At 55.3% G+C, this 68,736-nt stretch overlaps 3 protein-coding genes across 4 annotated transcripts; all 3 read left to right on the forward strand.

The window, feature by feature from the left end:
• The first annotated feature begins 12,486 nt into the window (after positions 1 to 12,486).
• Positions 12,487 to 19,331, forward strand: DUSP2 (dual specificity phosphatase 2). 2 transcript variants are annotated; one of them, XM_065927454.1, is made up of 5 exons: positions 12,487 to 13,873; positions 13,988 to 14,109; positions 14,843 to 15,062; positions 15,187 to 15,386; positions 19,184 to 19,331. In XM_065927454.1, exons 1-5 carry the CDS (start codon positions 13,486 to 13,488, stop codon positions 19,208 to 19,210), a joined length of 957 nt encoding a protein of 318 aa, XP_065783526.1. In that variant the 5' UTR covers positions 12,487 to 13,485; the 3' UTR covers positions 19,211 to 19,331. The 2 variants fall into 2 exon arrangements, with proteins under 2 accessions (XP_065783526.1, XP_065783527.1); XM_065927455.1 differs by lacking the exon at positions 19,184 to 19,331 and having other exon boundaries at positions 15,187 to 16,036.
• Positions 19,332 to 20,576: 1,245 nt separating this feature from the next.
• ASTL (astacin like metalloendopeptidase) lies at positions 20,577 to 34,052 on the forward strand. The gene is made up of 9 exons (XM_065928873.1): positions 20,577 to 20,622; positions 21,591 to 21,716; positions 23,741 to 23,802; positions 25,156 to 25,246; positions 25,797 to 25,914; positions 26,658 to 26,839; positions 29,511 to 29,592; positions 29,677 to 29,831; positions 33,775 to 34,052. Exons 1-9 carry the CDS (start codon positions 20,577 to 20,579, stop codon positions 34,050 to 34,052), a joined length of 1,140 nt encoding a protein of 379 aa, XP_065784945.1.
• Positions 34,053 to 42,476: 8,424 nt separating this feature from the next.
• Positions 42,477 to 46,127, forward strand: ADRA2B (adrenoceptor alpha 2B). The gene has a single exon (XM_065929810.1). It carries the CDS (start codon positions 42,923 to 42,925, stop codon positions 44,264 to 44,266), a length of 1,344 nt encoding a protein of 447 aa, XP_065785882.1. The 5' UTR covers positions 42,477 to 42,922; the 3' UTR covers positions 44,267 to 46,127.
• The last annotated feature ends 22,609 nt before the right edge of the window (positions 46,128 to 68,736 follow it).

A 68,736-nucleotide genomic window follows, 5' to 3' on the forward strand; every position in this document is an offset into this window, starting at 1 on the left:
ACCCCTCCTCCCTGACCCTGGTCGCATGCCCGGCAGGGGCAGAGCGAGCAGGCGGGCGGCAGCAGTTGAGTGCGTGGAGACTCCCCTGGGCGGCACCTGGGGGCTCCATGGAGCTTGGTGCTCCCGACGGGGAGTCAGCGCTCCGCTAGGGCTCCCGGGGAGGCTTCCTGGAGGCAGAGGTGAGGTGGGCTCCTCTCTGAGCCAAGGTGGAAGGGGCTCCCCTGGAAGAGGGAATCTGGCCCCCTATTTGTAACCACACGTAAGGGGAGTAACTGCTGACTTCAACCAAGATCAGAAGCCAGGGGCCATGGAGGCAGACAGCCCAGCAGGCCTGCCACGCATCCCCGGGGAGCCTCTCCTGCAGGTGGTGTGTGGGGGTGTCTGGGCCCAGACACACCTTGGCTGTTGGACAGGTGGGACCAGTGCAGAGAGCATAGGGACCTCATGGGGAAAAAAAGGGCTGTCTTTCCAGCTCGACCTTGAGCAGGCTAGGGAAAATCTCTGAGCTTCAGTTTTTTTATCTGCAAAACAGGAAGAATGAGTAATTCCTATCTCTTAAAGTGATGTAAAACCTATGAAGATGTGACGGGATATATCTAGCCCACGGGAGGTCCCAAAAAGTGTGAGTTTGGAAATTCTGCCAAGTGTTTTTTCATTTGCTTTTTGTTTTGGCTGTACCGTGTAGCATGCGGGATCTTAGTTCCCCGACCAGGAATCTAACCCAGGCTTACTGCTGTGGAAGCGCAAATCCTAACACAGGGAATTTTCCACCAAGTGGTTCTTGCTTTCAGCCAGAATGAGGCAACACCTACATGCCTGGGGCTGCTGAAGCAGAGCCAAGGAAGCCCTTAGGGTCTCAAGTGGGGCCACAGGAGGAAGGCCCTGGCCTTATCTAGCGCTGCTCAAGCTTCCAGGACCTGGGGAGTGTGGGACAGCTTCTGGGTGGTTCCCGACTAGGCCCATTGGCAACGTGGCCGTTCTGGTCTGGAGTCTGAGGCCTGGGCAGAGGTGCCCGATGAGTGAAGAAGGTGCTGTGTGTGTTCAGTCGCTCAGTCGTGTCCTACTCTTTGCGACCCCCTGGCCTGTAGCCCTCCAGGCTCCTCTGTCCATGGGATTTCCCAGGCAAGAATCCTGGAGTGGGTTGCCATGCCCTCTCCTCCAGGGGATCTTCCCAACCCAGGGATGGAGCCTGGTCTCCTGTGTCTCGTGGCGTCGCCTCTGCCCTGCTGCGGTTCCCCCCACGGGGCCCAGGCAAAGGCAGCACACCCTCCCCGCCCTCCCGAGTCCCCAGGGCCCCTCCCTTGCCCTCAGCAACCAGAGCAGCCGTGATGAGGCTGCAGCTCCCTGGGACCCTGGCCTAATGACTGTTGTCTTTGGAGCTGCACCCTGGGACCCGCGGCCTTGTCCTGGCCTCCTGCCTGCCTTCCCCACTGCTGGGGACCTTGTAGCTTCAGCCAGCCAGCCCTGCGTGTGCCTGGCCCTTGTCTGCTCGGGGAGACTGGGCCAGGGTCGCTGCTGCCGCCACCTGGCCCAGCCTCCAGGGGCCTTTCCTGTCTCAGACTAAACTGGCATCACTGATTCAACGGACATGAGTTTGAGCAAACTCCGGGAGATAGTGAAGGACAGAGAAGCCTGACACGCTGCAGTCCATGGGTTCGCAAAGAGTCGGACATGGCTGAGTGGCTGAACAACAACAAAACTGGAGGCCTGCCCCTGTCCCTGGGGAAACTGAGGCCAACACTTCTCGCCCTGGCCTGGCTGTGTGTGAGTCAGGCTGGCAACAGCTACAATCCAGAAAGGAGCAGGGGCAGCAGGGAGAACCACTCCTGGTTGGGATGCTCGAGAAGGGCCTGCTGAGGATGTGGCCTGGCCCTTGGGACAGTCCTGGCCCAGCCGCCCTCTCCCTGGAGTAGGGGTTCCTAACTTGGGGCAGTGGGTGGGCTCCAAGGGATTGGTTGGTAGGAATGACGGCAGAGCCCAGCTCCCAGCGAAGCGTCCCGGGGGCACCTCGCGCAGTGCCTGACAGGCAGGAGGGCCCTTACCTCCGTATTTGCAAAATCATCATGTTGGGCCATCTTGTTTAACCTCAGAGTGTGTGTGCGTACTCAGTTGCTCGGTCATGTCTGACTCTTGGCCACCCCATGGGTTGTAGCCTGCCAGGCTCCTCTGTCCACGGAATTTTTCAGGTAAGAATGGGTTGCCATTTCCTACTCCTGGGGATCTTCCTAACCCAGGGCTCCAGCCTGTGTCTCCTGCATTGGCAGGTGGGTTCTTCACCACTGAGCCACCTGGGAGGCCCAAACTCAAGGTGCTGCTGCTGCTGCTGCTAAGTCGCTTCAGTCATGTCTGACTATGTGCGACCCCATAGACGGCAGCCCACCAGGCTCCGCCGTCCCTGGGATTCTCCAGGCAAGAACACTGGGGTGGGTTGCCATTTCCTTCTCCAAACCTCAAGGTGACCTCCCTCTAAAGAGCAGCACTGATGATGGGGGCCACCTTGCACCTCATATGCGTGTGTGTGGCACATGTTCACGTACGTGTGACATGTGCGCACGTATGTGTGGCACGTGTGCATGCATGCATGTGGCATGTGTGTATGTGGCATGTGTGCATTTATGTGTGACATGTGTATGCATGTGGCGTGTGTGCATGCATGTGTGACATGTGTGCATACATGTGTAGCATGTGTGTGGCATGTGTGTGTATGTGTGATATGTGTGTGGCATGTGTGCATGCATGTGTGGCATGTGTGTATGTATTCGTGGCATGTGTGTGTATGTATGATGTGTATGTGTGTGGCATGTGTGTATGTATGTGGCATGTGTGTATGTGTGACGTGTGTATATATGTGGCGTGTGTGTATGTATGTATGTGGTGCGTGTGTGTGTGTGTATGTGTGGCCCCAGAGGGCAGAGGTCACACCCTGAGGAATGGCTCCTCTCCAACACCTCACCAGTTGGACAGCCAACATTTTTCTGTGGCAGCGCAGACGGTGGGGTGGCAGTGCTGGGAGAGGACTGTCAGATCTGAGCTGCCCCAGTGAGAACTGACCCTGAGGACTTGTGTCCAGACTGGACAGCATTCCGTGTTATACAGAGTGGGGTGCTGGTTGTGCAGAGGTGAGGCTGGGGGTGCAGTCAGGTGAGACAGTGCAGGGGGCCCTGGAGCCAGGGCAGGGCTGCAGGTCTGTGGACTGGCCCCAGGGGCCACTGGAGTGGGGTGGCTCATGGAGGGTTTTCTGGGGGCTGTCCTGGGGCTGGGGAGGCCACATCCCCAGGGCATGTGTACGTGTCCATGGTGATGGGCAGGGGCTTGGCCCTGAACATGTGTGATGGTGTGTGACACCATGTGTGTGAGGACAGGGTGTGAGTGTGTGTCTGTGTGCATGGGTGTGCACCTGTGGATGTCCAGGGCCACTCTCTGAGTCTCAATGGCTTCAGCTTTTTCAGGAGCTGTCATCTTCAAGGGCAGCATAATCTTATCATGGATCTTAAACCTCCCTATCCCATCCCAGTCCTTCCTCTCTGGCCTCCATCTCCAGCCATCTGTGCTGCTCCAACCCCAGCCTCCACCCTAGGCTACTCCCCGGCCCCAGTTCATGTCCGGCTGGGGTGCTGCGGGCAGCTTCGCTCCTATCTCTAGCTCTCAGAATGTCCCTCTTTCAGTTGTCACGCCAAGTCCTGGGGTGGACGGGGACAGGGGGCGTGCACACAGCAGCCGGCCTCCCTTGCTGGCTCCTGAGTCCCATCTGAGGAGCAGGTGTCCAGGCAGGGTGGGGCCAGGAAGAAGGGACAGAAAGCTTCGGCCTCCTCCTCATTCTCTCAGTCAGCCGTCACCTCCTACTCAGCCTGAACCTGAGAAGCCTCCTCCTCTGCTGGGTGCACAGTTCCTGTCCACTCTCCCCACACCTGACCCTGCATCCCGCCTCCACTTTCCCTGCCACCCTGGGTCCAGGGTCCAATCCCCGTCCCCTGACCTCCCTGTAGCTACAAGTCATTCTCCACCCACAGCTGGAGGCACTTTGTTCTGGTGCCGATCAGATGGGTTAGTCCCCTTAATCAAGACCCTCCAAGAATTCTAACTGTCCTTTTAATCGAATCAGACCCACACAGGCTGAGACCCAAAGGGCTGCTGGACTCTGTCTTTCCTGCCTTCTGCCCACCACCAGGGAAAGTATGAAAGTGTTGGTCATTCAGTCATGTCCGACTCTTTGCAACCCCATGGTCTGTAGACCACCAGGCTCCTCTTTCCATGGGATTTCCCAGGCAAGAATACTAGAGTGGGTTGCCATTTCCTTCTCCAGGGAATCTTCCCAGAGATTAAACTCAGGTCTCCCTCATTGTAGGCAGATTCTCCCCCACCAAGGAAGACCCGCCACTTTTTTCTTTTTCTTTAACTTTGCATCAATATGAGATGATGGATAGTACCAACCTTATTGTGGTCATCATTTCATGATATACGTTAAGTCAAGTCATAATGCTATACATCGAAAACAACAGCAACTCTGGAGGCTCCTGGCTTGTTCCACCCTAGGGCCCTGTCCCTTCCCTCTCTCCCTACTCCCATTCGCTGACTTGGACTGATCTTCCTTGACTCCTGCCCTGGCTAGCCCCTTCTCATCCCTGAAGTTAGAGCTGCAAGGCCACTCTTCCCAGAGGCCTGCCCAGCTCTATCGTTTTCCCCTCTGGGGTGTCATCCATAGCGCCTACCCTTGTATGACATCATCTCATTTTTTTTCTTCCAGTTTTACAATGACATGCAGCACTGTATCCATTTACCGTATACAGCATCATGATTTAACTTATGTTCTTCATGAAATGATGATCACAACAAATTCAGTGACCATCCATCATCTCATATAGATACAAAATTAAAGAAATAGAAAAAAAAATTTTTTCTTTGTGATAAGAACTTGGGATTTACTCTCTTAACAACTTTTCACATATAACATGCAGCAGTGTTAATTATATTTATCACGCTGGACCTTATAACCTTAGTACTTATTTATCTGTCTTATAACTGCAAGTTTGTACTTAAAAAAAAAATTTTTTTTTAAAGTCACACAGCATGTGGGATCTCAGTTCCCTACCAGGAATCGAACCATGCCCCCTGCAGTGGAAGCACAGAGTTTTAACCACTGGACCACCAGGGAAGTCCCAAGAAGTTTATACTTTTTGACTGCCTTCATTCAGTCCCCGTCCAACTCCCCACTTTTGGTTAACCCCAAATCTGCTGTTTTCTGTGAGTTTGTTTATGTGTTTGTTTTGGAAATATAATTGACCTACAACACTGTGTTGGTTCCTGTTACACAACATAGTGCTTCCCTATTTCTAGGCGTTTCAAATCTGGTTACACTGTATCACCCGACAAAGATATTACATAAATATTGACCATGTTCCCCACACTGCACATTTCACCCCATGACTCATTTATTTTGCAACTGAAAATCTGTGCCTCTTCATCTCCCTCACCTGTATCTCTCGTACCCATCCCCATCCCTGTTATCTCATTGTAAAATTACTCATTCGGGTTTTGTTTCCCCGCTGGAGGTTCGGCCCTATGAGGGCAGGAGACCCGTCCTGTTTGTGGTCTGGCCCCAGCATCCAGAACACAGCCTGCCTCTCGCCCCCAGTGAGCGTTTGGATGCTAGCACCTGAGGGAAGCTGTGGGGCCTGTGGTGAGCCCAGGCTCTCCCAGGGCAGAGCTCACTCTTTTTTTTCTAAGTGAAGAATGTTTTACTTATTTATTTTTTATTGAAGTTTAGCTGATTTTTTTTTTTGGCTGTGCTTTTTGGTATGTGGAATCTTAGTTCCCCAACCAGGGATCGAACCCGCGCCCCTACAGTGGAAGTGTGGAGTCTTAGCCACTGGCCCCCCAGGGAAATCGCGGAAGGAGAATGTGGTTTTAATGACTGCTATGCTGCAAAGTGACCCAGTCATACATGTGTATGTACGCTCCTGTTTATGTGCCTTCCCAGTGTGGTCTGTCACAGGTGTTGAATCTAGCCCTGCGCTATACACCAGGACCGCGCTGTTCATCCATCCTGTATACCAGGATGCATCTGCTAGTCCCAGCTCCCAAGGCAGTCCTCTCTCAACCCCACTTCCTTCTCACAGGACAGGCTCACCCTTGAACCCAGGACATCTAGCTCCCCTCACAGGTTACAGGGGTCCCCCACCCCCACCCTGGCATGTTTACATCTAGACCATCCTCTGCTCTGGGGACCTCAGGTCATCTCTTCTGCCCTGGAGCAGGGCAAGGGGGCGGGTGAGGGTTGCATCAGGGCTCCATGCTGACGCTGACCTTTGTCCAATGATGAGGGCTTTCACCTTCCTCTGCAGTCAGCTTCCTGTTTGAGGGCTGGCGGGGGGTCACAGGGACAAGTCACCGCATCTATGGAGATGCATCATGGGGCTCCCAGTGTGAGCTGTGCTCCGTGCTTCCCCGGCCTGTGCATCATGCATCCCCAAGGAGCCGAGCTGAGGAGACAGCACCCATGGTCCTAAAAATAGCCAGGTCTCGCCAGAGGGCACAGAGATAGGAGGACTTTGGGTGAGGGTGGGAGGTGGATGGGAAGAGTCTGGGCAGGTTGGGGAGGACATGGAACCCAGAGGAAGGAGGGACACATAACTGCGAGTTCAGACCCTGGCGCCGCCATCTACTGACTGTGACAGTCTGGGTCAGTCAGTTAAGCCTCTGCCTGCCTTGGTGTCCCCATTTGTTTTGGGGGTATCAGTCATTCCCATCCCTTGGGGTATTTGCAGTTTAAATGCAATAACTCGTCAAGGTCTTAGCATAAGGCCAGGTACAGGGCAAGCGCTGATCAGAGTTAGCGGTGTGGTTGTCATGATACAGGGAGATGAGAAGGGCAGGAGGTGTGCCCTGCTGGGAGGATGGAGGCAGACACAGGCGGATGGGAAGCAGGGGGCAGACAACAGAGCCTGGAGGCAGCGCAGTCTAGTGGCTGAAGCCCAGGTTCCTATCCCAGTGCTCCTGTGGACAGTTTGTGTGGCCAAGGTTCAAGCCACATAACCCCTTTGGGCCTCAGTTTTCCTGTCTGCAAAGTGAGGGAAATGATGCTGCACCCAAGCCCTAAGCTTGAAGAGTGGAAGGGTTAGTGGCTCAGTTGTGTCTGACTCTTTGAGATCCCATGGACTGTAGCCTACCAGGCTGCTCTGTCCATGGAATTCTCCAGGCAAGAAGACCTGAGTGGATTACCATTTCCTTCTTCAGGGGATCTTCCTGAGCCACGGATCGAAACTGGGTCTCCCTCGTGGCAGGCAGATTTGTTACCATCTGCGTCACCAGGGAAGCACAAGCTTGAAGCACTGGTGCAGTAATGCCTGGCAGATGCCTAGCACGGTGCTAGGCGTCACTACTGTTCACAGTGTGTACAGAGAGCTTAAGTCGCTTGCTCGAGGCCACGCGGCAAGCAAGCAGCCCAGCTGTGCTTGAGCCAAGGCGAGGTGGCATCAGAAGCCCCGGGCTCCCGTTCCTGGTACTGCTGGTCTTCAAGGGAGAGGTCCAGCCTGGTGTTCGACGGTGCTCGAGGTGTCAGGGGAAAGGAAAAAGGAGTAGTCTCTGGATCCTTTGCCACCCCTCAGCCCGCACCCACCCCTGGCTTCGGGGGAGCCCCGGAGTTCTCTTGTCGCAGACCCTGTGACCGCAGTATGGTCACATTTCTGAGAATTCCTCACCACTTGCCCGAGAGTTACTACTAGTGACAGAGCTCTTCCTTAGCAACCTCCCTTCCCCTCCTTGGCGACCTGGGCCCAAGCCAAGGGCATCTCTGGCCGATAGGTGGAAACAGGACCCATTTAATCACTGGTGGCCATGGGCTGAGGGGCAAGGGTGTGTTGGGAGTGGGTGAGTGCCAGGGGAAGAGACAGGGGAGGACAGTCTCCTCTGACTCCAAGCCCAGTCACATTCCGGGGTGCAGCTAAACCCAGGTCCCCTTGATGAACATGCCCAAGGAGCAAGAAGGGACCCCAAGCGGCGGGGCCAGCTCTGATCTGGGCAATGGTTTTGGCTTTTCCAGATTCTCTTCTTTAAGGCCGTGGCCACCTCTTCCCTTCGTGCCTCAGGCTCCTCTCTGGGTGGGAGACCCTGGCAGCGGGGAGAAGCAGCCCTCACAGAAGTGCACCAAGCCTGAGCTGGAAGCGGCCACACAGATGCTTTCCTTGGCAAAGACTCTGGCATCTTTTCCCTGCATCACACTTTCTAACATCCTTGGGTACCACCTGTGTGCTTCCCAGGTGGTGATAGTGGTAAAGAAGCTGCCTGCCAATGCGGGAGACATAAGAGATGCAGTTTTGATCCCTGGATCAGGACGATCCTGGGAGAAGGGCATGGCAACCCACTCTAGTATCCTTGCCTTGAGATTTCTATGGACAGAGGAGCCTGGTGGGCTACAGTTCATGGGGTCAAAAATGAGTTGGGCACAACTGAAGCAACCTAGCACGCATGGGTACCATTTGTACCATTCAACTCAGTTTTTACAAACCTAAAATTTATTTTTAAAGGAAACCATATCATTACTCTATCATCATTATTCATGGTGTATAACCCTGAATACAATGTAGTCACAAAAATTAATGTTATTCAGACAATGAGGTCAGCTCCCTGAGGGCAGTGGTTTGTGATTTATTGCTATATCCCCAGCACCCAAAACAGTACCTGACACATAACAGGTACACAACATATATTTTCTGTGTGAGGAACTGGTAAATGAATAAATCTGGAAGAGAATGCGTGACCTGGATGTGGATGCTTAGAGAAGGTCCAGAGGCTTTGTTAAAATGAGGAAAAGCAAATATTTGAGAGGCATGAAAGTCACACCAGCCCCAAATGGCAACTTTCTTCTTTTCTAAAAAATTTTATTTTATTGAAGTATAGTGGCTTCCCAGGTGACTCAGTGGTAAAGAATCCACTTGCTAATGCAGGAGACTCAGGTTTAATCCCTGGGTCGGGAAGATCCCCTGGAATAGGAAATGGCAACCCATTCCAGTACTCTTGCCTGGAGAATCCCATGGACAGAGGAGCCTGGTGGACTACAGTCCTTGGGGTCGCAAAGAGTCGGACACGATTGAATAGACTTAGCACTTAGCACGGGTCTTAGTTTCGGCATGCAGGCTCTTTGGGAGGCGTGTGGAACCTAGTTCCCTGACCAGGGATTGAACATGGGTCCCCTGCACTGGGAGTGCAGCATCTTATCCACTGGACCAGCAGGGAAGTCCCTCCATTACATATAGTTATATATTACGCATAGTTATTACATATATATGACATATATAATATATATATTATATAATATAAATATATATATTACATATAGTTCCTTGTGCTGTACAGTTGATGCTTTCAAACTGTGGTGCTGGAGAAGACTCAAGAGTTCCTGGGCTGCAAGGCGATCCAACCAGTCCATCCTAAAGGAGATCAGTCCTGAATATTCATCGGAAGGATTGATGCTGAAGCTGAAACTCCAGTACTTTGACCACCTGATGTGAAAAACTGACCCATTGGAAAAGACCCTGATGCTGGGAAAGATTGAAGGCGGGAGGAGAAGGGAAGACAGAGGATGAGATGGTTGGATGGCATCACCAACTTGATGGACATGAGTTTGAGCAAGCTCCAGGAGTTGGTGATGGACAGGGAGGCCTGGCGTGCTGCAGTCCATGGGGTCGCAAAGAGTCGGACACGACTGAGAGACTGAACTGACTGACTCTGCTGTACATAGGACCTTGTGGTTTATCTATCCTATATATACCAGTTTGCATCTGCTAACCCCAAACTCCCAATCCATCCTTCCTCCTTCCCCCTCCCCCTTGGCAACCACAAGCCTGTTCTCTAGGAGACTTTCTTCTTGATACATCCATAGCATCCAGTGACAGGACGCAGGCATGGGGACAGACGCCAGCCCCCTCCGCCACCTGCGGGCCACTTCTGAGCCTGCCTTGCTGAGGGCTGGCTGCCCACGGGGATCTTTTCCTCACTGGCCCCTCCCTGCCCTCCTCACTGCGCCAGGCAGGGCCATCTTTGCAGAGCGTGGAGCCCCTGTCTTCGCCTGGCAGGAGCCTGTGGGGGCGGCCCCCACGCTGCTCAGGCAGGGGCCTGGCCCCGGAAGCCTGACGTCACCGTGACTCACAGGCTCGCTCTGGCGTGCTGGGGGTGGTTGTCACTTGCCACTCTCACCTTCATACCTGCCCTGGCCTAAGGGCTGCAGTCACACCATTCATTTCTTCCTCTCTCCCAGGGGCATCCACTGGGGCTGTGGGTTTGGAAGGAGAAGGAAAACAATACACCACGAGACGCAACAACACGATGCAATCGCAGGGCTTCGTGCGCCCGTGGAAGGGAAACCTCTCTGCATAGGAGGGGTGGGGGCGGCGGGAGCTAGGTCGATGTGCTGGCCTGGGCAGGGGAAGACGGGAACTCCGAAGGCAGGAGGCTAGTGACACATAAAGAGCCGGCAAAACAGATGGTTACAAACAAGAATGACACAGGATCATCACTTGTTCCAGTTGGGGATTTTAATCAAAGAAAAGCTGAGTTCCAAACCTCCTTGATAGTGTCTGCTCTGTAACAGACAGGCCAGGAAAACAAAGCCCCCCAAAACCTCTGAGTATGGCACCCACCGTACCCCCCATCCTGGCTCCTGCTGTCCCCTTACCACCTAGTGGAGAGGGCCGGGGCCTTCCCTCCAGGACCTGTAGTCTGCGGGGGGCCAGTGTGACCGAGACCCCCCTTCACACTGTCCTCCACCCACGCGTCCAGAGCCCCGCCTCCTCTCTGCCAGGCACGGTGGTCCTTGAGGGGGTGGCAGATGGGGGAGAGCCATCCCGGGGCCATGACTCACCCAGGGTGGGGGGATCTTTAGTCAGAGCAGAAGTGGGGGTGGGACGTGGGTTCCATCCTCTTGCCAATCTCTGCTCACCCTGAACTCGGGCTGCCACCCCCTATGGGGGTGGGGGTTTCCCTAGTTTGGGAATAGAATAAAGGGGCCAAGGCGAGCCCTTCCTTCATGGCTAAGTCAGGCCTACTTGAATCTGTGTTCCAGAGCTGAAAAGGGGACAGTCCCAAAGACAGAGGCATGGAGGGGGGGGACATGCATGTAGTCACCTCAGGCAGAAGTCACTGGTTCTGACCAGGGGGCTGGGCAGGGCCCCGCAAAACGTCACCAACAGGCTCCCACTCCCGAGCCCACGTGGGGCCTCCTGGCATGGCTCACGCCCTTCACCCCAGGAAGGGAGGATGCTCAGCCCGGCACAGGAGTCCTGGAGCCCCTATGTGGCTGGGCTGAATTTCACTTCTGAACCAGAACCCCAGCTGGCCAGTCCTGTCTGCTTCTTCCCCTGGAGCTGGAAGTCTGTGGCTCCCAGCAGAGCAGGTGACGCCAGCCCACGGGTCAGCAAGATGGGACCTGACTATCCTATGTGCTCTGTAATTTGCCCCCGGAGTCAGCCATTAAGTCATTCACCGGGCTGATGCCAAGGATAAGCGCCCATATCAGCTGCTGGGATCTGTGGCCCAGACTCCTTGGCTCTGTTGTGGGTTTTGCCACCTCAGCCTCCGAACTGGCCTGGGAGGGAGGGATGGAGCACTGAGGGTGTCCGGGCTTCGGACCAGTGTAGGTGAGCAGTTGGTCTATTATAAGCTCCCATCTTACAGGTGGGAACACTGAGGCCTGAGAAGGTGACCTGCCCCAGGAATCTTTGGAGTCCTTGAGGCTCCTCTCCCCTGCATCCCCCTGCCTCGCAGCACACAAGCTACCAGTTCTGTCTCCAGCATCGCAGAACAGATGTGATGAACGCACAGACACATCATCACGTCACTGGGAAGAGTTCAGAGTTAACCAGCCAAGTGGAGGGCTTGGGGGGCCACAACGGGGCCTGGCGGTAGTTCTCCGAGACAGTTTAGACCTAGGGGTCTCCAGCAGGACTGGAAGGCTCTTACAAAGGGCATAGAGTGGTGACACAGGCCCTGAGTGGGAGCCTGGTGAGTGGGTTCTGAAATCCCATGCAGCTGGGGTGGGGGTGGGGGCAGCACCCACTCCAGGGCACTGTCCCCACACACTTGGATGTCTCTGCTTCTGTGGAGTTCAGCTGCCAACACTGCTGGCCCTAGTCCAGGGGCCCAGACCCCCACGCACACCTGGGGCTCACCACATCCGCCCGAGGGCTGGCAGATGAGGTGGGGGTGGGCAGGATGTGGACTAAGGGCTCCCCAGTCTTACTGCTCCTGGCCCTGCTCAAGTCCAGTGCAGGGGCCCTGCTGCCCAGGGGACTCTGCTGCCCGCCTCTGGAGGGCTCTGAGGGGGAGCAATGGGGTGGGGGAGGCAGATTCAGGTAGCTCTTCTCCCTCTTCCCCTTGGAGAGGCTCCTGAAATTCCCACAAGGCCCAGGGACAGTCCAGCCGCGTCAGCTGAGTTCCCCTTCAGGGCCCGCCTGCGACTTGGGGAAGTGCTTCACCCTGGGCCCTGGGGTTTCCCTGAGTTCCATGGGAGAAAGCCTCACTCCACTAATAACGGGAAGGTCATCACAGGTCCCCTGCCCGCCCCATGCCACAGCCCAGGGGTCCTCCTCAGGCCAGTGCTCTGGGTCTTGGGCTCAGGGGACCATCTTCCGGCCGCACTTGGCCTCTGAGCAGCAGCAGTGCTGGTCTCAGCCATGAAACGGGTGGTGTGGGGGTGGGGGTATAAAGCTCCTCCTGCCCAGGGTCTCTATGAAGAAGAGAAGAGGTACAACAAAGCATGGGTCCCCAGCCACCAATGTGGACATCATCCTCGGTAACAGCGTGCTTAATGGCTCAGCAATGTCTGACTCTTGGTGACCCCATGGATTGTAGCCAGCTCCTCTGTCCATACCGTTTTCCAGGCAAGAATACTAGGTTGGGTTGCCATTTCCTTCTCCAGGGCATCTTCCCGACCCAGGGACTGAACCTGTGTCTCTTGTGTCTCCTGCATTGCACCTGGCTTCTGTACCCGCTGAGCCATCACAGAAGTCAATTTTTGTAGTGATAGATTCCTAGGAGTGGGGAGACTCTGGGAAGGAAAGGGAACAGGGAAATGGGAGAGGAAGCCTGATAAGGGGCATCAAGGCCCTGAGTGAGGTCCAGGGTGGGAGCGCTCAGAAAAAGCCCTGGGGCGGCAAGGTGGGAGGGCGATATTTGGGCAAACACCTTCCCTGCAGAGCCGTCCCCGGCTTCCTCTACCAGCGCATCCCTCCCTCGAGCCGGCCCCAGTCCCGGGCCCGCCCCGCCTGCGCACCGCGTGAGACCGCGGGGGCGGCACCGGCGCCTTCCTGCTTTGCCCTTGTTTGGCGACCCGGGAGGCCGGCCCACGGCTACTTAAACACGGGCGCTGGAGAGGGTGCCAGAACAGACGGCTGGGGCTGTGCGGCCGCCGCGAGAGCCTGGGGAGCGCGCAGGGAGAGGGGAAGGAGAGGAAGAGGAGCGGGAAGAGGGGGAAGGAGGCTTCCAGGGGCCAACATGGGGCTGGAGGCGGCGCGAGAGCTGGACTGCGCGGCGCTGGGCGCGCTGCTGCGGGAGCCTCGGGAGGCTGAGCGCACGCTGGTGCTCGACTGCCGCCCCTTCCTGGCCTTCTGCCGCCGCCACGTGCGCGCCGCGCGCCCTGTCCCCTGGAACGCGCTGCTGCGCCGCCGCGCGCGGGGCCCGCCCGCCGCCGCCCTCGCCTGCCTGCTGCCTGACCGCGCGCTGCGGGCGCGCCTGGCCCGCGGGGAGCTGGCGCGGGCCGTGGTGCTGGACGAGGGCAGCGCCTCGGTGGCTGACCTCCCGCCCGACGGCCCGGCCCACGCGCTGCTCGCCGCACTCCTGCACGAGACCCGCGCGGGACCCACCGCCGTGTGCTTCCTGCCAGGTGAGCGCCGGCCGGCCGGCCCGCGTCCCCAGCTCGCGTCCCCTGCCCGCGGACGTCCGGTGTCCGACCCCAGGCGGGCCTTCCCGGCTAACCGTGTCTTGGTCCTCTCTGCAGGAGGCTTCGATCGCTTTCAAGCCTGCTGCCCCGATCTGTGCTCTGAGTCCCCGGTCCCCGCGATGACGCCTGACAACAACGACAACAACCGCTCCGACTCCAGGGCTCCCTCTTACGACCAGGTGAGTTAAGGGCTCCTTGCCAGTGTCCCGCCTGCCAGTTGTGGGCGCAGGAGTGTGCCCGTGACCACAGTCACCTGTGTGTGTGTTTTTGGCCGCAGATGTCCACGTCCACAGCCCCGTAGGGGGTGTGTGTGTATATGTGTGTGTGTGTGTGTGTGTGTGTGTATGCCTGTGTCTTTGGCCGCAGATGCCCACGTCCGCAGCCCCGTGGGGTGTGTGTGCATGTATGTGTGTGTATATCTTTGGCCGCAGACGCCAGTGTGCGCAGCCCCGTGGGGTGGGTGTATGTGTGTGTGTGTTTGTGTGTGTGTGTCTTTGGCCTCAGATGCCCACATCCACAGCCCCGTGGGGTGTGTGTGTGTGTGTATGTGTGTGTGTCTTTGGCCGCAGACGCCCACGTCCGCAGCCCCGTGGGGTGAGTGTGTGTCTCGGCCCTTAGTGGTGCTGACCTTTGGTGTGCCTGGGCGGGGGTTGCTGGTGTGCGCCACTATGAGCCTGTGTTTGTCCTGTGAGCAGCGTAGTTAGGGGGGTTTGGGGGGAAAGAGTGTATCTGTGGGTGTGTATCCCTGTGTGTCCTCCCCCGTGTTCCGAATCTGATCCCTGACCAGCGAGCGACTCCTAGCTAAGAGCTCCTCAGGCCCAGGCCAGTCGGCCCTGCCTCTGTCCCCCTGGAAGGCTTGAAGCCCCGTGGGCCAGGGCAGAGACCTCACCACTGTCCCTCTTTCCTGTACAGGGCGGCCCCGTGGAGATCTTGCCCTACCTCTACCTGGGCAGCTGCAGCCACTCGTCAGACCTGCAGGGGCTGCGGGCTTGCGGCATCACCGCCGTGCTCAACGTCTCGGCCAGCTGCCCCAACCACTTTGAGGGCCTTCTGCGCTACAAGAGCATCCCTGTGGAGGACAATCAGATGGTGGAGATCAGTGCCTGGTTCCCGGAGGCCATTGGCTTCATTGGTAAGGGGTGGGCCACAGGGTGGGGCCTGTCGGGATTCCAGGGGAGGAGGCAGGGCGCCTGTCTCGTCTCTGCACACCTTCCCGTCATCTGACCTCGCTTCCCCCCTCCCCATCGCCCTTGCAGACTCAGTGAAGAACAGTGGGGGCCGCGTGCTGGTGCACTGCCAGGCGGGCATCTCGCGCTCCGCCACCATCTGCCTGGCATACCTGATACAGAGTCGCCGCGTGCGGCTGGATGAGGCCTTTGACTTTGTGAAGCAACGCCGGGGAGTCATATCCCCCAACTTCAGTTTCATGGGGCAGCTGCTGCAGTTCGAGACTCAGGTGCTCTGTCACTGAGGCTGGGCCCCACTGTGCTGACCCACCAGGGTGGGGGCTCACAAAGCTCTGATTCCTGGAGACAGCTGGGGCCCCAGGTCCCCACGGCCCCTCCCACCTCAGGGACAGTGGTTCCTCTGGGGTTTGAGAAGCCTCCAAGGGGGGCACTGGAAACGCGGGGCTGCTGGACTTTCTCACCTGGTGCTCTTCTGCTGCGATTTGAGGGCCAGCCCTCATCCTCATCCCGGAAGGAGGTTGGGGGGCGTGCCTGCTTCCCTCCTCCCCTGCCCTCTGGCAGAAACTAACTGGACTCTACACCCTCGACTCCCACTGGTCCCACCGCCCCGTTGGAGCTCTTGGCAGCCTGAGGGCTTTAAGGAACAAGCTGTGACACCCGGAGCCCCTTCTAGGGGGTGGTCCACCCCGGGGCCTGGAGCCTGAACCCTGTGCCGCGGCTCCGGGAAGTGACGCCGATGCTGGGGCTGAACTTCTTGCTTGCGTGTGTGCGCAGGAGCGTTTCACGCCTGTGTTGGCGCTGGAAAGTTATTTGTGTTCAACTGACATTTAACACTCCCTCCTCCACTTCCTCCCAGCCCTGTGGGCAGCGGGGAGGGTGGGGGGTTTGGAAACTTAGCACTTTATATTTATACGGAACATTGAGGATGTGTCAATAAAATATTGTTTTGTTTAAGAAACAAGCGTCTGGTCTCAGGTCAACGCCTGGGGAAGTGCTCAAAGCTGTTTATTAGTCAGACCTCACCTTCCGTTGTGTGGCTGAGGCTGGGAAATGAAAGGAGGAAGGTGCAGCGGTGACCTCACCTCCCAGCCTGGTCCTCCCCCGGTTGGTGCTCTTTTCCAGGCAGAGCCAAAAGCGGGGATTTCTGGGAGGCTGGCTCCAGCCTTATTCCAGTTATCAGCGTTAATCTTGGGAGAAGACTGTGTCCTATTGAGAGCTGGACCCAGCTCTGCCCTAGTCAGACCCCACTTCCTTTGTGAAGTGTGTGTGTGTATGTGTGTGTCTTCCTATGGGCATGGCTGTCTATTGGTGACCTGCACACCTACCGGCGTGTGTCTGTGTGTGCCTGTCGTGGGGTACCCCTGGGCTGTGTATAGCATGTGCCTGTACTGGGGCAATGCTGCCCTCACCTCTTTCTTTTTTTTAGTTCATCAAATTGCATACTTCCAAAAATTATAAATTTATTTGTGCTGGGTCCCAGCTGTGGCACTCGGGACCGTGGATCCTCACTGCAGTATGTGGGATCCCCAGCTGTGGCGTGCGTGTGTGCGTGCGTGGTAAGTCACTTCAGTTGTGTCTGACCCCATGGACTGTAGCCCACCAGGCTCCTCTGTCCATGGGATTCCTCAGGCAAGAATACTGGCGTGGGTTGCCGTTTCCTCTTCCAGGGGATCTTCCTGACCCAGGGATGGAACCCATGTCTCTTGCCTCTCCTGCACTGGGAGGTGGCCCCTTTTACTGCTCGTGCCACCTGGGGAACCCCGGTTGTGACATGTGAGATCTTTAGTTGTAACATGTGAACCCACAGTTGTGGCATGATGGAACCCGGGCCCCCTGCACTGGGATCGCGGAGTCTTAGCCTTGGGCCACCAGGGAAGTCCCTCAGCTCTTGTTCTGCATCCCTGGGCTGGGTCCCCCGGCCTCAGAATGCCTGTAGCGACCAGGACTTGTTCCTGTCCCCGGAAAGCATGTGGCCTGCTGTCTGGGGGAGAGGGCAGGTGGCCCGGGGTGGGCTTCGCTGCTCTTTGCACCGGCCAACTAGCCTGTCTTCACTGAGCATGAGTTATGTGCCCAGAGTGGACGGCGTATCTGGGGAGACGTGAGCCTGGGCCCAGCCAGCAGCAGCGGGTGCTGGAAAGGGGGTGCTGTGGTTTTCCAGAGAGCAGGGGTACTGGGGCCCTGGGGACAGCGCAGTGAGCAGCGGTCCTGCATCAGCCTCCACGCCAATCCTTCTGGGCCTGAGTGTCATCTGGCTAGCTCTGTTTTGTCCTTCCAACTCAGCACAGGGTCACCTCTGCAGCACGCTGGGTCCTCCTCCGGGCGTCCTGACTGTCCGGCAGGATACACCTGAGGAGTGCAGTGTGGTCTGACAGTTAGGGGCCCGATTGGGCTTACCTCTCTGTAGTTTAGTTTCCTGGTCTGTAAAATGGGGTTTTGTCATTGGCCCCCACCGAATAGCGTGGCGCTGAGAATTAGTGAGTCAATTCAAGTAAAGGCTTAGCTCAGCACCTGCACACAGTAGGTGCGCAGGAAATGTTAGCTTCTAAAGACCCGAGAAGGAAGGTGTTCAGGTGTGTAGCTGTGCACCTCAGCCAGCCTGGCTGAGGGCAGGGCCTGTGGCCTGCTCAGCCCTGTGCTCAGACCCAATGAACACTGCCCCACCCGCCGTGCCCCCTACCCCCCTCCCCGGGCACTGTGCCCTCTGCTCTAGGGGTGGGGGAGGTGCTCCCCAGTGAGGACTCAGCAGAGCTAGGGGTTGTTCTCAGGGATTTTGCAGGCCCCGAGTGGGTCGTTTGGGTCTGTCTACACAACCCGCATACCCAGCTCGGGGTGGATGGGGGGGCATAATGGGGCCCTGAGTCATCTGGGCCTTCCCACACGCAGCAGGACAGGGGGCTGAGGCCCCTGCTTACCCTGCCGCCACCCAGCTCCATCCCACCCTCTCTCCACCTCACCCCGCACCCCCCTCCACCCTCCCCTCCCTGTTCTTAAGTCTGCCTTTCAAGCAAACTGCATTTCTTTCCCTTCTTTTCTTTTTTTTGAAGGGACTTTGCAGATAAGGATCTTTTAAAAAATATTTATTGTTCTTGGCTGTGCTGAGTCTTCGTCGCTGTGCAGGCTTTTCTTCAGCTGCAGCCAGCGGGGGCTACTCCCCAGTGGCGGTGTGCAGGCTTCTCAGAGCGGTGGCTTCTCTTGCTGAGGAGTACAGGCTCCAGGGTGAGCGGGCCTCAGGAGCTGCGGCACGCGGTCGTGGCTCCCGGGCTCTCGAGCGCAGGTTTAGTTGCTCAGCAGCAAGTGGGATCTTCCCGGACCAGGGATCCAACCCATGTCTCCTGCATTGGCAGGCGAATTCTTTACCACTGGGCCATCGGAGAAGCCTGTCCCTTCTTTTCTCCCTCCCTTCCTTCCTTTAATTTGTGAAAAAATTTCAATTGTGGTAAAAATATGCAACAAAATGTACCATCTTTACTATTTTTAAGTGTGCACTTTGTGTTAAGAGTGTTCATTCACATTATTATCAAACAGATCTCCAGAACTTTTTCGTCTTGCAAAACTGAAACGCTGTACCCATTAAACGATTCCCATTCCCTGCTCCTTCAGCTCCTGGCGACCACCGTCTTACCATCTGCCTCTGAGTCTGACTCCTCCAGAAACACCCTATACGAGGGACACACGTTTGTCCTGTTGAGATTGTCTTATTTCACTTAGCGCAATGCCCTCAAGGCAAGCTGCATTTTCTTAAACTACGAATCTGTTTCTCTTATGGTTATGGTTATTTTACCGAGCACGCATCCGAAGCGGTCAGCTCCATCCCTACACTGTTAACCAGGGACAGAGGAGCCTGGTGGGCTGCAGTCCACAGGGTCACACGGAGTCAGACATGACTGAAGCGACGTACCATGGAAGTGCAATGTGAACACCCTGCCCGGGCAGTTGGGGCACCTGTCTTCATCATGTTCTCCCCATGATTGCTTGTTAAAGAGCTTTTTGGTGTGGACCATTTTTAAAGCCTTTACTGCATTTGTTACACTACTGCTTCTGTTTTTCATTTTATTTTTTTGGACAGGAGGCATGTGAGATCGTAGTTCCTTGACCAGGGCTTGAACCCATAACCTCTGCATTGGAAGACGAAGTCTTAACCACTGGACTGCCACAGAAGTCCCTCTGCCCGTAATTCTGACTGCCACCTTTTGAGAAGCGCTGGATTCCAGGCAGGGCAGGATGCCGAGCCACCTTGGCTCTGTCAGTTCCGTTTACTGGGCGTTGGTGGGGGGGATGTCCCCAAACCCTTCACCTCCAGGATTTAAATCCAGGTCATCCCTTGGTGAGCAAGCTCTGAGGATGGGCCTTCTGAGAGGCCAGGAGGGAAGGGGCTTTAGTTCTTGAACCCCTGAAAATGGGAATAAACTCTGATTTTGCAAGGCTATTGTGAAGGTGACAGAGGCAGCATCCTTGCAAGGGCCTAGCTTTCCAGAAGTTCCACTTTTCCACAAATTAGGCTACTCTGGGGTGCTGTTGACCCCAGTGTTCAGTTTATGAGTTTTATTTCTCCCTGGTTTTGTGATTGTTTACTATTCTTCACGTCTATGGGATCTCCCAGGCGAGAATACTGGAGAGGGTTGCTGTTTCCTTCTGCAGGGGATCTTTCCAACTCAGGGATCAAACCTGGGTCTCTTGAATTGGCAGGCGGATTCTTTACAGTCTGAGCCACCAGAGAAGCCCGTATACCATAATAAAAGCTTATGAAAACATTGTGATTTTTCCTCCTTCCACAGTCAGACTGGGGGTGCCTCAGGATCTCAGGTAGTGCTCCCCATGCCTGAGCACAGGGCAGGGGCAGGAAAGGGGTCTCCTGAGATTGGAGGGTGAAGCTCCACCCTGTGCTGGCTGCCCCTCACCTTTCTGCAATGCTTCTCTGCCCCCTGGTGGTGGGAGGGAACCTGAGAGGAGGTACACCCCCAGTGGGACAACTGCAGCGGTGCCTGTGCTCGGCTTCTTCCAGTGGTCCCCAACCTTTCTGGCATCAGAGACCCGTTTCGTGGAAGACAACTTTCCTGTGGATGGGGGGTGGGGGAGCAGTTTCGGGATGATTCAAACACGTTATATTTCTTGTGCACTTTATTTATATTATTACCTCATCAGCTCCTCCTCAGATCATCAGACATCAGAGCCCAGAGGCTGGGAACCCCTGCTAGCCCATGTGGCCAGGCCAGGGTCCAGAAGGCTCGGGCCTGGCCTGGGAGGGGGAGTACAAGTAGGATAGGACAGGGCCACAGCTGGGAGCTGTTGGCGGGGCTCCAGGTGGAACTGGCTGGGGAGGGCCTGCAGGTGGGGGCTGGCGAAGATGCTATTTAAGGAAGGCGGTGGTCCTAAGTCTGCGATTAGGCTGCTTCATCTCCCAGGAACCGGTGCCTTTGCTAGCTGAGGGGCCACGGGGCCCCGCTGCAGGCAGCATGAGTATGGAAGGTCTCTGGCCATGGGTCCTGATTCTGGTCTGTCTGCCTGGTAAGTGGGTTGCCTCACTCTCCTACCCCGTTCACTTTGGCTCCAGCCTGTGGAGCCTGTGTGGGGAGTGGCCAGAGGGCGTAGCTGCAGCTTGCAGGGATGTAAGTTGACCAGCATGGCTCAGAGAATGAGCTTCCAGGGATGCTCCTAGAAGTCAGCTCCCAGGGAACCCAGGGGGACCTCCCGAGGATGCTGGGGGGCAGAGGGCCACGTGGCAGGAGACAGCAGGAGTGACACCTCCAGGCATTCATGCTCTGCACTCCGTGCCAGGCTTGCCCAGCCCATTTCCAGAGGCCTGGGCTGAGGAGGGGGCTGGGGGCAGGGTCTGAAGCTAACACACCCTGTGTCCTCAGTGTTGAAGCCTGAGTCTCCCCCAGCTCCCTCCTGTTCCCTCCCTCATGCCTGCCCAGACACTGGGAGCCCAGGACTGCCTTTTGAAGCCCGGTCTTTGTCCTCCTACTGGGTTGCCATTTTCTTCTCCAGGGGATCTTCTTGGCCCAGGGATGGAGCTCAAGTCTCTCCCATTGCAGGCCGATTCTTTACCGTCTGGGCTTCTCTAGTGGCTCAGGCAGTAAAGAATCTGCCCACAATGTGGGAGACCCAGGTTTGATCCCTGGGCCAGGAAGATCCTTTGGAGAAGGGAATGGCAACCCACTCCAGTATTCTTGCCTGGAGAATCCCATGGACAGAGGAGCCTGGCAGGCTACATACAGTCCATGGGGTCACAAAGAGTCGGACACGCCTGAGCATCTAACACTTGTTCCCCTAAGGAAGCTCCTTCCGCAAGGTTGTCCAGGCCTCAGGGCCAGGTGGGGCTGACAGGGGAGGCCAGGTGGGCTCCCAGGACTCCTCCTGGAGGCCTGCCTTTATGAAGGGCCTGGGTCCTGAGGTCTGACACCCCGCTCCCCTCACCCCATGTCCTGTTATCCTACATAACCATTGTGCATATGTACCTGTGTCTGGCCCAGGCCTCATCCTAGGAGCACCCTCAGCCTCTCACTGCACTGGAGTCTGTGGGACCAGATTCTCAGAAGACCTCACCCCTGAGGAGAGCCAGACATCCTGGGACAAGGACATCCCTGCAATAAACCAAGGTGAGGACACTGTGTCTTCTCGTGGGGTGAGGAGTATGAAGTTGTCCATGTAGCCTATGAAAACCATGCTGAACACTCAGACAAGCAGAAAAAGCTACAAGGAGATGTGCCAGCTTGCTAAGTGGGTCGTGGTGGGCAGTAGTTCATGGGTAACTTCTTAAGTCTATTTTTCTGTGTCCTCTCTACTGGGATGTTACTTTTATGAGAAGGGGGAAAAGTAGAGGTTTTAAAATATGATGAGCCCCTTCCCTGGTGGCTCAGATGGTGAAGAATCTGCCTGCTATGCAGGAGACCCTGGTTCGATCCCTGGGTCAGGAAGATCCCCTGGAGAAGGGCAACCTACTCTAGTATTCTTGCCTGAATACAGAAGAGCCAGCCCACGGAGTTGCAGAGTCAGGTGCGACTGAGCAATTGACTACACACACACTTGACTTTTATCAGGCCAAGTCTGGTGTGAGTGGAATTACTCACAGCTGTTAGGAAAGGTGCCTTCCACCTGGTGTGGGGTGACCTGCAGGTGTGAGATGCCGTGGGTCTCAGGAAGGGTGAGCCTCAGGCCTCCCTGCCTGGGGATTTCCAGTGAAGAATGAGAACACAGAAAAGCCGGGGCAAAGCCCACAGAAATAAAGACGGGGATTTCAGAGCATGGCAGGAGGGGGCCGGCGGGAGAACCTGTCCTGGGAGATGTGAGCCTGCTGGATGTGGCTCGCCTGCCTCCTGCTCTGTGAGAAGCTGGAGCAGGGTGGCTCACTGCCTTTGGGTCACTAATTGGAGCTGGCCAACTCCAGATCAGCCTGAGGCTGCGCTGGCACTGTTTCTCAGCAGCTGTGGAGGACACGCTACTGGTGGCCCGACGACTCCTCCTGAGCCTAGCCTAGTGACAGTCGGGAGGCCCTTTGCCGGGAGGCACACTCCCTCCCCAGCTGCTGGGGATGCTGCTGCTGCCCAGGGATGGCGGGGAAAGTGCTTCCTCCTTTGCCTGGGGTGGCCCTCCTACAGGCCTGTGTCTGGCCCCCTGCCTCAAGGCGGGATAAGTCTTAGGGTCCGAAGCTCTTGTGAGGTCAGCCTGGGGCTGCCTTCCTGCTGAACTCAGTCCTCCTCCAGCCATCAGTCACCTGCAGATGGCTCCCTGGCTCAGCCTCTGCTTCTAGGGAGCCCAGCTTCTGGGGTGCACAGGAGTGTGAGCAAACCCAGGGAGACAGTGAAGGACAAGGAAACCTGGCGTGCTGCAGTCCGTGGGGTTGCACAGTCGGCCATGACTGAGTGACCAAAACAACCTAAACTTTAGGATGCCAGGCACTCTTCTAAGACTCCTGTTGGGGCTGGTGTCCTAGAAGGGAGGCTCTGCAGGAGAGGGGCTGCCCCCTGTGCCGGAAGGGGGTGGTGGGATGGGAGGGCGCAGCCGTAGCCCCCCTCCCCTGATGGCAAGGGGCTGGAGTTTCTGTGACTTGCCACCGTGAGGGTCCGGAGTGCCACATGGATGGGTCGGGGCTGAGTGGAGCAGGAGGGCCAGGGTGTGTGTGGAAGCGTGGCTTGGGCTGGAGCGGAGGGTGGAGATGGCTGGAAGAAACGGCAACTTCCTGGGAGCAAAGGGTGTCTGATGCAGGAGGCAGGAGCTGGGACAGGGTTTTGTGTTTTTTTTTTTCTCTTGGCTGTGCTGCATGGCATTCAGGGTCTTAGTTCCCTAACCAGGGATTGAACCTGTGTCCCCTGATGTGGAGGTGTGGAGTCCAACCACTAAACCGCCAGAGAATTCCCTGGGACTGGATACTGTGCGTGTGTGGGTCCCAGGAGGAACGTACTGTCTGAGCAGGGAAGGGTGTGATCAGGCTGAGAAGTGCTGCACGTGCTTGTAGATGGGGACTCAGAGGGGCTGTGTGACTTTCCTGGGGTCACATAGCCTCAGTGCCCAGGGGAGGGTGGGCCCTGGAGTTGCTTGGCTGGAGGTCTCTGCTGGGCATGTCCTAGAGTCTGTAGTGGGGGTGGGGGCATAGACCCACACACATGTGTCCCTTCCTTCTCAGGGCTGATTCCAGAGGAGTCCCCAGAGAGCAGCTTCCTCCTGGAGGGGGACATCCTCCGGCCGGTGAGTGTGAGCGCGCATACACACACACACACACACACACACACACACACAGGTGTAAAGTAACCTCACGGGCAGTGTCAGAGACCTGTGAGCCCATCCTTGGCATCATGGGGGTGTGACTTGTGAGCCATCTGTCTTTGCTACTCATAGCTCTTCTTGCCAAAGTCAGCGCGAATGTTGTTAGGAATAAGCCAGCCTGGCGGAGGGTGTGACATCTGGAATGGTGGCAGCAGTCAGTCTGGGAGGGCTTCCTGCAGGAGGGGTTTTGGAACATCAAGCCCCAGCTTGCTACCCTGCCCCGGGGAGGTCCTCAGGGAGCACTGGGACGAAGGAAGAGACGAGCACAGTTGACAGAGTGGCTGGTAGGGATGTGGGGAGGTGTCTGTGGTGAACATCGGGGGCGGCAGTGATGGTCTGAGGAAGACAGAATGAGGAGTAACACACACCATCCTGCCTAGGGATGAGGGGCGGGGTCAGGAAGGGGGAAGGCTGGATGGGAATCAGGTCCTTCTTTTAGGAGGCTGGGGACGGCAGCAGCCTCTTGAAAAGGACAGTGACCTGGCGAGAGCAAGACCATGGTGCTGGTCCGAGGCTGTCCACTGATGGCTCAGCTTGAGCTGGGCGGAGGAGCCCAGGCCAGGGCAGGGCCCCTGTTCTCAGTTACCTAGTGAATGCACAGGGTGAAAGCAGGATCCAGCCTCTGCAGGAAATATTTTGTCTGGGTTTCTCTTTTTTAAAAAATTAATTTATTTTTAAATGAAACAAAGATGAATATTTTTAATGATAAAAGGTACAATTCACAAAAAAGATAGACATCATAAACCATTGGATACCTTAACAAACAAAGAAACAAAGATACATAAAGCAAAAATCAGAAGAAATATGAGGGAAAAGGAAAAATCTATGATCATAGTGAGATATATTAACATTTCTGAGAATACTTTATCAAGTGTAGAAAAAATTAGGATCTTGAATTATATCATTAATAATTTAAATAGAATACATTTATATTCAATTTTATTAATCATATCCTACCCAAGTTATTTAAAATTTAGTATCCCATATGCTATTGTTAGATGTCCACAGGACATCTAGAAAAGCCGGCAAAAAGATAAACGTGACTGAATCTCATGGGTTTCTCCCCCTGACAGAGTAAGCGGCAACTTCTTTCTCTAGAACGAAGGGTTGTGCTGTGCATCACGCAGCTGGCCACTGGCCCCCCCGTTTCTGTCCGCTCTCTGATGAGCAGCCACCCTCACTGCACACATCTTGAGGGCTCCTAGGGTCTGAGCGGTGGCAGCCTCAGGGCGGGAAGCTTGGCCGGCCGCTCTCTGAGCTGCCCTCTCTCCTCAGAGTCCCTTCCGGCTGTTCTCGGCGGCCAGCAGCAAGTGGCCCAAGAACGGCGGAGTCGTGGAGGTCCCCTTCCTGCTCTCCGGCAAGTACGGTGAGTCGGCCCAGGCCCCCAGCCGTGGGCCCTCCTCCCTATGCAGCCCGGCTCCTCTTCGTTCTGTTTTTTTTTTAATGACACAAAGCAGACTTTATTTTTCATTTTTATTGACTTGTATTGGCTGTGCTGGGTCTTCACTGCTGCACGGTCTTTTCTCTGACTGAAGTGAGCAGGGGCTCCTCTTTAGCTGGGTGCGCAGGCTTCTCATTGCGGGGCTTCTCCTGTTGCAGAGCACGGGCTCTAGAGCGGGCCGGCTCCAGCAGCTGCAACTTGTGGGCTCTAGACCCCAGGCTCACTAGCTGTGGCTCATGGGCTTTGTTGCTCTGCGGCATGTGGGATCCTTCCAGAACAGGGATCGAACCATGTCTCCTGCATTAGCAGGCGGATTCTTTACCATTGGGCCACCAGGGAAGCCCCACGCTGACATTTCTTGACATTCCACATTGGAGAATGATCTAAAGCTCAGTCCCTTCCCCGAGTGCAGACGTCTGGGGAGAGCAGTGGGCGGGGCCTGGCTGGGGCATTAGCTGGCATGTCTCCTCCCCAGATAAGCCTAGCCGCCAAGTCATTCTGGAGGCATTCGCTGAGTTTGAACGCTCCACATGCATCAGGTTTGTTGCCTACAATGGCCAGAGGGACTTCATTTCCATCATTCCCATGTCTGGGTAAGTGCTTCTTGGTGTGTGTGCAAGGTGAGAGCCTCAGCTGTCTTGAGTTCAGCCTGAAATGAACAAAACTGTTGTCTGAAACCTGTGTCTGGGCCTGTCTTCCTGGGTCTAGAGTCCCACTGCCCATCTCAGTAGTCTGCTCAGCATGAGCTAGACCTGCAAATACTCAGAGCAAATACTCAGGAGAGGTGGGCAAGGAGGTGTTCAGTCCTCCTTTAAAGAGCCTTCCACTCCATCTCCCGGGAGACTATGTGACCTGGGGAGTGAGTGCAGGTGTCATGGGGCAGACCTGGCCTTGGGTCCAGGTTCCATGGTGCAGGAGCCAGGTGACACTGACAAGTCCCTCAACTTCTGAGCCCCTTCTGTCTTCTCTCTGAAATGCGGGTGATGGTAATACTGCTTTCTTAGCTTGCTAGGGCCCTAAGAGAATGTGCATGAGAGCTTTGACTCGGGGCTCCCCGTGTGGAGACATTCACGTAATCGGCTGCTTCCGTCATCCATGTTAACATCAGTCCTCACCAACTCCTTACAGTGCAGTCTGGAAACAGGGTTCCAGCACACCCTGTTCACAGAGGGCCAGGCAGTGGGGGGCCTTGGGAACAGCAAGCTCGGGGCTACAGCCCAGGACCGGGACTCGCTCCGGGTGCTCCCTTATTCCAGGTCTTGGGAGGAGTGGCGAGGGGCCTGGGTTTGCTGATTCTCCTGGCCGGTGACCACCCAGTGCTTTCGTGGCCCTGCAGGTGCTTCTCGAGCATTGGCCGCAGTGGAGGGATGCAGGTGGTGTCCCTAGGACCCAGCTGTCTCCAGAGGGGCCCGGGCATCGTCCTGCATGAACTCATGCACGTGCTGGGCTTCTGGCATGAGCACTCGCGGGCCGACCGGGACCGCTACATCCGTGTGAACTGGAACGAGATCCTCCCAGGTAAGCCAGGTCATGCATGGTGGGGGAGGTGGAGGAGAGGCAGTCCCGCCAGAGGAAGGCGGCAGGCATGGCCTGCGCCCAAGGAATTTGCCTGGCCACTTGGGAAAGATTGTCCATCTTCCCCACTACCTGCCTGTCTCCCATGGGGAAGGTGGGATTCCTGCTTTCCTCCAAGACATGGAGAATAACCCAGATGCTGCTGCTCTGGGCCCCGAGGCTTCAGTGCCACCCACAGTTACCCTGAACTAGGGCATCAACCCTCTCTCGTCTCTCTTCACTGATACTGGCAGTTACCTAAGGATGGAGTTGATGGTCTTATGACTCTTGCTCACTTATACTCAACCAGCAGCCCTGCATGCCTTAGACACTGCTCTTGAGGCTCAGGGCAGGGGCTGTGCTCCAGTTGAGGAGCTGAGCCAAGACAGATATCTTAGAGGTAGTTGGCTGTGTGTGCATGCCAAGTGCCCGATGCAGGAGGTGGAGGGCAGCCCTGTATAGGCTGTGAGATGGATGCTGACGGGCCTCTGGGATAAAGTACAGGGAGCCCAGGTCCTGAAAAGTGGCAGTGGGAAAGCTGAGGCTGGTCTGGGGAGCGGGTCACTGCACTGGATGCCAGGGAGCTGCAGCTGTGTGCTGGGCGTGGTGCCAAGGATCTGACTCCAGCCACGGTGAGGCCCTGTCCTTTGGCAGAGGGGGATAGCCTGATATAGGAGGTGAGAGGAGTCACGACAATTGATTCATGAGGGAGGAGAGCAGAGGAGGTGAGTGATTTGGGTTTGGGGGTATGGAAGCAAATGAAAGCTTGAAAGGCTTCCTGTAAGAGGAGGGCTTCTGGTATGAGTGCCTTTGCTGCTGCTGTGAGGTTTTATAGTTAGGGGAGGAGGCCCAAGACCGCAGCCATCATACATGGATGCCCCCCATGCCAACAGTGGGATGGGAAAATGGGCAGCGCCTCTTAGTGGGATGGGGGATAGAGATTGAGATCAGAGACTAGTCTAGAAGTGGGGAGGCCATAGTGACATCATGCTATAAAAATAGACTACAATCCTTTCAGTGCTTATGGAGGGACTTCCCAGGAGGTCCAGTGGTTAGGATTTCATGCTTGCATTCTAGGGAGCATGTCGTTGCACAGTGAAAACAAAAAAAAAGCTCAAGTGCCCATGGAATCGTTGTAAAGGCTTATGAGAGCCACAAAACCTTCAAATTTGAAAGAGTAGAGTTAATACAAACATTTTGATCATGATGTAAAAAGTAGAAGCTAGTAACAAATCAAAGTGAAAAATGTTATCCAGTTGAAAATTAAAATTTATACAACAACAAACCTTTTTTTAAGCTATGGAGTTAAAGAAATTGTGGGAATTCTTAGAGCATGAAAATTAGAACCAAGGGTTCATAGCTAAAGCAATGCACAGGGAAAATATGTAGACTGAAATACTTAGATCAAGAAAAACAGAGGACAAATTCCGCATTTCAATTCAAGTTAAGAAAAAAAAAAATGAAAGCAAGAGGGAATTAGTGAAGGGAAAAGCAGAAATTAATGAGTTAGAAAACAAAATAGCACCAATAAATGAAAAAGCTGTTTTTTTTCTTTTAACAATAAAATTAAACATCAGCTACCCTAATGGAAAAAATTGCTTTAAGAATGAAGAAAAATCAGAATGTTTGTACTTAGTTATATGTACAGAACAAACTGCTAAAATATACAAACTAGTAACATCAGTTAACTGTGGAGATGGGAACTCAGAGGGGGGGATGGAGTGGGAAGCATTATGTATCTTCATATTTTCTGGTTTTTGAGTCAGATGAATATATTGCCTATTCAAAATTATGTTTAATAACTTAAAGGCTTTTCAAAGGAAAAAGTAAACACTCTACTGGGTAGATATTTCCAGGCAGGGATGGGATATAAGGTGTTAGATTACCGTTTTAGTGGTAGGGAGGCTGCTGGTGACCATGGGTGAATGTGAAGGCAGCTGGCTGGGCCTGGGGTCTTCGGGGGAGCAAAGATGGGGGGTACAGCCGTTCTTTCAGAGGCTCACTGAAGGGCAGGAGAGGAGCCGAGGGAGGGAAGCTTGTTGCTCCCAGGCCTGGCGGGGCCAAGGGACAGGAAGAAGCACGTGCTCTGGCCAACGGGAAAAGGCTGAACTCACACCTGGGGTTGGGGGTGGGCAGGTGCTGTTGGCGGGAGGCAGGGAGGGCAGGAGGCTTTGCTGCTGGGGGGGTATGCCCATGGGAGATGGGGGGCTCACAGGCCTCCAAGCCTGGGGCGGCGGGGAGGAGCGGGGTGAGGAGTAGGCGCTTGATCTAGCCGGTAGTGGGCATCCAGGCTCTGAGCAGCGTGGGACTTCTTTAAAGCTGTAGACTATATTAGTATAAAGATAGTTTCACACAGGGCGAGCCTGAGAGGAGGAAAGACGGGGCAGAGAAGTCTTAGGAGGTGACGGCGGGCCAGCCACCAAGTCCCTGTGCTTGTACTAATCCATCGGCTGGCGCAGGTCTGGAACCCTCCCAGGGCACCAAGGAGACGGGGATCAGAAACGGGGGTGGGGTGAGGAGATGCACTCTGGGTGTCGTTTTGGACCCCCACAGGTAGGCTAGACACTTCCAGGAACCCCCTACCACCTTCCCTTCCTCCCTTGGCCCTCTTCCCCATCGCCAAGTATGTTTTCAGGTTTTGAAATGAACTTCATCAAATCTCGGAGCAGCAACATGCTGGTGCCCTACGACTACTCTTCAGTGATGCACTACGGGAGGTGAGGACCCCTTCTGGCTTCCTCCCCTCCGCGCGGTCCTGCCAGCCCAGCTGTCTGGACTCAGGCCCTGCCTCTGGGTTTCAGGCTTGCCTTCAGCCGGCGTGGGCTGCCCACCATCACCCCACTCTGGGCCACCAGTGTCCACATTGGCCAGCGCTGGAACCTCAGCAGCTCGGACATTGCACGGGTCCTCAGGTTTTATGACTGCAGCCCAAGTGGCCACGAGCCCAGTGGGAAAGGTGAGTGACAGGGAGCAGAGCGATCTGAGGAGCTGGAAGAAGGCTCCTATGTTGAGGTGGCATTAGTGAGGGTCAAGTGCTAGGAGGTGAGTCTGTAGAGGCGAGCAGGTGCAGACCAGGGGCTCACCATTCAGATGCAGAAAAAGCACTTGAAAAAAATTAACACTCAGCTATGATTAAAAACTTACTAAATAGGAATAGAGGTCACTTTCCTAACCTTAACATAGCTAGAAAAAAAACAACCCAAAAATCATTTTAAATGTCAAAACATTAAGACAAGTTTTTCCACTCTTCTCTCATCTATTCAACAATGTAGTAAGTCTTAGCCATTGTGGTAAAACAAAAAATGAAGTTTTGAGGTTTGGGAAGGAAGAAAAAATGTCACTATTCATAGATGACAATCTGCATTGAAAGGAATGTACAAAAAATTACTAGAACTAATAAGAATTTTTAAAGGTGAATATAATCAATATACAAGAGTCAGTTGTATTGTAATGCAGCATCAGTTTATTAAGATACATTTTAAGCCTTTAAAAAGATGCAGCTGGTCTAAGCAGGGATGAGAGTGCAGAATCAGGCAGTGGCTGTGGAAGGGAGAAGCAGGAGGCGTGATGAGGATCGACGGGAAAGAGAGCCGAGATGGCTTCGAGTATTCTTTTCCTTTACAGGTTATTGTAACAAGTTGACTATGGTTCCCTCTGCTATAGACCAGGCCCTCTGATTTTTAGCTGAGCACACAGCTGTCTGGGATAAAACCTACATTTGTCAGTTTCCCTTGCTTTGGGCATGACCAGGTGACTGCCTCCTAGCTTCTGAGATAGCCATCAGCTGGCAACCATTATTTCGTCTTGTGAGGAAACAGTTTTCTGAAGTTGGTTGCCCTGGTGACCTTTCCTTATCACCATTACCTCATTAGTAATTGGGAAATGCAAATAAAGACCACAGTACCCTTTTTTATCCCTTAAATTGGCAGGAATTTAGAAGTCAGATACTGCCAAATACAAATAAGATGATGAAGCAATGATGACATTCATACTCTGCTGATAGGAGTATAGACTGCTGCACCAGTTTGGAAAACAATTTGATAGCTTGTAAAGTTGAAGTGTGTGTACCCCATGACTCAGAATCTACTCCTTAGTATTTTTGCACATGTGTACTCCCAACTCCAGTGGTAGGCAGTCTCTACTCTACATTCTGTCTCCATAGGTTTGCCTACTCCGGGCACGTCACATAAACAGAATTATACCAGATGATCTTTTGTGATTGGCTTCTTCCACATAGCATTATGTTTTCAAGGTTCATCCATGGTATAGCGTATCAGTACAGTTGATCCTTGAACAGTCTGAGGGTTAGTGGTGCTGACCCCCTGTGCAACAGACCCTCTGACTGCCTACAGCTTCAGTCACTCCTCCACATCCAAGGATTCAACTGACTGTGTGGTACTGTAGAACGTTTGCTGAGAAAAATCACGTATAAGTGCACTCATGCAGTTCAAACCTGTGTGGTTCAAGCGTCAACTATACTTCATTTTTATTGTTGAGTGATATGCCACATTTTGTTTATCCATTTATGAAAGGATTTTTGGGTCATTTCTAGTTCTAGTGGAACAATAAACATTCGTGTACAAGATTTTATGTGGACATATATTTTCTTTTGGATATATACTTAGGAGTGAAATTTCTGGATCCTTTGGTAACTCCATACTTCACTGCTAAATTGTTTTCCAAATTGGCTGCACTATTTTTCATTTCTACCAGCATGCTGGTAGAAGCCCTTGTTACCACTTCTTGTTATAACCATGCCCAAGTGGGTGTGAAGTGGTATTTTGTTGTAGCTTTGATTTGCATTTCCTGAATGGCTGTGAACACTTATGTGTTTATAGGTGTTTTGTATATGTTTGGAAAAATGTTCAAATCTTTTGCCTGTTTTTTGGTTGGGTTGTCTTTTACTGGTAAATTGTGGGAGTTCTTCATATATTCTGAATATGTGTCCCTTATAGGATATATCATTTGGAAATGTTTTCTCACATTTTATGGGTTGTTTAACTTTCTAGATGGTTTTCTTTGATTATAAACATTTAAAATTTTGATGCAAAGTCCAACTTATATTTTCTTTATCACTGTGCTTTTGGTATCATAGCTAAGAAGGATTTGCCTAACTGAAGGTCACGTAGATTTAATCCAATGTATTTTGCATGTACGCCAGGGCTTCCCTGGTGACTCAGATGGTAAAGAATCTGCCTGTGATGTGGGAGACCTGGGTGCAACCCCTGGTTTGGAAAGATCTGGAGAAGGGCACGGCAACCCACTCCAGTACTCTTGCTGGAAAATTCCATGAACAGATGAGCCTGGTGGGCTACAGTCCCTGGAGTCTCAAAGAGTTGGACACGTGCTGTGCTTAATAGTTCAGTCATTTTGCATGTGATTATGCAGCTCCAGTACCATTTTGCAGACTTATTTCCTACAATGTCAAATATTAGAAAGATTTTAAAAAATTAAACAAGAGACAATGGTAACTATTTGAGAGGTTTGACTCTAAGAACAGAATTGAGAGGTGGCTAGAAGTGGTCATGGGTCAATGGAAAGTGCATCAAGATAGTGGATATACAAGCAAGTTTGGGTATGGAAATAATGACCCCGTGGAGAAGGGGGAATAGATTCATGGAGCAGAAGAATATCTAGAATATTCGAGAAGGAGCTGTTCTCCTTGGGAGCTGAGGCACTTTCTTGGACCTAGTGGCAAGGAAGAAGATGGGAGCAGATTCCAGCCGGTGTGTGGTCTTGATGTGCTATGAGGGGCTTCTGTCCCAGGCTTTGATGGCAAAAGAGTGAGGTGAGAGGCTGGGGAGAGGAGGATGTGTGGGGAGGGAAAGGTGTGGAGTGGCTGATGGGGGCGCAGGAGAGGAAACCTCTGAGAGATGCTCGGCGGGGTCGCGGTGTGCTGGGCTGCTGGGCAGCTGACGGAGTTGGCCTCGGGTAGTCACCTCGTCCTCTAGAACTGGGGTGCTGTGGGCAGTCCTGCCAGAGTAGGGGGCCTGAGGGTGTCTCAGGCGGTGACTGCAGCAAGGTTTATGGGACCCATGCCAGATGTGGAGGGTGTTTGGGAAGTGAGGAGGCGATGGAGCAAGAAGATGGGGTCTGGGGGCTCAGCGGGGCTGGAGGGTCATGGTACTGGGTCTTGTGGGCTGTAAGCAGAGGAGGCAGAGGTCAGAGGGTGCGCTGCCGGGCCCGGACTGCAGGGGGCGTGCTTCCCGCAGGTCCGGGCAGGAGCGGCCTGTGAAGTCACTGGTTGAAGCGTGTCAGCTCACATGGGCTGGTGTTTACAGATGGAAGGCCTCAGTAGGAAGCAGCTGGAGGGCGGGCAAAGATGCAGGCAGTGCTTAGCTGGTGTGGCTGGCCAGCCATATAACTTGGGCCCAAAATGAAGAGTCCTACGAAGTAGCCGGCGGCTGCCAGCTGTGGTCTGGGAGTGGCGGTGAAGGGCCAACAGGACCCACCCTGCTGAGCTCGTGGGCCGGACAGTCACGTGGGTCCTGCTGACTCCCTGGGTGTGGGCGTAGCTGCAAGTGTAAGAAGAGTTCTGGGAAAGGCTTCGGATACAGGTAAGAGGAGGTGTTGCTGTGTAGGCCCCGGGGGCTTTGTGCTGAGGGCTGCAGTGCTCGGTCAGGGGGTTGGCCGTCAGTGAAGCCAGGGAATGGTGGGAGGCCACTGAAGGTCCCAGTGGCCTGGGCTTCTGACGGTCACCCCTGGGGCCAAGTGCGGAGGGAGCGGCATGGCTCCGAGCTTCTTGTCTCTGGGGAGTTGGGATCAGGGTTTCAAAGGTGTTGGGCAGTGGCATGGCAGGAACATGGTGGGTTCGAGGTCTCTGAACAAGGCTGAAGGGCGCTCTGGCTCTCACACTGTCCTCTGTGACTCTCCGACATAACCTGTCTTTCCTGCTCTAGGGCTCCAGACCCCTGGGAGTGGTAGGAGCCCCTCTCCTGGCTCTAGGTCACAGCTGCAGCAGCTTCTGCAGGCATTGTTGGAGGAATCCAGGAGATCTGACCCCAGAGGCTTTGGGGCGGAAGACCAGCATGGCGCTGCCGCTGCTGGGTCTGAAGAGAGCCTTCGTGCACAGAAGCCCCCTGCCCTGAGGAATTCTGATGTGAAGGCATTTGCGGACCCCACCCCGTCAGCCCCCGGCTTCCTCCCTGAGGCCAAAGCCTGGGGCGGTCTTTCCTGACATTTCCCTGGCACCACACCGGCAGCACCGAGCCCCTTCTCTAGAAGACCGATCCGCGTCCATCTAGGCTCTTCTGGGGAATCCTGCTCTGCCAGGGGCCCGTGCACCCAGAAATCACTTTACGAGGACATGCAGAGGTCAAGCCTGTGGCTTCCATCCCCTTGGCCCCTCTGCACTGCACCCCTGCCTTCCAGCTTCTCTGGCTCCCCTGTCTGAGGCTTGGGCCCCTCTCTCTGCTCCTTCCTTCCCAGTCATGTTTCCCCAGGGGCTCCTAGGACAGAGAGACCCTCTAGGTCAGTCAGGGGGAGGCAGGCCTGTGGGGCAGGTGCCTGACTCTGCCGGTTCTCATCTCCTGCCTCAGCCCCGGGGAGCCTGGGAAGGAAGGTGACTTCTCAGCAGCTCCAGGGACAGGGACTTGGAGGGATGGGCCTCCCTGAGGGCCCCGGGAGACCCCTGGGGTTGAGGTGCAGCCCCCCGCAGGGACTAACAGTACCTTCACTGCTCCCTCAGGCTGTCCCGTGCTCAGGACCCTGGGAGCAGCCCCTCTCCTGGTTGTCTGAGTGCTGGGAACCTGGGAATGTAGCCCTGCGCTCCAAGAGGCTTCCAGAGCCCTATTTCCTCCCTTGCCTCCCGGGGAGATGAAGAGGTGGGGGCCCTAGGTGTGGGGAAATTTGCTGCGGGAAAATCAGCAAGAACAGGAGGACCCTGAAGTCAGGACTCAAAACTGCTGTCACCCGCATAGCTCTTTCCAGGAACTTTGCCTCTTCCGAGACCCCGCCTCTCCCAGACTTGGCCAGAGGAGGCCCTGGAAGGTGGGAAGGGGCTGTGGGGTCGCCCTGAATGTCTTCCTTCAGCCAATCCCCACTCCTCTCCTTCAGCTCCTGGCCTCCCTGGTGAGGACTGTTCAGGGTCAAGAAAGTCTCTAGGGATGGCAGTGAGCGAGCCGGATCCCCGCACCCCCACCCTGTGCAGGTCTGAGGCCTGCTTTGGGTGGGAGGGCAGCAGGAGCCCCTGCCCGTCCCAGTGGGGCCAGGTCCCCCTGATGCCTCGGGAAAAGTAGAAATAAAGTTGGGAACTTGCTCCAGGAGTCTGGTGCTGGGCTGTGCTGACTACCTCATACCCAGGTGCCTTGACCTCCCCTGACTGCCCTGGGAGGGGCCCTCTAGGCACTGAGACCCAAGTTTAGAGGCAGGAGCAGACTCGGGGAAGCAAACTGGTGTGCTCAAGGGAACAGGGCTGGGCAGCAGGGCTGAGATGCGCCCTCTGCCATCCTCCTCACTGTGTCAGGGGGCCTGGGCCCTCTGCCCTCAGTCTATCTGGGGTTTCAGTCTTGAGTCAAGGATTTTCTGAGTCTGTGCAAGGGCCTGAGCTCAGGCGTGGATGTCAGGGAAGGACTGTGGTGTGGGGATGCTGTCCTTTGACTTGCTCCCAGGCCTGGGAGATGGAGTGCCACAGTTTACAGTAGAGAAGTAGGCTCTGGCCCTGGTCCTAGCAGGGTGACAGTTCCCCTGGAAGATTCCCAAGAAAAGACTTTGGGCCAACCCTCTGCTAGAGACGGTATGTGTGCCTGTTCATCAGCATGGCTGCTTCATGACCTGTGGGTCTCTGAGTGCCGAGCCAGGCCGCTGACACCAGGCCGGGGTGATGGCCACTCTGGGTCAGAGGAGGTGATGTGAGGCCCGCCCAGCTCGCAGAGACTGCTGTCATGAGCCTCCGTTAACATGTGGCCTTTCATCTCGGATGCTGGGCTCTCTGCACAGGGCGGAGGGGCTGGTTGATCCTGATGCCGCACGGGGGAGACTGCTTACTCTCTTTTGGCAGTGATCAGGGACAAGGCTGTCCTTGTCCTGTCCCCCCCAAGAAGATGCCTGTCACTAGAGTCGAGGCCCCAGGCCAGCTCTGGGCCCAGGCCTGTCCCCTGAGCCCCACACTGTCCTGATGATCCAGTCATGGTCTGGTCCCCGGAGCCCCAGCATGGAGGGTGTGATATGTGTGGGACCCTGGGGCGTCAACCAGAGAGGAGGCGTCAACCACCTCCTCTCACGGCCTGCGACTTGTTTGCCAGTCCCCCGCCACACAGCTCTGTGGGCTCATTCATCAGTTTATTCACTCACGCAACACACATCTGTTATATTTGGGGGCCGGGCAGGCTCCGTTATAGGCACTGGGAATAACATAGGGAACATGGCAGGTTTTCTATGCTCATGGAGTTTATTCAGGGATGGGAAGAGGAACGAACAGTAAACAGACAAATGAAGCATCTGGGGCTGATAAGTGATGGGAGAGGGGAGCGTTTCTTGATGGCATTTCACCTGAATGGCAGGAGGCTGCTATCCTGGGGCCATCTGGGGAAAGAACAGCCAGTACAAAGGCCCTGAGGCAGGAAAGAGCAAGGTGTATCAGGCCAGGGTGTGTGGAGAGAGGTGTGTGTCTGTGGGGTGTGTGTGGGTGGTAAGGAGGGGGCAGTCACGGGCCTGGTCAGCTGTGGAGGGATGGTTTGTTCCGAGAGCAACAGAGGGCACCTGCTGGAAGTTTCTAAGGAGAGATGTGACAAGACCCGATCTAAAATTTTAAAGTCATTCAGGGGCTTCTCTGGTGTCTCAGTGGTAAAGAATCCACCTGCCAACACAGGAGAGACAGGTTCGATCCCTGGTCTGGGAAGTTCCCACAAGCTGCAGAGCAACTATGCGTGTGTGCCACAAGAATTGAGCCCGTGCTCTGCAAAAGAGAAGCCACTGCAGTGAGAAGCCCGAGCACTGCGACTAGAGAACGCCCACGTGCACAGCAGAGACTCAGCAGCCAAAAGTGAAATCATATTAAAAAAGTTATTCCGGATGCGCCTTGAAAAGCGAGTTGGAATCGGGAAGAACAGCTGTTAGCCCCTGTACTTGTGCGAGTGAGAGTGACGGGATGATGGGAAAGGGCGAGAGTGGGTGCTTTGGGAGTGTGTGTTGGATGAGCAGGGGATGAAGGCATTTCAGCCTTAAGAACTGAAGGGAGAGAGTTCAGGGGAAATAGGTGTTTTAAGTCGGGGGCTGCGCTGTGCTTAGTCATTCAGTCGTGTCTTTGCAACCCTGTGGACTGTAGCCGGCCAGGCCCCTGTGTCCATGAAATTCTTCAGGCAAGAATACTGGAGTGGGTTGCCATGCCCTCCTCCTGGGGATCCTCCCAACTCAGGGATCGAACCTGGGTCTCCTGCATCGCAGGTGGATTCTTTACCAGCTGAGCCACCAGGTAAGTCGGGGGCTGCTGGATGTCAAATGGGTGGGTCAGGAAGTGTGTGGGCTGAGTGAGCCTGCAGTTCAGGGCAGGGGATGTGCTTTGGAGAGTGATTAGTGTCCCGGTGGGCACCAGGGGCTGGATGAGCTTCCCTAAGAAGAGTTCAGGTGCACAAGGAAAGGATCCCAGGACGGAACCGGTGCAGTTTCTCAGTCTTGGCCCTAGCAGCATTTTCTGACTGATGAGTCTTTGCTGGGGAGAGGGGCTGTGCTGGACCTTGTAAGGCGCTCTGACAGCATCTTTGGCCTCTCCCCACTAGATGCCAGTACCAACCTCCTGCCTCCTGTGGTGAGAATCAAAAATGTCTCCAGGCATCGCCCAGCATCCTTGGGAAGGGAACCAGTCTTAGTGAGCCTCTCTGATTCGGGGCTTGGGAGAGGGAAAGGTAGCTGAGGAGGAGTGGCCTGTTAGGAGGGAGCAGGGCCTGTGGAGTGTCCCCCGGGGAAGGGTCCATCGTAAAAATGTGGCTGAGAAGCTGAGCAGGAGCAGGACACAGAAGTGAGCCTGGCACTTGGTGATGTGGGGCCATGAGCGACGCCCAGGAGCAGACTCAGTACAGGGTCAAGGGGAGAATGTGAGGGGCTAGAGGCCATGACCGGGCAGACAAGACGCTGGAGGCTGCAGGGGTTTCCCAGGTGACCCAGCGCCAATGCAGGAGATGTAAGAGACGCGGGTTCGATCCTTGGGTCAGGAAGATCCCCTGGAGGAGGGTGTGGCAACCCACTCCAGTATTCTTGCCTGGAGAATCCATCCCATGGACAGAGGGGCCTGGTGGGCTACAGTCCATAGGGTCGCAAAAGAGTCGAACACAACCAAAGTGACTTAGCACACACACGCACATACACAGAGGGTGTGGAGGGCTTCCTAAAAAGGGGGCTGGCTCGTAGACTGGAGCGAGTGACAGCTGGTGAAGGGATAATCAACAGAGCAGACTCCTGGGGGACACAAGAGGACTCGAGGTCCAGGGTGCATGCAGAGGACCTGCCCCAAGAGCTGAGACACGGCTCGGAGGGAGGTGTGTAGGGAATGTGTGCCTGTGGGTTGGCTTCCCTTTTCTCTTAAATAGAAGGCAAAGCCATAGCTTGCGAGGAGGGCGCAGGCAGGAAAAGGAGCAGGAGACGGATGCCGATTCTGAGGCGTGGGGAAGTGACCACACTAGGAACATCTGGAAATCTGTGGTCACGAATTTAAAGTGAAGCCAGTCGATGAAGTGAGCGTTTTGCTCTGGAAAAAGCAGCCGCTTGGTCAAAGGCAGGATGGATGATTTGAGGTTTGAGCAGGGTTGGGGTTTTGTCGGGTGAGGTATGATGCGGGGAGAGAGGATGACCGACTGACATCACCGAGGGCACGGCTCAGGGGTCTGGGGAGGTGGGGAGGCTGGGTGGTACAGGGTGGTCTGGGGGTGAGGCCCCTGGGGATTTGAAAGGCTGGGGCTTCTGGGGAAAGCTGGGGTGGGTGCAGCCTGGTTGGGGATCGTCCCCATGGGCTCTCGGGGCAGGAAGTGCAGCAGCTTGAGCTGCTGGTGTCCTGGCCCAGGAGTCAGTGGGGCCAGTCTTGCCTTTTGGACCTGAAGAAGGGGCTCCTGGGCTTCCAGCTCACATGGTGCATCTCCTACTGTGCTCTCATGGCCAGGATGGGACAACTGTCTCCCCTTTCTTTGGAAAAGATGCTACTAGGTCACCTTTCCACCATGGCCCCTCTTTTCAAGGACATCCCTGGGGCTTCCTTCATTTGGGCACCACCTGTCTGAAAAAAGCTTAAGTGTATTTCATCTGCTGATGTCTACTGCCATCACTCTTCACTTTTCAACAATCTTGGCCAGGTACTGCGGACAGAGAAGGGTTGTCTGCTCTGATGAAAGGTGGTACAACAGGCCATCAGACCCCATTGTGATAGAGTGGTCTGGGCGTGAAAGTGGCACCAAGTTAGGACAGGGTACCTCCCTCTGCTTGAGAGGCGGTGATGGGTGAACGGTCCTTGAAAAGAGAATAGGGCTCCGCCAAGCACAGAAAGAAGGGTGAGGAGGGTGTTTCTGGCAGAGCAAACAGTCCCTGGAAAGGACTGGAGATGTGGGCGCTCAGGGCACATCCAGGGACCAGCATGTAGCCTGGTGTGGGACGGGAGGTGGACCAGAGCCTGTCACTGCCTCCCCCTCCTCCTCACATGTGCTGGCAGTAACAGCAGCAGCTGCTGCTGGCTGGTTGCAGGACTGGGACTGAGCTCTGCCAGCCCTGGTGGAGCAGGATGATACTGGTGGGTCAGAGCTCTTTTGGGAAGGGCTGGAGGAAGCCCTGCTGCAGCCTGAGGCTCTGATTCACAAAGGGCTCGGGGGAGCAGGCAGCTGGGGAAGGGGTGTGTGTGGGGGAGAAGGCGATGGCAGAGAGCAGCGGGGAGTTGAGTTATGTAACAGCCCCCACTGCCCCGAGAGCCAGCCGCTGGTCTTGGGGCTGGGTGGGGCTGGGGGACGGCAGCGGGTGACACAGAGCCTGGTTGTTGGTTGAGCCTCGTGGGTTCCTGTGGGTTCTTTCTGGCTGTCCTCAACCAGGGGTGGTACCCAGCAGGGCCTGGGTTGGGTGGATGTGGAGCTACCCCTACGGGGAAGGCCCAGGTGAGAATCAGCATGGGGAGGGTGGGGCGGGGTGGGATTGAGGAGCCCTGGCCTCAGTTCTGCAGAGCCCTGGAGGCCTGGCCTTTCAAGGATAACAGGCCAGCAGACAAAAAGCTGCTGTGAGTTGCAGTGTCTGGGGATATACCCACTGGCCCCCCAGCCTGACAGTGGTTGGAGAGGATGAGAAGTAATCCTTCTCAAAGCCTATTTGGGCCACCAGAGTGCTCAGATTCCCTGCCGTGGGACAGAGAACATGGGGCAGGGAACCACGGGGATAGGCAGGAATTTACTCAAGTGGCTGATTCCCAGGCGCTAATGGCCATCCATCTGTCCTTCCTCAGCAAAGGGTCTGATGACTCCTCCCCATCCCTGGTGACCCTGGGGTGGAAGCCCAGCAAGTGAAGGGATGCATTCACGACACCTGTCTTTGGAGGGGACCAGGGAGGCTGGCTGCCTCTCCAACCGAGTCTAGGCAGCACCTTCCCCACCAGCCTATGGGCATTCGCGTCTAACAGAGGGGCTGGCAGGAGGCAGGGAGAGCCCAGGATCAGGGGAGATGCCCCTCAGTCCTGCCCCGTGGTGGGGGTGGGGGTGGACACCACCTTTCCTGTGCCTGGCTGGGGTGAGACACTGTGGGCACCGTGAGGCCACACTCTCTGCTTCCGTGAAGATGGAGCAGGCATGCTGGATCAAGGCCATGTCCGTCGGAGGAGCCCTACTTTCAGAAGTGGATTGAGGCTTATTTATAGGGAGGATGCCATGTACAGCTGTGGGCTAGAAATATGAGGGCTGGGTCTAGGCTGGGGTTATAGCATTAAAGGCTCTGGAAACAGTGAAAAAATGCCCTTGAAGCTCTCCAGGCTGGCACTGCTGGCAGTGGCCACAGGGAGCATGGGTAGGAGGAGGGTGCGTGGGGAGCCCTTGTCCTTTGAAACACTTTGAGGCCAGAAGGCAGTCAGGGTGGGGTATGTGCTTAATCGGGCTTCCCTGGTGGCTCAGATGGTAAAGAATCTGCCTGCAATTGAGGAGACCTGTGTTCGATCCCTGGGTCGGGAAGATCATCTGGAGAAGGGAATGGCAATCCACTCCAGTCTTGCCTGGGAAATCCCATGGACAGAGGCACCTGGCAGGCTACAGCCCATGGGGTCGCAAAGTCAGACAGGACTGAATATGTGCTTAATCGAAAGTTTCTTCTTACCCCAGCTGTACTTTCCAGGGCCACTTCAAGAGGGGTGTGCAGCATGCATGGGGCAAGGAGTCAGCAAGATTGGAGCAGGGAGGGGGTCACTGCCCAGCTCTCCCCTTGCAAGCTGCCCCCGAAACCTACATTTTCTCTGAAATGAAAGTTACTTGCTCAGTTATGTCTGACTCTTTGCAACCTCATGGACTGTAGCCCACCAGTTCCTCTGTCCATGGAATTCTCCAGGCAAGAACACTGGAGTGGGTTGCCATGCCCTCCTCCAGGGGATCTTCCTGACTTGAAGATGGAACGCTGGGTCTCCTGCATTGCAGGCAGATTCTCTACTGTCTGAGAAACTGTGTCAAAAGACCCCGTCTTTGACTAGATCTCCTCGCTCTGCACCAGAGGACATCCTCTTCCTACTGGTCACGAGGTCGGAGTTTGCACCTGCCCGACATCGCCATGGCCGCAACCCCCTTCCCCCGCCTGAGTCTCAGGTGTTGCTGAGACTTGAGTCCAAGCCAATTTTTTCTTACCTCTTTGCCCTTAATAAGGGAAACTGAGGCATCTGCAGGAGAAACAGGAAAGCTGAAGTCGGCAATCCCAGGCTCTGACCACTTGCTTGACCCTCTGGGCTTGGGAGCCTTCTCAGCGACCCCAGGACGCGGTGAGAATACGGATCCCCGGTGGCCGAGGATGAGCTCGCAGGCGGGCGGCGGCAGGGGGCGCTCGCTACCTTGCCACGCGCGCCTCCTCGGTGTCCGCAGGCCCGACGGAGTCCAGTCGGGGCGGAAAAGCATTTGGGGAAGGGTCTCCCCGCTCGCCTCACGCCCTCCGCTCGGCTTCTGGCCTCTCGGGCTCCGGGGAGCGCGTGTGGTTTATGATGCGCCAGAGCCCCGACACACCCACCCACCCTCTCCTTGGGGCTCTTGGGCGGGGGAGGGAAGATCTGCTGGCGACCACCCCCCTAGACCCGAGGGCTCGGCCCTAGCCGCGCAATCCGCAGGAGAGACGTCCCGCCTCTGTGCCCGCGGACCTGCCAGCGCCGAGTCCCGGCTCCTTTCGTGCACCGACCTCTCCACTTCTGCCAGCATCCTTCCCTCGGTCCCGAAGACCCCAGACGCCGGGCCTCTCTGACCTGCCGCAGGGTGGAGGCCGGGAGGAAAAGGGTAGGGGCGCCAGAGCGGAGGCCGGGGGCGCGGGGAGGCTGCTGCCCGCGCGCCCCGCAGCGAGGCGCACCTTCCACCCAACCTGGGTGGTACGCCCCCGCCCGCCCCGCCTCCCTGCCTCCTCCCGCTCGCGCCTCCAGTCTCCTCCCTCCTCCCACCGCGCTTGCTCTCCTCCCCGCTCCCCGGCCGCGGCGTGCTGCCTGCAGGCGCGGCTCCGGGATACAGGAGCTCCGGAAGCGGGTCGGCCTCCGCGCCTCCTCCGAGAACCGGCTGCGCACCCCCTGCCCGGCCGGCCGGGCCCCGCGCCCCAGCGTGAGTCCAGCAGCCTCCCCGCGTCAGGGCGCAACTTTCCCCCGGTTCCCGGCGGGGTGGAGACCTCAGAGGTACAACTTGGTAAACTTCTCTGGGGCGGACGGCAGGGGCGCCGGGAGCCGGCACGCCAGGATGTAGGAGGGCCGTGACCGGCCCCGGGGCGTCCCGCGACCCCTTTCGGCCTGGCCATGGGGCTTCAGCGCCTTTAGCACCCCCAGGGGGGCGACCCCCTCGTCTAGCCGACCCGGGTGGGACAGCGCCGTCGCCGGCTGTGCGCGCGCTGGGGCGAGCAGCGCTGGCTCTGCCGGCGTCCGGCCCCGCCATGGACCACCAGGAACCCTACTCGGTGCAGGCCACTGCGGCCATCGCGGCGGTTATCACCTTCCTCATCCTCTTCACCATCTTCGGCAACGCGCTGGTCATCTTGGCTGTGCTGACCAGCCGCTCGCTGCGCGCTCCGCAGAACCTGTTCCTAGTGTCGCTGGCCGCCGCCGACATCCTGGTAGCCACCCTCATCATCCCTTTCTCGCTGGCCAACGAGCTGCTGGGCTACTGGTACTTCTGGCGCACCTGGTGCGAGGTGTACCTGGCGCTCGACGTGCTCTTCTGCACTTCCTCCATCGTGCACCTGTGTGCCATCAGCCTCGACCGATACTGGGCGGTGAGCCGGGCCCTGGAGTACAACTCCAAGCGCACCCCGCGCCGCATCAAGTTCATCATCCTCATCGTATGGCTCATCGCAGCTGCCATCTCGCTGCCGCCCCTCATCTACAAGGGCGACCAGGGCCCCCAGCCCCTAGCCCGCCCTCAGTGCAAGCTCAACCAAGAGGCCTGGTACATTCTGGCCTCCAGCGTTGGGTCCTTCTTTGCACCCTGCCTTATCATGATTCTGGTCTACCTGCGCATCTACCTGATCGCCAAGCGCAGCCATTGCAGAAGCCCCAGGGCCAAAGGGGAGCCTGGGGAGAGGGCGTCTAAGCAGCCACACCCTGTCCCTGGGGAAGTTTCAGACTCAGCCAAACTGCCAACCTTGGCCTCTCAACTGGCCACTCCTGGAGAGGCCAATGGATGCTCCCAACCTCGCCCAGGGGAGAAGGGTGAGGGGGAGACCCCTGAAGACCCTGGCACTCCTGCCTTGCCACCCAGCTGGCCTGTCATCCCCAACTCAGGCCAGGGTCAGAAAGAAGGGGTTTGTGGTTCATCTCCGGAGGAGGAGGCAGAGGAGGAGGAAGAGGAGGGTTGTGAGCCCCAGGCCTTGCCGGCGTCTCCTGCCTCAGCTTGCAGCCCGCCGCTGCAGCAACCACAGGTTTCCCGGGTGCTGGCAACCCTGCGTGGCCAGGTGCTCCTGGGCAGGGGCACAGGCCCTGCGGGGGCACAGTGGTGGCGGCGGCGGACACAGCTGAGCCGGGAGAAGAGGTTCACCTTCGTGCTGGCTGTGGTCATCGGCGTCTTCGTGCTCTGCTGGTTCCCTTTCTTCTTCAGCTACAGCCTGGGTGCCATCTGCCCGCAGCATTGCAAGGTGCCCCACGGCCTCTTTCAATTCTTCTTCTGGATCGGCTACTGCAATAGCTCGCTGAACCCCGTCATCTACACCATCTTCAACCAGGACTTTCGCCGTGCCTTCCGGAGGATCCTGTGCCGCCAGTGGACCCAGACGGCCTGGTGAGCCCGCCAGCCTGCCGCCCGTGTGGGGTGGTGCCAGTGGTGCCAGGGTCGCCCTGCTTCACCCTGTTTTAGGTGGCCACCTCCCTGGGGCTTTCTGGTCCTTTCCTGGTCCTGAAGCCTCATCCTGGGGACCCCCTGGGAAGTTCAGGCGATCTATTTGAAGGCTCCCCTTGTGGGCTACTGTCCATGGGGTTGCGAAGAGTTGGACATGACTGAGCGATTAACCCATACACACACACACACACTTGCTGGCTTGGCTGTGGGGAGCCATCTCTCCACCCACTGCCTGTGCAAGGGCAGATGGACGAGGCTTGGCCCATCCTGAATGTAGCTGAATGTTCTGGGCTCCCCTCCCAGAACTGCAGACCCCTGCCAACCAGTGGTGGGCTTCCCTTCCCTGAGAACCCCACGTCTTCTGGTTGACTAGTTGCTCTCGGTGTTTTATTCCTTTCTCTTCTTCCGCTGGAAAACAGCAGGAAGCCAGCCTTCCACTTTTTCCAGGAGGGCCTGCTGCAGAGGAAGAGGCAGAAGTGACAACAGGCGTCTGCATTGGGTCCCCAGGTCCTGATGAGGCACTGGGTGGGGGTTATGGGCCGGAACTGTCTTTGGGCCCTTCTTCGCCTTCGTCCTGCTTTTGGGTTTGTAACTCCTTTGAAGACCAGAATCTTGTATCGTTTCCCTCTGGAAGGCAGGTGGGTATGTGGATGCCTCAATGGGGTGGTCTGGAGGCCTGGCCTCCTCCTCGACGGGAGAGCCCTGATCACTAGCGTTCACCCCCTGCAAAAACTGGGGTGACAATAGCTTGCTGCCTACTTGCCGCCGGGAGATGAAAGGCATGGCTGAAAGTGTTGTGCTCCATGGGGTAACACACTAGAGAACCAGAAAATGTTATTATTCAGTAATGTAAAAAACCCCCTTTTCTGTGTTTACCACCGCCTGTCTTCCTGTAGACTTTTGTTCTATGCCTGGGGTGTGAATTCCCACCCTAAACTGGAAGTGGGGAGTGGCAGACATAACCACAGTTTCAGTTCAAAGATTTCTTTGAGAATGTGTTCTTAAGCCTGCAAAGATTTGAGTTATTATGCTGCATGATAACGTCTCAACATTTCACCTGCAACACCAAGAGGGTTTTCATTGGCTTGGGCCCCCTCCCCCACAGTGGGGGAGAAATCTTTTGTCATCAAGCTGGTGACTGTTTCCCCAAGATCGCTAAAGATACCCACTGCGAGGGAATGGTGTGAGACGAGAGTGTGTGGTGGAGTGCTGGGGCTGGAGCAGGTGGGTAGGGGCCCCGTGGGCTCCTGGGGGGCCTCCCACTGGAGTCCCCAGGCTAGACTCAAGCCCCACGTGGACCCCTGTGATGCATAGCTGATGCTGCCCCTGGTGGGCGCCGTCTGCCCGTCTCAGACCCCCTGAGGGGGCTCCAGGGGCCTCTTCCTCTTGGTCCCCTCTCCCTTCCCTCCCGGAACAACTGGCAGCTCTGGGAGGATGTTTCGCAGCCTTCCCCATGGGTATGCCTGGCTTCGCCATTAGGCCAGTGAGCATCTTATCTTGGGGGCTGGGCTGAGCAGCACAGGCACTGGTGGCATGCCGATGGGCCTGGCTGGATCTGGAGGGATGCCGGGGGAGTTTTCTGGGCTGGAGAGAACGGAGGGGACCAGCGTAGCTCCTGGGGTAGGAGGCCATCCAGCTCATTCCCTGGTCTCAGTGTGAGACTGGGCCTGGGGAGGGGCTGACTTTTGTCATCTGCTGACTAGTCTCATGTGTGCCCCCACGGGACCCCTGCTGTTGTTGCCGGTGTCCTCTTGTGATATGCAGGTTTTTATTTTTTTTAAAGTCCGAGCTATTTTATCAATAAAGGATATTTTGTAGTAAGCAAGCTGTGTCCTCATTGCCCAAAGACAACTGGTAGGAGTTATTTCTCAGCTACTTGTGTAGCAGATTCTGGCACAGGCGCCCTCCCAGGGCCAGTTGCCTTTTCCTCCCCTGGGTGTGGCTGGCTAGTCCCCACCCGCCCACCTGAGTTTGTCCACTCAGCTTCCCTTATTCATCAGTACAAGTCAGTGGGGGTGAGAGTCGCCAGGGGAGTTTGAGACTGGCTGCTTGGGAAGGAAGGGAGGGAAGGCTTCCCAGAGGAGGTGACCTTTGGGCAGGGCCTTGGGTAAAGAGCAGGAGTACACCAAGAGGGAAGACAGGAAGGTGTTTTGGGCAGGGGACCAGCACATGGGGGCCGACAGAGGTGGTTAGACATCACCCACACAGAATGGGAGGAACATGGGGAGGGAGGGAGGGAAAGCGGGTCACTCAGAGGAATGTTTTAAGCTCCTGCCTTCACCCTGATACCTAAGGAAAGACTGAAGGCAAAAGGAGAAGGGGGTGGCAGAGGATGAGATGGTTGGATGGCATCACCGACTCAGTGGACATGAATTTGAGCAAACTCTGGGAGACAGTGAAAGACAGGGAAGCCTGGCTTGCTGCAGTCCATGGGGTCACAGAGAGTTGGACATAGACACTGAACAATAGCAACGACTTCAGTGAGGGGCAGGAGATTGGGATGGATCTGCTTTACGTCAGGCTCTCCGGCATGAAGATTCAGAGCTGGAAGGCCTGCAGATGGTTCCTGTCAGTCTCCCCACTTTCCAGGTGAAGCATCTGAGGCCCCAAGTTACTCCATGAGTTGGGTCAGGAGTTGAGTTCAACAGGCTTCCTATCACCTCAGAGAAGGCAGTCTCTGGGGCCCGAACTAGGTTGGCCAGGTTCTGTTGGCAGGGGAGGCCAGGATGCAGGCTGGTTGTATTAATAGTAGCAGTTGGCAGAGGGCAGGGGTAGGACTGATAACAATGGCAGACCCCAGGGAAGGATGAGGCCTGGGAGGGGAGGGCCCAGATCTGGTGGGGGGAGGCCACGCCCACCACAACCAAGCTTTCACTTTAGTGGGACCTTGGCTTCTTCCAGTGGAGGAGGGGCAACAACCCAAGACTAATACATTCATCATCATTGGTGGACTTGGGAATAGAGGCCTTCAAGGAAGAATTTACAAGGAAGTCACACCCTGCCTTGAGGAGATTTCATCACCTCACAGCAGCCTGTATACCCACCCCTAAAAACCTCAGCCAGATGAGGGCAGATCAAGATAGCTCCAGTTTGTGTGCATGCTAAGTTGCTTTAATTGTGTCTGACTCTGTGTGACCCTATGGACTGTAGCCCACCAGGCTCCTCTGTCCACGGAGTTCTCCAGGCAAGAATACTGAAGTGGGCTGCCAGGCCCTCCTCCAGGGGATCTTCCCAACCCAGGGGTCAAACCTGCGGCTCTTACGTCTCCTGGATTGGAAGGCGGGTTCTTCACCACTAGTGCCACAAGTAGCTCACCTCTTCCCATTTACTGAGCTCATGGCTTTTCTGGTGTCTTTGTCTGATTAACTCATTTCATCCTTATGCTCATCCTATAAGGTAAGTATCAGCCCATTTTATTCCGGGGAAACTGAGTCTTAGCAAGGTCAGACGGCTTGCCTGAGGTCATCCAGGCCCAAGCTCTTTCTGCTGGACCACACTGTTCCTTGCTGTTCTGGAAGATGATCCCCCAGCCTAGTCTCTGGGGATGATAACAGAAAATGACCCCTGCTAGAGCCTGACTGTTGGCAGTAGAATCTGAATATATTATCTTGTTTAATCCTCATAACGTAGCTGGGTGTGGCCATTTTACAGAAGAGGAAACTGGGACTCAAGGTCACCCAGCTGCTACTGGGCGTCAGGGGATGCTGAAGCTGCATCTGGCTCAATTCAGTTAGTGGTGGTGCTGTGATCTGCTGCTCATGTCTGTCACAGCCAGGGAATGAATGAGTGATAGTGTGTGTGTCATAGGTTTTCCACTCCTGACAGCTCAGTCCAATCCCTGGATTTTGTTAAAGAAGAGATGGACGCCCAGAGCGAGAGATGAGGGGTTGGGCCCTTCACCCTCATCCGCCAGCACCGCAGTCACACCATGGAGAGCCAGCTTTTGAACCCAAGCTGTCCGGCTCTGTGCCCACCACACCACAGCTTCATACTGAAGGGATTACGTCCAGACACAAGGGAAAAAAGGCCCATGTTCAGACATATCTGCTGACTGTCCTCTGTGCGACAGGTCCTGTGCTAGAATTGTCCCCATTTTGTTACCATATTCAGTTCTCAGATGAAGAAACTGAGATATCGGCCTGGGGACCTGCCCAGGGGAATAGGGGGTGCAGCTGGAGCTGGATCCCAGGACCCCCGGCTCCCACCCTGGCCCTCTCCTCCTCTCACACCGTTCCTTCTGTTCCGTGTGGGCAGCACCTGCTTTTGATTTCACCCTGAGCCTGTTGTAGCCATGCATCCCGGGAAACAAACTCACTCAGAAGGACAATGCACATAGTGAAGTGCAGTTTATTACACCAGCGGGCCCAAGGCAGAGTCTCCTCTTAGCCAAGGACCCCGACCAGTTTTTGTGAAAACCTTATATACCCTAAGTGTACTTGCTCAAACCCACCTCCCCAGATTCCTTGAAACTAGTCTGGACAGGGTAAAAGAGAGATACGATCAAAGTGAACCCATGATTCATGTGTCACAAGACTAGATAAACAGTGGATATTTATCAATAAGCCTGTGGCCATATCCCGATAAACATAATGGAATTTACCAGTTCTGTTACAGAGATAATTAGCATGTTCTTTTAGGCAATGGAGAGTCCAAGACCAAGTCCTGAGGCTCTTTCATCCGGGGGGTCTGGTTTCCCATTGGTATGCCACATCTATAGACACCGGGCACGGAGTTCAGAGTCCATTGGGAGGGTGACCATGCATGTAGGCTAACGTTCGCAGCCTGGCCTAAGAGAAGCACAGCTCTGTCTGTTTCCTCCTTCATTCCCCCTCTTGATGCTCTTAACTCATATTATGAGCATCATTCATAGGGATATATTGCACCCTGGCTCTCCGACCACCAATTTGGGAGAATGACATCAACCTCTGGGTTGCAAAGTTCATAATACATTGTAAAATTCAGGGTCCACAAAGCAGAACTATCAAGGTGACTATAACAATGGTAAATATAGTTTTCCACCAGTCACCCTTCACCCAAGATAGGACCGAAGTCCAGAAAGGAATGTTTTCATTTGACATTGCTTTTACCTGGTTTTTCAAGTCATCTAAAGCATTTGATACACTGCCAGATAAGTCAGGAATGCATGCACAACATCCAACCTTAATTATAGCACAGGTTCCTTGTTGAGCAGCTGTATGTCCAAAGCCATTCTATTTGGAATTACCACTTTTCTCATTTGGATTTGTTCTTCATTTAAGGTTTGGATGGCTTTTGTTCTATCTAGAAGGGCCTGTTTTGTGAAATTAGTCAAGGCCTCTACTTTAATCATAATATCTGTTGTCCCTATAGGGGGTACGAATAAGGCAGCAATATACTCATACCATTGAAATACAGATCTTGTCCACCTAGCATGTAAATAAGGTAGATTTACCGGAGCTTGTTGTAGGTTAGGCTGTTACACTGGCATTTATATCAAATGTAACCCTATGACCCGAGTCTGTTGACTCTAGGTCTGGCTTACACCCAGAGAGCAGGGAGAGATTATGATAGTGTCCCAGGAAAGAGCAGAGTGGTTTAAAATCTCCTTGGCCGAGCGGTGACAGCCCCCAGGGAAGTCCATCCATCACAAACAAAAGCATAGCCCCACATACCCAACAGTTGGAGGTATTGTGGAAGTTGGCGTAGGAATGTGCACGTTGATGAGACCAAGCAGCAGGAGTTGATTATGCGGCTTCATCCTGAAGGGGCTCGTCCGGGATCTTCTTTTCCTTCTTCTTAAGGATGGTCTTAGTCTCTTGAGGGTCAATGGGGTCCCTCTGTGCAGTCCACTCAGCGTTTTCTGGGTCTGCGTGGTATGCTCTCTTCTCCCTTGTATGATGGATCCAAGGGGCAATACCTGCAACTTTAACTGCAGTAGGGGTAGTTAGAATAACAGTATAAGGGCCCTTCCACCAAGGGGCTAGTAAATCAAGTTTCCAGTCTACGACCCATACTTGGTCACCAAGCGTAAACTCATGAATCTGTTCCCCAAGGGGGAATGGCACCCTTTCTTATACACAAACTTAGTTACCTGATTTACCTTACCCAGTTCCATCTGCTGCGAAATCCTATCCCCCTTTACCTGAGGCAAATTTGTTGATACCTGTTTTATTATGGGAGGGGGCCTCCCATACACAATTTCATATGGAGAATAGCCTTGGGACTGTGGGGTCATCCTGAGTCTGAGCAGAGCCGTTGGAAGCAAGTCCACCCAGGAGCAGTCAGTCTCTACAATCCACTTGGAGAGTCTCTTTAAGTGTCCGGTTGGTTCATTCCACCATCTCAGAACTCTGGGCCTATATGCAGTGTGCAGTTTCCATTTGATGTTTAAAGTTTTGCTTACTTGTTGTACTAAATCAGCTACAAAAGCCAGGCCATTGTTTGATCCAATGCTGGTAGGAAATCCAAATCTGGGAACTATTTCCCTAAGCAGGCACCGGGCTACTTCTGATGCTCTTTCAGTCCAGGTAGGAAAAGCTTCTACCCATCCCGAGAACGTACATACCATGACCAGCAGGTAATGGTAGTGTCAGTGAGGTTTCATTTCAGTGAAGTCCACTCCCAGGTGTTCAAGGGGCAGTGTGCCTTTCAGCTGAATACCCGGAGGTTTTTTTCTGAATACCCGAGAGGCAGCATTAACCTGTGAGCAGGCAGCATGGCCTAGGTGGGTCGCTTGATGTGTTTGGCTTACCAGAGTGCGCGCCAGCTTCTCCAGTACCAATAATTTGCCACTTGGCAATTCCCACCATCCCTTTTCAGTCTTGACAGCCCCTTCCGCTTTGGCTAACCTGACAGCCATTGCCCTTGTTTTATCAGGCTAGTGCCATCAGTGTATAGGACCCGATTAGGGTCTGGGACCTTGTGTCCTTTAAAACAAACCCCAGATACCTTACCTCCTCTTTGTAGATCTGGGCCTTCTTCTTCGACACCGGGTAACCTGCTTCCATCAGCAGTTGGAGCAGTGCTTTTGTCCCTTCCCAACATTTTTCCTTGGTCTTGGCAGCCAGCAGCAGGTCTTCCCCATATTGTAGGAGCCAACATCCATACTCTTCCGAATGGAATGAGTCCAGGTCAGAAGCCAAGGCTTCCTCAAAGGTGGCTGGGGAGTTCTTAAACCCTTGTGGGGGAGGCCAGATGAGCAGCTGTTTGGTGCTCCCGACTGGATCTTCCCATTCAAAGGCAAAGATGGGCTGTGACCCTGGGGCGAGGCGTATGCAGAAGAAGGAATCCTTGAGATCTAGGCAAGTGTAAACTTCAGTCCTCAGTGGGAGGAGGCTAAGTAAGGTGTAGGGGCTTGCAACAGTAGGGTGTAAAGTCACAGTAGCCTGGTTGACTAGCCTAAGATCTTATACAGGCCTATAGTCCTGTCCTCTTTCCTTTTTGACAGGCAGGATTGGCGTAGTCCAAGCCGACTGGCACTCTACTAGAATGCCCACTTGTTTCAATCTATTGATGTGGGGTAGTATGCCGGCTCAGACCTCTATCTGTAGCGGGTACTGGCGCTTTCTAACCGGGATGGTGCCTGGTTTGAGTTCTATTATCACTGGGGCTTGATGTTTAGCTGGCCTGGGTGGAGGGGGGGTTGTTTTCTGCCCAGGCCTCAGGGAATAATTGAGTTAGCTCTTTTCGTGCTCTTCCGGCCCACCGGTTCTTCCTTCGGAGGCTCATGCAACTTCCACTCATCTTGGGGTGGTATTGAGAGAGAGGGCAAATAAGTCATAGAGTCCATCTGGAAGGTGGGCCTCTCCTCGGGGGAGAAAGTCACTGGTGCTCCTAGTTTGGAGAGCAAGTCTCTTCCCAACAGGGGCACTGGGCACTCAGGAGTGTAGAGGAACTCATGAATCACTTGGTGCCCCCCCCCATCTGACATTTTCTGGGCTGGCAAAACGGTTTAATCATCTCTTCTCCCGATACCCCAGTTACATCGGTAGTCTTTTTGGACAGTGGTGCCACAGGTTTTGTTACTACCGACAGTTCTGCTCCTGAATCCACCATGAAGTCAATGTTTTGGTCCCCCACTTTTACGGTTACCATGGGCTCTCGGGGACCTGATATCTCTGAGCCCCGTCGGCCCTATTTAATTTCCAAGTCAGCAAGCCCCACAACTGCGGGAGCTTCCTCTTCCTTCCTTGCCTTAGGGCATTCATTCTTCCAGTGGCCAAAAACTTGCACCGGGCGCACTGGTTTGGCTGCAACGGGGCCTGGGGCCTCCTTTGGGACCAGTTGAAGGACTGTCCTGTCCCTGGGGCAGATGAGGTTTTCCAGAGGGCCCGAGATAGACATTCCCAGAGCAGCAGCTAGCATTGCAAATCTCTTTTCTGTTCTCTTTCGTTCCCTCCGGCTCTCTGGCAGAGAACAGTCTCTGCTTAATTCCAACGTCTCCCTGCTCTTCCTGTCAGCACTCACAAGGAGAGGCGGGTATAGCTTAGGCCGTTCGGCTGGAGCTGGATCCTGGAAGTGTTGGCCAGAGGCTTCTGCCACCGGGATCGGAGCCCGGACCTCCGGGAGAGCTGGTAGAGGAGCAGCGGCTGCTGCAGGAACTTCACCTGGCCCTGGATCGGGCATTAAGGCGGCCTCCGGTCCTGGTGGAGCACTGGGCAGCGGGTGTGTCATCATCCAGTATGGGGGAGGGCCAGGTTATCTTCGTCCAAATCCTACCAGGTCCCAGAGGGAGAAGGGGGATCGGTGTGTCTTCACCTGCTGGTCAGCATGGCCAAAGCAGAATACCACGTGGTCCAAGACTGTTTCTCCCTTAAAGTCCGTTCTGCCTTGGTGGGCTTGATCAGGTGTGGATGAAAACACAGATGGGTTAAATATCCCATGTCCCAGGCCATCTCTGGAAAAGTCAATTCATACTCACTTCTGTATCCCCCTCCTTCTAGCCTAACAATTCCCAGGGGGTCAAGAATTTCACAGCAAACAGGACACCTCCTGGGGGAGGTCAGAATATGAGCATACAAGGACCAGTTTCCTATCCTAAAAATCCCCTGGCGATCACTGGTAATAACTTTCCCTGAGACGGCATGGACACACCCCCTAAATGACCTTCACAAATTCCCTTCCTAAGCCCTAGCGCGCTCGTCGACCTGTGTACCAAGCAATCGCTGCCTGCCTCTTCCAGGCTCCTGTGGGTTCCTGCCCCTTCTAGTCCCTCCCAGGGGGGTGATCAAACCCCCTCTTCTACCCTGCCGGGTGGGTTCCTCCTCACCTGAGCATTCAGTTCCCCTGCTGCCGTCCACTACTTGCTAATGTGAAAGGTCCGACTGTTGAGAAGCAGAATCCTTCCAGAAGGGCGAGGCGCCTTCCCCCCTCTAGAAGATTCAAGTCACAAGGCCCCGGAGTAGTCCAAAATGGGACTTGTCTCCTCAAAGTGAGGAGGTTCCCGGCCCATGCACCAAATGTTGTAGCCACGTGTTCCAGGAAACAAACTCACTCAGAAGGACAATGCACAGAGTGGAGTGCAGTTTATTACACTGGCAGGCCCAAGGCAGAGTCTCCTCTTAGCCAAGGACCCCAACCAGTTTTTGTGAAAACCTTATATACCCTAAGTGTACTTGCTCAAACCCACCTCCCCAAATTTCTTGAAACTAGTCTGGACAAGGTAAAAGAGAGATACAATCAAAGTTAACCCATGATTCATGTGTCACAAGACTAGATAAACAGTGGATATTTATCAATAAGCCTGTGGCCATATTCCGATAAACATAATGGAATTTACCAGTTTGTTTTGTTACAGAGATAATTAGCATGTTCTTTTAGGCAATGGAGAGTCCAAGACCAAGTCCTGAGGCTCTTTCATCCGGGGGGTCTGGTTTCCCATTGGTATGCCACTTCCATAGACACCAGGCACAGAGTTCAGAGTCCATTGGGAGGGCAACCATGCATGTAGCCTAATGTTCGTAGCCTGGCCTAAGACGGAGTCCAGCTCTCCTGTTTCCTCCTTCAAGCCCTCATATTTCATCTGAGGGTGAGTGGCTCAATGAGCTGAGCTCAGAGCAGCAGAGATATGGGGGTGGGGTGCAGCCCTTCTCCTCCCAGGAGTACTCTTGGTGAACACCGTGGAGGTGAGGGAGGGGACAGGAGGCAAGCCGGTGAGCCATCTTGGCCAGGCACTTCCACCTCTGGAAGCCCCTTTCCTTAAGATGCCCTGGGACTCCTCCCTTGGTGGTACAGTGGCTAAGACTCCGCACTCCCAATGCAGGGGTCCAGGTTCCAGCCCTGGATAGAGACCCACATGCTGCAACTCAGAGTTTGCATGCTGCAACCAAAGACCCTGCATGCTTCGACAGAGATCAAAGATCCCACTGCAACTATGACTTAGTGCAGCCAAATAAGTAAATTAAAAAAATTTTTCTCTGACCAAAGGAAGGCACCAATAGAGAAGACAGAGAAGACACAGCGAGGGGAGGGCTTAGGAAGACCTCTCCCCTCATCTGCATCCACTCTGTGGGAATCTGAGTCCTTAGGTCACAAGGAATAACCTTGAAATAGAGTTTAGACACAGCCCCTGCCTCAGGCCAGCTGCTGAGAAATCCAGGGTGCTGGGAATTCCTCGTTGGAGCACTGTTGCAGGAGGCACTTACGATCCACCAGCTTAGAAGGTACCCATAGCAGGAGGGCATGGCCTTGCCAGCAAGAGTGTAGGTGGGGAGAGGCTCATGGGCCCATCAGACCCTTGTGCCTCCCCATCCTCTGTCTGATCTCCATCTTGTGTGTTTTGGTGGAGGGGGCGGGTCTTCCGGGAAGGGGACACTCGACCTGCTAATGAGGTTCCTGCTGCCTCGGGAGGAGGCATCTGCCCAGCTGGGGTTGACACCAGGCCCTTTCATGGCCCCTGCACAGGCTGCGAGTTCTGCACAGAGGGCCTGGTTGCTGTGGGTGGCAGGACTGGTGTGGGATTTCCATGCCAGTGAAAATCACAGGGAGGAGGTGGGACAGAGGCCAGGCTCACACCCTGCTTCTGGGGTCATCTCTCCATCTGTTTCTGGGCGAGGCTGGGTCCCTCTCGGGGCCTTGATGAACCTGTTTGCCCATGAGGGATCACCCCCAGCTTGAGGATTCACCTCTGCCCCACTCCCGCCCCAGCTCCCAGGAAAGTCCAGACATAGAGATTCCTGGAGTTAATCAGTTGCTCTTAGAGTCGATATCATGGGCAGATTAGGACTGTTTTCCTCATCTTTGTACCTCAGTGCAGATGCAGACCGGGTCTGGAATCAGTTTAGGGCCCTCTGAGTTGGACAGTGATGAGAGGAATAGTGACTGCTGTGAGTCGTTAGGGCCAGTGCCTGACACACGTCATCTGAGATTGGAGAGATTGATGTACCCATTTTACAGCCAAGGAAATTGAGGCCAAGGGAGGTTGAAGACCTTCTTTGAGATCACCCAGAAAGTTAAGTCGCTCAGTTGTGTCCAACTCTTTGCGACCCCTTGGACTGTAGCCCACCAGACTCCTCCATCCATGGGATTCTCCAGGCAAGAATACTGGAGTGGGTTGCCATTTCCTTCTGCAGGGGATCTTCCCGACCCAGGGATCGAACCCAGGTCTCCTGCATTGCAGACAGACGCTTTAACCTCTGAGCCACCAGGAAAGCGGACACAAATCCACTGAATCTCATCTCAACTGTGGCACTCACTGGCCTCAGTGCCCACCTCCTCAAGACCAGGGAGCAGACCCTGGGGCCCCCAGCCCAGCAAAGCCCCTGCCTTGTGTAAGTTGGGGGGTCTCACCTGCAGAGACCCCCATGGCTTTGGGGGGAGCCTTCCTGCTGCTGGCACTGGGCAGGGAGTGGGAGGCCCCCACCCTTCCAGGCTCTGCTGGCTGTTGGCAGGGCGCAGGGAGCAGTCAGCTAAAATTAGATTCTTCGTGCTCCTGCATCCGCATCCGCTCCTTCTTCCGTCCGGCAGTGGCGTGTGGGGATGGTGGTTGTCAGAAAGCCAGGGCTTGAGGAGTCTTGGTTGTCAGCTTGCACCCTCCCCACGGCTCACTGCCTCTGATCTTCTCACACTCTTGCTTGGCCTTTGGCCAAAGGCTCTTGCTCTTGGCTTGACCTTGTGACCATTTATTGATAACAGTGATCTCAAAGGGAGAGGCATCCCCCTGGTGATACCCACCCTCTACCCCTGGGGATCCACCCTGCTCCTTCCTCTCTCTCCCCTCTTTTCCCTTCTCTGGCTCTCCCCACTTCCGGGCCCTCAGGGGTTTTCTCCACCTTCTCTCAGCCTCCCCTCTGTCTGCTGCCGACCCTCTGACTCCTGCCTTCCCTTTGCGGATGGGCCTAGCTCTTCCTGGGGCTGGCAGGCTCCGTGGACCATCGTGATGGCAAGGGGGCCAGAATGCACTGGGGACCAAAAACAGAGTCTCCCTCCCTGGCGAGTCGGAGCTATTTCTGGCTATTTCTGCAGCCCTCTGGGGCCCCTGGGCTCCCCCACAGGCAGGGGAGGTGCTGGGCCCCAACCAAGTGTGCAAAGGTCCTGACCTCTCGAGTTCCCTGGGGAGGGGGCATGCCCCTTTTGGAGTCAGGCGGGGTGGGGGAGTGGGGGGTGGGGAGCTCTCCGATCTTAGCCCAGCCAGGGCTCAGATGGAATGCCAGCACCTCCAAATGGCAGGGGACCTGGGCTGCTTCAAGAGGGAAAAGGGCTGGGCCACACAGGCAGTGGGGATCCCGGCTGTCCTGAGTCGTCCCTGTTCCTACCCCAGCCCAGCTGCAGCTGGGAGGAAGGGAGCGTGGGAGGCTGGCTGAGCCTGCCACTGGGAGGGTTAAACCCGGCGCTCCCTGTCCCGGGGCATAGGAGGGTGGGCCGGGTGGTCACAGACAGCAGGCTCCCTGGTCCTCAGGTGTCCTGGGACACAACTGTCCGAGCTGCAAATCCCAGCGGTGGCCTCTCCACCCCTTGCTGGAGTTAAGGTGGGCACAGGGCTGGCAGCCCTCGGAAGGACTTCCTCGGCTGGTTCGGAGACACTGGCCAGGGTCCAGAGGCTTGGGTCACGGCCCTAGCCAGGCTGCCAAATTGCTGTGTGACTTTGGGCAAATCCCTTCACCTCTCTGGGCTTCAAATGCCTCATTGTCTGGTGGAGTCAGACTAGAGCATGATTCAGATGATGTCCTGGGGCACGGACCATGGAGAGCAGAGGGAACTGAGTCAGTGGTCTCCTGCCCCCACCTCACCCCTGTCTATTGTTCAGGAAGCAGCTCCCCTCCCTGCCCACCAGGCTTCCTCCTCTGCTGGCATTTAGGGCCACTATCTCCTCCCTGGCTGAGGCTCAAGTAATGACCCTCAGTCACTTCCTTGGCCTGCTTGTGACACCTGTGTCCCAGGGAAATCTAGGTGGCATGAACCTCAGAAGGGCCATCTTAAAAGATGCTCCGCCAAGGCAGGCTGGGGGCTGGTGGGACGAGGGAGGGGGTAGGCATGTGCCTGGGGGTGGCGGCAGCAAGCCTGCGCTTGACATCGTGTCTGAAGTAAGGCTGGAAGGGGACTTGAGTTGGGGGTTGGGGGTCACGGAGGAGGAAGTGAGCCCAGTTCCTCCAGGAGGGGTAGGCCAGGGAGGGGTCTCCCGGGGAAAACAGGCTCCCGTGAGGTCACAGCGTCGAATGATACAAGGACAAGATGTGGTTCTTAAGGAACCCCTGCCATGGGCACAGGTGCCTGCAGGCCTCCCGGGTGAGGGCAGGGACTCATCTTCCTTGATGCCCATCCCTTGCCTAACAGTGCGGCACGGAGGCGGTGCACAGAATCATTCGTTTTCCCAGTAATGTGGGACAGCCTTGGCCTTGGTCACCTAAGGTTGGGAACCCTGCACTCCGGGAATGCATCTCTGATTGGATGTTTAATTTTTCTGCTTTGATTTGTTATGTTTTTCCCATAGTTTCCTAGAGAAATTCTCTTGGAAGATTCCATCCTGGGCTTGGCTGAGATACAGGCAGAGAACCGTCCTGTGGAGCTGGGGAAGCACGGGGGCATCCTGGGAGGTGGTGGCAGGGCCCTGTCCTGGAGTGGGGACAAGCAGACGGAGCAGGGCAGAGGGGGCGCAGTAAGGGAGGGGGCCTCCCGGGTGACCCCAGGGCAGCAGGGCAGAGGGGGCGCAGTAAGGGAGGGGGCCTCCCGGGTGACCCCAGGGCAGCATGAAAGCAGCACTTGGATTTGCAGATAAACCTGGCTCTATCGTCTACTGGCTATGTGACCTCAGACAAAGTGCAAAATCTCTGAGAGTCAATTGCCTCATGTTTAAAAATGGGATAAGGTTAACTTCCTTAAGATTGGGAAGGTGTGCTGAGAGGAAGAGAGGATACATGAATTGTCCTAGTAGAGAGCAGGAGTGCAGAGTGGGCATGAGAAGGGCAGAGTCGTTATGATGACCCCTCGGGAAGCCCAGGTCTTCTCCAAGGTGAGCTGGCTGAAGCCGCTGACCACTGTTCAGTGGCCGGACAGAAGAGGGTGGACTCTGCCCTGGAAGATGGCCTTATCCTGCTCATGGAGTCTCCTCTACTCGCCTTCCCTCACCCCTTGCTTCCGTGAGCTTCTGCCAGGCTTTCTCTAGTGTGTAGCTGAGAGGGAAATGGTCTCAGGCAAATATCAAACACACCACACCACACCTGTGCCTGCAGCCTTACTAATGCCCGTGACAGACATTAGTAACAGAGGCCAGCACTCTATGAGCTGAGGCTACAGGGGTGCCAGGAAGGCATAATCAAATGATTGCAGCTAATGTACAAGAGGAAACCCATTTGCATCTCAGGTTTAAGGGGAGTCCTGGCCTTGTCCTCTGTAGGCATGGGGAAAGGGCTGATGTGAGGGGAGCCACTGGAATGAGAAAAGGAGTCATCTTTGGAGACGTCTAGGATCCTGGCACTGCTGCTGCAATCGGGGCACCCAGAGATCAGATGTCAGATCCCAGGAGGACCCCAGAGATCCTGAGAAAACTGCATATGGAAACACAGTTTCCAGCAGAGGGGAGGTCTGGGAGCAGATTTCCAGGATTGAGGCCACACATCATGGTGGGAATTGGGTGAGAACGGGGGTTTTCCTGGGCTTTCACATCTTTCTTTTTTGTTGCACCTTGTGGCTTGTGGGATTGTAGTTCCCCAACCAGGGATTGAACCGGGGCCCTCAGCAGTGAAAGCTCGGAGTCCTAAACACTGGGCTTCCAGGGAATTCTCTGGGCTTCACACTTTGACCTGGGCTGGAGCAGAGCAGTAAGGGTGGGAAAGGGATGCTGGGGCCCCTTGGAGGTCTTATTCTCTAAGGAGGGTGCAAAGCGAGGCAACCATCCTGTTCAAGAGCCACCCAGTCCCCACAGCTGAATGGTCTGTTATGCTGCTTGTGAGTTTGATCACCCGGTTTGAGCAGACTTGTTGCTCCCTGTGCTTCAGGAGAGGAATGTGAGTTTCGTTTCCCTTCACTTGTACAGTGCTCCACAGCAACGGGGCCAGTCCTCAGTCCCCATCCATCCATGAGCATTATTACTCACTGCACCTACCCCGTCTCTTCCCCAACCAAGCACTCACCTCCCTTCCCTGCCGTAAGCTTTTTGCTCACCACTTGTCTCCAGCTATCACACTACCTAGTCCACCTACCTATCTGCTCCTTATCATTGTCCTCTCCTGGACTGTAAGCTCCGAGAGGGCTGGGATATTCATCTGCCTTGTTCACTGTGCGTCCCAGGACTGACAGTGCCTGGCAAAGAGTGAAAACATAAGGGATTGCAGTCAGCTGCCCCGACACCAGTCCCCAGGGCACTAATGTGTCCCTGGGGATGTGGTGAGGTGGAGAAAGTCAGTTATTTGAACTCCTCCCAGGGAGGGAGGAATAGTAGGCAGATGTGGGCTGTTGGCCGAATCATCTTTGCGGAGCCCAGAGGGTGGGCTGTGAGTCCCCCCGCCAACCCCCCTCCCCCCCACTGCACAGCTTTAGCTTGGCAGAGTGGAGCGTGCAAGTTTGGGGTGGAAGGGAATTGCTGGGACGATGGAGATGGGCAGTGGTGGCCCCCAGTGACGCCTGCTGCCCCCATGCCCATCTTGGCTACCGTCTTGGGATGGATGGCTGGTCCGGGATAAGCATTTTGGAGGCCCCTGTGCTGAACCTCCCTGGACACCTGGGTCCCCTCCTGCCCCGCCCTTTCAGCGTACCAAGCTCTGTGACCTGTTCAAAGGGCTACAGAGAGAGCCAACGCTGACGAGGTAGTCTGAGCGCAGGCTGGAAAAGAATTTCCAGACCCAAAGCATTTCAGAAGGGAGTGAGTTTATTAAAACCAAAGAGCAGAGATAACGTGGGTGCTGCGAGCTCAGCGTGCCGACCTCCCTCTGACAGGGAGAGCAGATGAGGCACTGTTAGAGCAGCGGGCCGGCTGAAGGGAGAGCAGATGTTTTTCGTGGGCTAGCAGCCGATTTCTATAGCCTCAAGGGAAAGAAAATTCCTATGGAATGGTAGTAATAAGCGATTGGTTGGGACACTATAGGATGTACGGGGGTGGGCATTTTTGCCTAATTGAGGATGAGGAAGCTAGCTTTTACTGATAATCAGGGGGGCTTTTAGCAATGGTTACTAAGGGGCTCAGACAATTTCAGAGATGACCTTGACTCTGAGCTCCAGTCTGTGGCCTTGGTGCAAGGCCTTGCCCCTGTGGCCTTGGGCTAGGACTCCACAAGCACCAGTCTGAACCCTGGTGCCGAGCTGTGCCGCGGTGGAGGAGGGGCTTCCAGCACAAAGTCACAGAGCGCTGAGGGTTGGAGTGTAGCAGGGCTGGGTCTGGGTGGGGGCAGGAAGCTGGAGCAGGCCTGCTGGAGGTCACACTCAGCAGAGGACTGGTGGCTGGCGTCTCAGGCGGGAGAGGGTTGGGGGGCGGGGCAGTGGGCCTTACTGTCCGGGCTGTGGCTCGGGTGTGCTGTCCCCCACGTTCTGAGATGCCTTCTGGCCCCAGGCTGCCTCTCCCTAGGGGCAGGGGGCAGGGCAGGGTGAGGTCTGGGGCCAGCAGCCCTGCTCCAGAGGCAGTAGACTAAAAATAAATCGGGATGTCAGGGTCTCCTGGCTCCAGGAAGTGGGGAAGAGTGAGGAGTGTCAGGAGGAGGAGGGGGAGGGAGGAGAAAAGGGACAGAGACACAGCCGCAGCTGGAGGCCTCCCGTGAACTGGTTTGTTTATTTTCTTCTCTGGTCCAGAAGTCTCTCAGGGTCTGGGTGAGGGGCTCTGGTCTCTGCGGACCTGTGGGTGTCCTCGGGCCCCTGGCTACCCGCCCAGCACCTCATTTCCCATGCATTCCTTTGAGACCCTGTCAGTGGAGACTCTAGTGGTAAAGACTCCACCTGCCAATGCAGGAGACCTATGAGACCGGGGGTTCCATCCCTGAGCTGGAAAGAGCCCCTGGAGGAGGACATGGCAACACACTCCAGTATTCTTGCCTGCAGATTCCCATGGACAGAGGAGCCTGTTGGGCCACAGTCCATAGGGTCGCAAAGAGTCAGACATGACTGAAGTGACTTAGCATGCAAGCACGCAGTGGAGAACAGGAGGTGGGAACCATGCTGAAGGAGAAGGGGACCAGATTACCAAGCCCCTGTTTGGAGAAAGAGAATGGTCCTGGGAGCATCAGTCTCCTCTCTACCCTCCATCCCAGGTGCAGAAACTGGGCCCTGCGGTTTAGGGACTTGCCACATAGCTGGTGATGCCTGGATCTGTGATCAGAGCCCAGGTCTCCCAAACTCAGGTCACGGTTCTCTGCGGGGCTGAGGGGGCTTCAGCTCAGATCTGGCCCAGCCATGACCCAGATGCCCTTTGAGGAAGGTCAGGCTGTGGGGAAGGACCAGCAGGTGTGCATGGAATCATGAGAGAAGGCTGGTGCCAGCCACGCTACACATCGTCAGGGTTCAGGTGGCACCCACTCTTCCCACCCATCAGGCTTCCATAACCTCAAGGACTTGGCTTGTCAGGGACACGTGCCCCTGCTGTGCCCTGCACTCCAGAGGTTGGGGGCAGCTTTTCAGATGCCGAGTGGTTACCTGGTGAGCCTGGCACCTTCTGCCCCTCGGCTCAGGGGTGAGGCCAGTGTGGAGCCCACGGTTCACCTTGGATGCAGAGCTCATCTGGGTCACATGGATGCAGCCCCTCATGTCCTGACCTCTGGCCTGGGGCAGGGGGCTCAGAAGACACAGCTCCCACCTCCGGCTCTTCCCAGAGCTCCTGACCTCTCCCTCAGCGCCCCTGCCCCCCCAGTCTTCCCTGTGACCAATGCACCGCCTCCCACCCTTCTCTCTCATCCCCACTCAGAAGCGCCTCCACAGGGGTGAAACCTGACGGTGCAGAGGTCGCGTGCCCTGGCAGCTCCACGCTGGGCCACTCCTGCTCTTCTGGGGGCCTCTGGCTGTTCACCTATCCCCCCACCCCACCTCATCACTGTGTGAAGGGGCCGTGAGCCCCTTGGGAGGGCTGCTTCAGGCCCCGTGCCGCCTGGACGGACAGGAGGCACTGAGGGGAGGCCTGGGCTGACAGGCAGCTTCCGGGAGGGACCCGCGCAGGGACATCCGCCCCTTGATTCTGTCTCCTGTTCCTCTTCTTTCCCTTTGTTTTGTCAAGTCTGTTGATAAATTCTCCAGACAGTCTTAAAATTCAGCCCCGCCCCACCAACTGTAGTCCATTCCATTAGTGATCTCTTACACACACACACACACACACACACCCACGCACACCCACACATGCAAATACATGCACACACATGCACACACACGCTCACATGCACGCACACCCACACATGCACACTCGCATGCACACACACATGTAAACACATGCACACACATGCACACACGCATGCACACACATGCTCATATGCATGCACACCCACACATGCACACACACATGCACACTCGCATGCACACACATACTTGCACACACACACACGATCCTCCCACCCCTCCGCTAGCTCCACGCCCCAGTGGTAAGTGCTTTGGGAGCCCCCAGCCCTTTAGCTTTCTCCGCTCCCAGCTGGATCAGGCCTTGGCCCTAGCGAGCCTTTCCAGGTTCTGGGGCAGTTTCAGGGAGACGCTGGAGTCCTGGAACAGCCCTCAGAGTGGGCCAGGACAGTGTTAAGAGGGCCCTGCTCTCACCCTGACGCCAGTCAGGCCGAGCTCTGAAGGCCTATGAAAGGCCAGAACCTCATCCTCCCAGAGACAGGGATTACTAACAAACGTGCCCTCCCGCAGAGGCCAAGCATGCACTTCCTGGCTGCCCGCTCGCTCAGGCACGCCGCATGGCCCAGCACCCCTTGGCCTGGTGACCTTGAATTGGAGGTCAGTCTGCAGACTCTGTGGGTGTGAGGCCAACAGCCTGATGGATGGAAGCAGAGAGTAGCTGCGGACACTCAGGCCTCGTAATGAGGGCTGCCCGCAATGGCGGGGAACTGGATGGGAGCCTTGGCCTCTGAATTTCCCAAACCCCTAGACTCGGGACCCCCAGAAAACAGAGCCCAGGTCCTGCCATCACCCTGTAGAAGCCCGCTAGATTCCTGGAATCCTACGGAGTCCAGAGAGCTGCTTTGCCACCTGCTCCCTGATAGCTCAGTTGGTAAAGAATCTGCCTGCAATGCAGGAGACCTGAGTTCGATCCCTGGGGTGGGAAGATCCTCTGGAGAAGGGAAAGGCTACCCACTCCAGTATTCTGGCCTGGAGAATTCCATGGACTGATTAGTCCATGGGGTCGCAAAGAGTCAGACACAACTGAACAAGTTTCACTTTCACTTTCCATATCATAAAATTAACCCCGTTAACATGTGCAGTTCAGTGACTTTTAGTATATTGACAAGGCTATGCAACCAGGGCTTCCCTTGTGGCTCAGAAGGTGAAGAATCTGCCTGCAGTGTGGGAGACCTGGGTTTGATCCCTGGGTTGGGAAGATTCCTGGAGGAAGGTATGGTTACCCACTCCAGTATTCTTGCCTGGAGAGTCCAATGGACAGTACAGTTCATGGGGTCACAAAGAGCTGGACACGGCTGAGCGGCTTTCACTTTCACTTTCCGGCTCAACCAGGCCTGGAGCAGCCCTGGAGTGTGGCATTATCAGATGCTGGGGCTGGCATCTGCTCCTGACTTCCTTGGGGAAGTCACTTCTCTCAGCCCGTTTTCTCTAAAATAGAATTATTTTTAGACGAAATGGGATGGTGTCTGTAGAGAACCAGTGCATTCAATATCTTGTCCCTCGCTTTCTTCTCACCCACAAATGCTGTCTCAGACCTTTTCCAGCAGGTACTGGAGGGTGACATGTTCAGGGATGGTCCATCTCTAGGCCTGCCCAGGTCCTGGGAATCATCCCAGAGCGGCCTTCAGATACCAGCTTATTTGCTGTGTGACCCCAGAAAAGTTACTCAACTTCTCTGACTCTTGTACTGCCATCTCTAAAATGAAGCTGCGCAGTGCCTTGCTCAGAGGGTCATGGAGAATTAAGTTGTGTTGATGCTGTCGCCAAAACTGTGCCTGAGTTTGCTGTCAGGCTAGGCGGGATGGAGAGGAGGCAGGGTCTGGGGATGGGGGTGTGGTTCAGAATTTTGCCCTGGGAAGACTCTTAGACTTTAAAGATCCTGGCTCAGCTGAGGCTGGGATGAGGGTCTGGCATGGGATAGGGGCTGATGGGGTCCTGGGTCTGCCTCCAAGACCCCTCTTCCCTGGGCTGCAGCACCAGCCCAGGCTGTTCCCTCTTCTGTCTGTTATTCACCACTAATTGCCTTAAATGCTACATCTGTTGTCATGACAACATATCCATCTTTAGGTAAAAGCCCTGTTTGTAGGGGAGTCAGGTTGTCTCCAGCCCCACCTCAGGGTCCCCCCGCTGGCTCCCTCCCTCTCTGCTCCCTCCTTCTATTTGGGCCTTGTGAAAAGGGCACCCCTGGTTTCTAAATTTGCAGAATTCCTCTGTGCCTTCCATCTTCTCTGCCTCATATTGGGTCTCATTCCTCATCTCTCCTCCTTTCTCCCCTTCTCTTTGCTTTTCCCTGGATCCCGAGTCTCTTATTTCCCCTCTGTCTCTGTCTCCCTCCTTCTCTCCCACCCTTGGGTGCAGCAGGATAGCGTGAAGGTGGCTAGAATGGGTCTGCTGTGCAGGGGCTTCAGGAAGCCTGTGGGGGCTCCCTGGTCTGCAGTGAGGTGAGCCCCCCAGAGCTCACCAATCCGTTTGGTGTGTGGTCAGGAAGGCCTCCAACTGCTCCTGCAGAAGCGTGGGCCCAAGGGGCTGTCTTTCGTCCTTCACCCCCACCCCCTGCCTTCGGCCTGTCCCTCTCTGGGACTTCAGGCTGTCCCTCCCTGTCTTCTCTCCCGGGGGCCTCACACACTTACTGAATGTTCACTACACGCTCAGCACCATCCTTAGGGCATCCAGCCAGGAAGCCTTGCAAGAGTTCCAGGAGGTAAGTGGTTTTCTTCCTTTTACAGGCCAGGAAATGAAAGGTCAGAGAGGTTAAGCAACTTTCTGGAAGCCACAGGGCTGGTCAGTAGAGGAGACAGGAGTTGATGTTCCGTTCCAGAGCTGATGCTCTTAACCACAGTGATCTGAGAGTGGTCCTTGTCACTGAGCGCTCACTAGGTTTTGGGCACTATGCCTTGAGCAACATTTGGAACTCCTTTAGCTCTTGCAGCAACCCTACAAGTTGGGAAAACGAGCATCTATTTTACCGATGAGAAGTTGGGACACAGAGAGGTCAAGCATCTTTCTTAAGGTCACAGTTGTCAGGGTTGGGGAGCAGGATTTGAACATGGGCCTTTCCGCCTCCAGACCCTGGGCTCTTAACTCTGAGAGCGCTTGTTGCCCTCTTCCTCTCCTGTGGGGAGGGGACCACAGCAGAGAGAGGACAGCATCTGAGGGACAAGGACACAGCTGCCCATGCACCAGCTCCCTCGGTCTCCTCCCGGGCCCCCAGGACAGCCCCGCCTCAGGCCCACCCAGGGGTGATTTTTGGGAATCAGAAAGGAAGCCGAATGGTGACAGGCGACCACAGTGTCTTCTTCTTTGTGGGGTTCCATGCAAGTGGGGAGAAAGTTCCAGGTCACCAGGAGAGGCCCCTGATCCCGTAGCTCCTTGTGGGCCTCCAGGAGCCCACATGAGCACCCCAAGCCTCCCGGGGCCCCAACCCGTAGGATCTTCAGGGGCAGGAGGGCCGACACGACTGAGGAGACGGAGCTGTCAGAGCCTGTGGGGCCCCAGCCTCAGAACACGCTCTCCTGGCCCAGGCCGGCCAGGAACATCCACGCCCTTCTTGCCCTGCTGCTCTGGTCCCTAGAGAGCAAGTTGGGCTTGGAACACACTGTCCCCGAGCAGTGTGGCTGTCGGGATGATGGAGAGGCGGGTTATTTTTAACAGCTGAGACTCATGGGCGGACAGGGCCTCTTCTAGGCCAGGGGAAGAGGCTTCAAGGGAGGGCGGAGACCAGAACTCCAGGTCCCCCCTTCCCGTCCCCGCCCTCCTGCTCTGTCCTCCTGGCTCCTAGGCCTGAGAGCCCACAGAGTTTTCAGCAGGCCCGGGGCTTGGTGGGATCGTTGGGTAGAGTGGCTGCCACCTGGCTGTCACCCCCAAGTGGGGCCTGGCAGGGTGGGAGCCCCAGAAGGGCCTTTCCCTCCTCAGCGCCCCTCCCCTGCCTCTGGCCCTGCTTGTCTTTCCTGCCGCATCCCCTACCCCGCCAAAGATTGATTGATCGATTGATTCTTTGACTGCGCTGCATTTTTGTTGCTGCGAGCAGGCTTTCTCTAGTTGTGGCGAGCGGGGCTACTCTTTTTGGGCTGAACAGGCTTCTCATTGCGGTAATTTCTCTTGTTGCGGAGCACGGGCTCTAGGGTGTGGGCTCAGGAGCTGTGGCCCACGGGCTCAGTTGCTCCCCAGCATGTGGGATCTTCTGGACCAGGGATGGAGCTCACGTCCCCTGCGTTGGCAGGTGAATTGAGGGGGATTCTCAACCACTGGACCACCGAGGAAGCCTTCCTGCCAGCCTTTTCTCTGCCTCTGAGGAAAGATGCTCATTCTTCAGAATCCAAAGGCTCTTCTCAGCTCCAGCTAGAACACACAGCGTGATGAAGCGCAGGCCCTGTCCCCAGTTTCCTTAGGTGCCCCAGGGCTCACTCCCACTGGCCCTAAAGTGCTGTTTATAGGGCCCACAAGGAGCCAGGTCCATGCTGAGCACCTGGCCTGCCTTCCTGCCTCTTGAGGAGGATGGCGATGCTTTGCCAACCCCCATGTGAATGCCAGATCCTTCAGGTCTTGGAATGACCCTCCCCCACCCTCCCGTGTGACTTTCAAAGGACACAGTTACCTTGTGGGAGCAGTCTACAGCTGGGTGTGAGCCCGGGGCTGGGAGACCAGGACCTCACTTCTGTCCTGCTCTCCTGCCAAGTGAGCAGGATGCATCCCTCCCCCTCTCTGGGCCTGGGGCTCATCATCCAAGCACTCCTTCTGTTTTTTAAAAGTTTGTTTTAATTAATTAATTAATTTGGCTAGGCTGGGTCTTAGTTGTGGCATGTGGGATCTAGTTCCCTGACCAGAATCGAACCCAGGCCTGCTGCTTTGGGAGCTCGGAGTCTTAGGCTCTGGACCACCAGGGGAGTCCTATGTATAGATTTTTGAGAAACTGCCAAACTGTTTTCTAAAGCAGCTGTTTTCTAAGCCAAACTGTTTTCTAAAGCAGTCTTGCCAGCAATGGGTGAGTGTTCCAATTTCTCTGCAGCCTGAACAACACATTTTATTATTAAAAAATTAAAAAAAATTTCTGATGACTTCCCTGGCAGTCCAGTGGTTGGATTCTGTGTTTCCACTTCAGGGGACATGGGTTCAATCCTTGGTCGGGGAGCTGAGATCCCACATGACATGGAGCACAGCCAAAAAACCCAATCTGGCCTCTTTAGTGCATGTGAAGTGGTATCTCACTGTGGCTTTGTTTTGCGTCTCTCTAATAACTAGTGACACTGAGCACTTTTTAATGTGCTTTCTGCCCATTTATGTGTCTCCTTTGAAGAAACAGCTATTCAAGTCCTTTGCCTATTTTTAAGTGGGATTATTTATCTTTTTATTATTGAATGGTAAAAGTACTTTAAATATTCTACAAACAAGATCTTTTCAGATCTATAAGTATCTGATTTGCAAATACTTTTCCCCAATCTGTAGGCTTTGTTATTTTCACTTTCTTGATCATGTCCTTTGATGTTAAAAACTTTAAAAATTTTGATGAAGTCCAATTTATCTATTTTCTTCTTTTTTTTAGACATAAAAAAATGTCTTTTTAAAAAATTTAATTATTTCTTTGTTTTTGGTTATGCTGGGTCTTCCTTCCTACATGGGTTTTCCTTTAGCCGTGGAGAGTAGCGGCTGCTCCCCAGATGTGGTGTGCAGGCTTCTCATTGCTGTGTGGTTCGCACGGTGTGG

The sequence above is a fragment of the Muntiacus reevesi genome, chromosome 3, assembly GCF_963930625.1.
Source record: "Muntiacus reevesi chromosome 3, mMunRee1.1, whole genome shotgun sequence".
Classification (NCBI taxonomy): Eukaryota; Metazoa; Chordata; class Mammalia; order Artiodactyla; family Cervidae; genus Muntiacus; species Muntiacus reevesi.

What these genes read in the sequence shown, in the direction of transcription:
- ADRA2B (XM_065929810.1), top strand. Translation starts at nt 42,923, where the DNA reads ATGGACCACCAGGAACCCTACTCGGTGCAGGCCACTGCGGCCATCGCG.
- DUSP2 (XM_065927454.1), top strand. Translation starts at nt 13,486, where the DNA reads ATGGGGCTGGAGGCGGCGCGAGAGCTGGACTGCGCGGCGCTGGGCGCG. An exon ending in GGGCTCCCTCTTACGACCAG is followed by an intron (nt 14,110 to 14,842) that starts GTGAGTTAAGGG and finishes TTTCCTGTACAG; the next exon opens with GGCGGCCCCGTGGAGATCTT. An exon ending in TGCTGCAGTTCGAGACTCAG is followed by an intron (nt 15,387 to 19,183) that starts GTGCTCTGTCAC and finishes TTTTTTGGACAG; the next exon opens with GAGGCATGTGAGATCGTAGT.
- ASTL (XM_065928873.1), top strand. Translation starts at nt 20,577, where the DNA reads ATGGAAGGTCTCTGGCCATGGGTCCTGATTCTGGTCTGTCTGCCTG. An exon ending in AGGGGGACATCCTCCGGCCG is followed by an intron (nt 23,803 to 25,155) that starts GTGAGTGTGAGC and finishes CTCTCTCCTCAG; the next exon opens with AGTCCCTTCCGGCTGTTCTC. An exon ending in TCAGTGATGCACTACGGGAG is followed by an intron (nt 29,593 to 29,676) that starts GTGAGGACCCCT and finishes TCTGGGTTTCAG; the next exon opens with GCTTGCCTTCAGCCGGCGTG.